This window comes from Dermacentor silvarum, chromosome 5 (genome assembly GCF_013339745.2).
Source record: "Dermacentor silvarum isolate Dsil-2018 chromosome 5, BIME_Dsil_1.4, whole genome shotgun sequence".
In the NCBI taxonomy this organism is placed as follows: Eukaryota; Metazoa; Arthropoda; class Arachnida; order Ixodida; family Ixodidae; genus Dermacentor; species Dermacentor silvarum.
The window spans coordinates 67,378,683-67,440,977 of NC_051158.1; the positions used below are offsets into that span (position 1 = coordinate 67,378,683).

At 47.2% G+C, this 62,295-nt stretch overlaps 2 protein-coding genes across 3 annotated transcripts; one reads left to right on the top strand and one right to left on the bottom strand.

Moving 5' to 3' along the window:
• Positions 1–11,227: 11,227 nt before the first annotated feature.
• On the bottom strand, positions 11,228–17,458 carry LOC119453458 (ragulator complex protein LAMTOR2). Of its 2 annotated transcripts, none has more exons than XM_037715491.2 (3): positions 17,239–17,458; positions 15,734–15,896; positions 11,228–14,641 (listed from the first exon to the last, which is right to left on the bottom strand). In XM_037715491.2, exons 1-3 carry the CDS (start codon positions 17,304–17,306, stop codon positions 14,492–14,494), a joined length of 381 nt encoding a protein of 126 aa, XP_037571419.1. In that variant the 5' UTR covers positions 17,307–17,458; the 3' UTR covers positions 11,228–14,491. The 2 variants fall into 2 exon arrangements, with proteins under 2 accessions (XP_037571419.1, XP_037571420.1); XM_037715492.2 differs by having other exon boundaries at positions 11,228–14,638; positions 17,239–17,453.
• A 173-nt stretch (positions 17,459–17,631) lies between these two features.
• LOC119454158 (protein ecdysoneless homolog) lies at positions 17,632–46,207 on the top strand. Its single transcript, XM_049667953.1, has 13 exons — positions 17,632–17,851; positions 17,945–18,062; positions 21,031–21,118; positions 22,553–22,677; positions 23,921–24,003; positions 24,589–24,793; positions 31,708–31,870; positions 36,693–36,827; positions 37,700–37,907; positions 39,843–39,939; positions 42,175–42,389; positions 42,941–43,015; positions 45,909–46,207. Exons 1-13 carry the CDS (start codon positions 17,659–17,661, stop codon positions 46,190–46,192), a joined length of 1,989 nt encoding a protein of 662 aa, XP_049523910.1. The 5' UTR covers positions 17,632–17,658; the 3' UTR covers positions 46,193–46,207.
• Positions 46,208–62,295: the final 16,088 nt, after the last annotated feature.

The following is a 62,295-nucleotide window of genomic DNA, read 5'->3' on the forward strand; positions in this document are numbered from 1 at the left end:
TCAGTGCATCGGTGCTACTTTTGTATTCACCTACTAGGGTGCGTATTGTTCTCGTTGTTGCCGTTTTTGTAGAGTCCGGTCTATCATACTACGTAGGATCCCCATGTTTTAGCGGTGGATAGCGTCCCTCTTATGATCGCAAAATTGAAGCCATTTTCTGCTTGCAGCTGTCTGGCATACTCATTTGCTTGTTCCGTTACGGTTGCTATTCTTGCCCTAAGTTTTCTGTTCAGTCTCTGGTTTTTCCAGCGCTGGTTAAGCTGCGCCGTCCCTCCCACAGTGTAGCAGGTGTGGGTCACTGCAGGGGTTTTCGCGTTAATTGATATCTTGTTGTGGCTTTGTGCGCGACTTTGAGTTTCGTTTGCCCAGTCCTCGCAGTGTTGGGGGGTGTTGTGGACATTGGATATTTTCTGTACGCCGTCCAGTTAGTGACTTTGGCCTGCTTTGGTGCGCGTTTAGCCGGGGTGTGGTCATTGAATAGCTAATAACATAGTGGTCACTACCCAGATTTCGTCTAAATTCCTCCATTGTCCATCCGCTATGTTTAGCGTGAAGGTTAGGTCGGGGTAGGTGTCTCCGCACACGCTATTTCCTAGTCTAGTGGGTGTTAGTGGGAGGGTTGCTAGCTCTAGATCATATTTGTCTGTAATTTCTACCAGGCTTCTGCCTTTGGGCGTATCTCGTCGGTATCCCCAATTTGTGTGGGGAGCGTTGAAGTCGCCTAGGAGTATATTTGTCTTTTACTTCTAGTGGCCGAGTGCGTATTCAAGAATATCCGCAACTCTGGTCGACGTTCCTTGGGAGGGCTGTATATGTTGCAAATAAAGGTCTTCGCTCTCCCTTTCTTCTTGTGTGTATTTCAATGATTTGATGCTCTGTTGTGCATTGAGGGCATAGTGTGCGCTGACCGCGATCCTGTGTGCACTAATGTAGCACACACGCGGGTATTGCTGATTCGTAACTGTGTAGTAATCCCTCAGCTTGACTGTCCCCTTCCCTATTTCTTGGAGGCATATAATATCAGGTTTGCTGATGGCCGAATCGATGTATATCTGTAGCGCTGCCGCTCTTCTTTGGAAAGAGCGGCAGTTCCAGTGCCATATCTCAGCGGTGTCTGCGGTTCTGGGCGTTTTACTGGCCATGTTGATCACACTTTCGACGTCCGTCGAGTCCGAGATTGTACAATTCTTGGCTTTTCTCGCCGACGGTGCGTTGGGGTTGCTATTCGCTCTTTTACGTAGTGGCCTTTGCCGGGCTAGCGTTTCTTTCTACGTATCCTTTAAGTCCCTGTAAATCAGCGTATAATTGTTTGTTGGAATTTTGTGCTTTGCATCTGTTGTACCAGGAGTTGTAGTTTTTTGTCCATAGAGGCGTCGCTTTCGTGTGTTCTTGTTGTTGTGACGCATGTGTGGCTTTACTTGTACCGCCTTAGTTGTGAGTTGGCTTTTAAGCGTGGTGATTTCAACCTAAGTTCTTCTAAACTTAGCTTGAGTTGTTTGTTTTCGCATACGATTTTTTGGTATTCTGGGTTGGATGTTATGGGAGCCGTGGTAGAACCATCCCCGCCCAGCTCACCTTATTGTTGGTGGGTTCCTTCCTCCTTGTTGGAGTGGAAGATCTTTGCCTGGACCCTGTATCCGTGGTTGGCGTTTGGAAGTGGGGTAGTCTGAAGAGTCAGAGTCCTTATCTCGTCTTCTTCGTCGCTCTCTTGATCCAGATCGCTCTTGCCGTGGCGATGCCGCTTGTAGGTCTTCCTGTCGCCTTAATGGTGGCCATTCGTCGTCTTCCGTGTCGTCCGTGTCGTACCAACGTGGCCTCGGTGGAGATTCCTTGCTCGGAGCTTTGGATATTCTGGATGATGTTTTCCTTGGCGTTTGTTGTTCTGCTGCGGCTTTTTGAACCGTTTCTTGCAATCCTTCGAGCCGGCAAGATGCTCCTCTCCACAAGTGGTGCAGGTGGGTTTCATTCGTGCTCCGCTCTGGCTCTTTAGTGCCGCATCTGTTGCATACTGAGGTATGAGGTTTGAGGGCACACGTCCGTCCTGTGGCCTGTTTGTATGCACGCCTTGCAGAATTGTACGGTATTCTTGAATGGTAACAGGCATTCTCCTCCCTGTAGTACACAGCGTGGTATCATGGGGCCATAGAAAGTTATAACTGCTGTCCTTGATTCCCCGAGCTGCGCTCGTAGTATCTCCACTCCTTGCGTTCGGATGCGCAGGTTGGCTTGGAGTGTTTCCGGACTCGTGTGCGGTGACAATCCGTGCACGACGCCTTTCTTTGTGTCTTCTCCGGCCGTCACGTAAGCCTTTACTGCGTGTTGTTTGCCGTGATAACGAGCGTCGTTATCTTCCTGACTATATCTGCTACCTCTTGTTGGGGGTAGATATGATAAAGATGTTTGATCCTGGCTTTAGTCGTAAAAGGAAGTGTTCCCTCTCACCTTCCTTTGCGTGGCGATGATGACCGCTTCGGAGATCTGCGGTGCCGTCAACTCTTTGATGGTAGCCCTTGATGTGGTCGGACTATTATTTTGAAGTCTTCTTTGGTAACGAGGTAGTCTGTGGCTCGTGACTTTTTCTTCAACGGCGGTTTCTTGGGTGTCCGAGTGCTGGCTCGACGAGTCATAGCCACCCCCTGCTCCCACGGTTTTCCTTCAGCTCTTGCCAGAGCCTTCTTATGGCGAATGTTAACACCGTTTGCCAGTCTCCTTCTTTGTCCTCGTCTTGCTCGATGCGTGTAGTAGGCGTATCGGTGTCGTGTGGATGATGTCATCCCCTTACGTCGGTTGTCTTGGCACTCCATTTGTTCCGGTCACAAGCCGAGAGCGCGGCTTGTGCTTTTAGTCGTTCGAGCGAGCTTGTAGCTTCAGCATAGCTTGGTTCAGGCGCGTCCGTCGTCGCGTTTGCCGCCGTCGGCGTCGCAGCTCCGGCTGCAGCCGGCGTCGCCATATGTCACGGCAGCGCCCCGCTTCTCCACGCGCAGCAGCCGACGCCGGTAATGGGTCTAAGTGTTAGCAATCCGCACACGTGTGGCGGGAACGTCCTGGCCCGTATTCACGAAAAGGCGAAGAGCTCACCGGTAACAGTGGTGTCCGCAGAGTCCTTAGATGTTCCCGAATCACGTATCCCACACGAAATTCAGCACATCGTAGGAAAAACTGGTCAAAAGATGGAAAATCGCGGAGCTCCATGCAGAGCCAACCGCTCTGCTCGGCTCCACCTAGCGTCTCCTGTATGATGGAAGGGGCAGCGCCTAAACCGTCGACTCAGAAGTAACACTTCTAAACTCAATACAGCCATCGAGGAGCATTGTCAAACCCTCAGCCGGCAACAATGGACTGAGCTGTATAACACGGTGGATGGACAACTTCATCGCCCATCCTCGTGGAAACTCCTCAAACACCTACTTGACAATACTACCACCCGCACTGCCCAACAGGATCGGCTGCAGAAACTCCTTTATACGGACTCACAGAGACCCTTAAGCGAGGCCCACGAGTGCTTGACTACCTCTCCACCAGATATATCTCCAGGGGACAAGTGTGATGAGGTTCTTTCTATAAATTACTCGCTGCTGAGGCACAGCCTCAGCGCATGAAATGACGAAGCCGTTCGTTACCACAACAAGCCATTCATTAAAGAAAATACAGCGAAAAGAGAAAACAATCCCCGGCAAACTAATCACAAAAAATAGGATTAAGTCTAGAAAGAAATCATAAAAGTCGTAAGGGGGCCTACAGTATCATGGTTCGCACTGGAGCAGTGGGATGGGCTAGAAGCGGCGACAGAGGCGGAGCTCGAAGTGGAGTAGCGGTGACGAAACTAGAAGCAGTCGAAGAAAATCCTGGTCGCCCCCAGGCGAACACCAGGGATCCAATAATGCAGGAGGAAGTTCTGCAAGTTTCGCTGTGACGTTGGGAACCTGGATGGGTCATCCTAGTACGGTAGAGGTCTTGTCACCGGATACCGGTGACAAGACCTCCACCGTGGCGCAAGGCGTGCTCCCTGAAGGGCTGCCTTTAGAATCACCATATATAGAGAGCAAACGTGACTTCTGTCGCGCGAAAGGCCGTGGGGGGACGGGAGGGAGGGAGGGGAGGCGACGTTTAGCTGTGGCACCAAATGCGTATTTATGTAAAAACGTTGCGAGGCGAGGAGGTGCACGTAAAGACTTCCGACGCTGCTCGACGAGTTTCCCGTTCTGATCTCGTCGAAAACCTCCGAGCCGCCGCCAGAGGCACCGGCAACAGTCACCAACGCCGCGCGCGTTTGATGCGAACGCGTGCAAAACGCCGACGGCGTTGACAACAGTTCTGCGTGTTGCCGGTGCTGCTGGATGTCCAAGTTTATACAGCTGATAAAACTACTATCCTTACTCCGTATAGCTCTCTACTAATTTGCTATCGCAATTGATGCTTCACCTTTCGGGTGAAACCGCGACAAATTTTTAAAACTAAATATCAGAACAATTTCCGGTGGATGAAACAATCTGGACATGGACATCCACGGGACCATTTGTGGGATTTAAATGTGGACATTGACTACAGAAACGTCCATAAGATATCCAAAGGACATTCATGATAAATCCGGAATTTACTTGTTAGATTTTGTTGGTGCTCCGCTTGCTCATACTTCGGCTTTTATTGCGATAGCAATCATATGGATACTTCAAGTGGATTTCTGCCGTCGTCGTCGCCGTGAGGTTCCGTAAAAGTTCAAGGGCGATAAAATCGTCGCCGCGCGCCGTATGTGCAAGTGAAAGCGCGCGGGGGACGCACGCCTTTACGGAGAGCGAACGCACTGCGGAGAGCAAACGCGGCTTCCGTCGCGCGAAAGGCCGTGGGGGTATGGGAGGAAGGGAGGGGGGGCGTCGCTGTGCTGCGGCACCAAATGCGTATCTTGCAACCGGGCGCAAGGGTAACTGGCGACGCAATCTCCCACGCGAAAGGAGCAAAGCGGGAAGGCAGCGCGGGAGGGAGGGGAGGGGGGGCGGCTTCTACTCTGCCAATTGACAATGCGTTCCTGTACTTTGCGCCGGTGCCGGCTGTCGGTGTTGTCGCGCGCACCGTATAGTAAAGCGATCTCCACGCAGCTCTGACCTTTGTATGCGCTGTGCTTGTGCCGCTCAGTTCCCGTTGAAGCGATAGACCGCACGAACCTTCGCTCGCTGCGGTGGCTGCGCTTGCTGCCAGTGTTTTGACAGTGGTTGTCTGCGGTCATCGAGTGTGATGTATTCATGTTTGCTTGTGCGCGCTAAAATCACGTTTGCTAATTCAGTTAGTAGGCGAATGTGTCAAGTTTATGCATCCGATAAAACTACTATCTCTACTCCTTATAGCTCTCTACTAATTTGCTATCGCAATTGATGGCCGCCTTCCGGGCGAAACTGCATCATTTTTTAATGCTTCGGAAGCGGTACTCTACCTGAGAACCAATCTACCGTAATATGCACCATGCTGCAATAGCTTTACTGAGCGCTTGCGTCCACAAGCAAGTGCCCCCAAAGCAAAGCAACTGGGACCGTCTCAGTAGCGCACCCAGGATCTCTGCCAGGGGGGGGGGTTGACAGTTTGCCAATACCATCTAAACAGCACTAATTTCAATTTCGTCACGGGAAATTGTAAAAAAATGCGCTTTTTACGAGTGTGCAGACGATTGCGCGCCTTACATCTTAACTGCAGTCCTCAAATGCGCAAGGAAAAAAAGGGGTTAAACAAAGGGGGGGGGGGTTAGGTCAGCCTCAAGGGGGGGAGGGTTACAAGCCCCCCCCCCCCCCCCCTTGAGGCTGATTGGTCGCGCGCGTCACGTGATCCGGCGCAGCTTTCCCCCTCATCTGCTCTTCCTTCCTTTCTTTCCTTCTTTCTTGTCCCAGGCTCATACCCGCATATCCCTGGCTCATGCCCGCATATGCAATGCGGCTATGCGCCACATGTGAGTTATTGCGTGATTATAACGCCACCGAAACTTGTGAGCAAGCTTTGCTTGAAAACTCCCAATACAGCTTTCTGTTGCTGAATACGTGCTACATAAAAGTGTTTTTCCGGGCGGGAAAGAAACCCGCGAATATACACGCGAAGTGCCTCGAGCGGCCAGTCATGCGGCAATTTTGCGTGCATTCCTGGGCTTCTTTCACGCTCGGAAAAACACTTTTATGTAGCACGTATTGAGCAACAGAAAGCTGTATCGGGAGTTTTCGTGTTGCTCTACAGTTTTCTCAGACACTTTTAATCCAATTATAATAATTGAGAAGTTGACTAATTAAGACTAATTATGTAGTTAGGCGGAATGCAAAAAATTGCCTGAGTATCTCCAAGCGACGGCAAACAACATTACCAATGGGTTCTGTCCAACTACGTGGCATTTGCATGTTTTTAAATCTTGGTGCATGATAGTTGGGACACCCTGGTAAGGACACTCGCGAGACGCGATCGACCAGATAAAGTAGCAACGGCGCACGTCGATCGGCCAGGTGACGGCAGCGGATGCATATCGACGGGACGACGCAACTTCAAGACAGAAAAGGTTGCACCGGCGCTTCGCGGGAAATCCACAATGATTGAGTGATGAGCGAAAGAATTCTCCCTATAATTACCCCGCGACTCCAGAATGTTCTCTTGCAGCATGCACAAGGTTATAACTTATAGTTATAGGACATATATCAGTGATCAACTTGTAGATCAGGGCAAATATATATATAAAGACACTCCGTAAGAACTCTTTTTTCCCAGTCAATAAAAGCAACATTGGATGCCACCGCTCCCAAAATGCCACAGAAGACCGACAGAAAATTAATTAAACAAGTGTGACACGTTTGTAATTAACACGTGAAGGTGAAAGCCAGATTGCACACGTGGCACATTCTTTGTCCTGATTCAGATACGTTTGTGCAGCATTGTGGCAACTGTCCATCGGAGCGCACGACCGAAATCGCCGCACCTACTGGTAGTGGGCCAGTGCCGTCAGCGCCTCCAATGAGGGAGGGGCCGTATGGGAACGCTGGCGTGATGAGCGGCGTTGGAGCCAGCTGTGGAAGACGACGAATGCGCGAGCAGTGGCACGAGCGCGTCTATATGTGACCACGTGACGTGTGCACTCAGGCACACACTAGGCCCACCTTTAGTAAGCCAGAACCGTGGAGCAGCCGGGGCTTCAGGGAAGCGTGCTTGTCTCGCGCCCCGGATGCCTAGGCTCGATTTCCCACCCAGAACGAAATGTACCAAATTTTATTTTCAAAGCCGCTAATTTACTTTGTTTACAGGTTGGCTATAACATCACAGCAACGTCACATTTCCCTGAGAAATGTGTCGTCAATCCGAGTATTTGTTGACGGGATTTTACTCTGTGCTGCGTCGGCCATTTTTCGTCACGGCGCTTTCGCTAAGGTCACTGCTAAAGGCACCGCCGACATAGACACATAAGGGTTTCGCCTTAAATATCGCTCGGCTGACACCTGTGCTCCTCCCGCAAAACCACTTAATTCACCTCAATTAAAGGGAGCAAAGCAGAATGACAGATGGCATGGCATGGTTGCCAATGTTGGAAACTGTAGGATACCTTGGTAAACTCCGTTGGAAACGTATGTGTGAATGCAATTGGTATGACAGATTGCACACACAATCGTACCATATATATGTCTCCTATTGTTTTGTGTCCTCCACTAAGTAATTCTTCACGACACTGAAGGAACGGCACAGTGTAAGAATTATTTCTACCGATACTTTTGCGAATGCATTAGCATAACTGTGTCCGCAGTCTTGCCTTGAAGCCCGTTTTAGACGATATGCCGTTGACTATCTGTCATCAAGAAAACATGTATCTGCTCGGCAATTCGCTTGACGGACATGTTGTAGTCGACTTCCGTTCATTAGACCTTTATGACATTGTCAAAATTTATCAAAGGAAAGCGAAAAAAAAAAAAAACGCCAGGGCACCACCAATTCATTTGGCACTATTTGCCAGATTAACACGTCCCCGAATTGAACACGCAACAAATCTATATGAAATAAAACTAGAAAACCAACATAGAAATTACATTATAAAGCTTCTAAACAAAGTAGCACTCTTGAAGGAAGAGTAAAAGAAGAGTCACCCCCCTACTTCGACTCTCTCTTTTTCATACGCTGGCTACCTTTTTTCCCAATGGTAGTCACAAATCGAGGTCGGCACTCACGTATGAAATAGAGGACTCCCCTGCTGCTTGAAGGAGTCAGCGATAACTCCCTTCATAGGGTGTTCAGTTCAGATGTTCGGCACCTTTGTTACAATTAACCTCTGGCCAGCAACTTCCGACCAACTGCGCCGATCCCCGAAAACAGGCCCGGCGATGAAAGCTTTTGAAGGAAAGCTTTCATGCAAATTTTGCGTTCACAGAATAAAAATTTATTGACACTTAATGCGCATTATCATCCCTCTCGGGCAGCGCTTCATCGCTATGAACTGCGCGGTCGACTGCGCGTTCAAAAAATGTCGCAGTTTCGCCCGAAAGGCGAAGCATCGATTGCGATAGCAAATTAGTAGAGCGCTATTCGGAGTAGGGATAGTAGTTTTATCGGCTGCATAAACTTGGACACATTGGCTTACTAACTGAATGAACAATCGTGGTGTCAGCGCGCACAAGCAAACATGAATAGATCACACTGAATGACCGCAGCCAACGACTGTCAAAACGCTGGCAGCAAGCGCAAGTTCGCGCGGTCTATCGCTTCAACGGAAACTGAGCGGCAAATGCACAGCCCATACAAAGGTCAGAGCCGTGTGGAGATAAGAGACGGTGCGGGCGACCGCCGGGCAGAGAAGTTGTTGGCAGAGGAGAAGCAGCCCCCCCCCCCCCCCCCCCCCCCTCTTCCCGTTTCTTGCTTTCGCGTGGGAGATTGAGTGGTACGCCTTTGGCGCCGGAGCACAGCGCCGCCTCGCCTCCCTCCCTCCCATACCCCAACGGCCTTTCGCGGGACGGTCGCGTTTGCTTTGCGCCGTGCGTTCGCCCTCCGGCCGTGATAGCGCGCGTCCCGCACGCTTTCGCTCGCGCATACGGCGCGCGGCGACGATTTTATCGCCCTTGGAATCTATACGGAACCTCACGGCGACGACGACGGCAGAAATCCGGTTGAAGTGTCCATATAATTGCTATTGCAATAAAAAACTCTGCGCTCGCTCTCCTGTCAGGAATGCTGTGCCACGTTGACAAGCGCATGTCATTCGTGACCGGAAGGTACGGAGCGCGCCGCGTTAAAGAGACACTAAAGGGGGAAATGATTTGTTCTGTATCAGTAGATTACCCTTCCGCAATACCGAAAACAGTACTCTTACCGCGAGAAGCCGCTTGGTAAGCCAGAAAGAAACGAAAAACAGAGAAGGCGGGTGCCGACGCCACCTTTGAAGTTCCCGCACCAGCTTGCCGTGACGTCATGGATTTGGACAGCGTCATTCTATATCCCAGTTAATTCTTTAGCGGTAAAGATTGACTACATTGTGTTCTAAAGGAGCCCAAGACTGAATGTGGCAAGTTTCGCGAACTTTTGCTGTGCCAACGTGGCCCAAATACGACGAATTACTTTAGAAGTCGTGACGTCATACTGAATGCTGACATCGAGGTTTCCGCGCGAAATTAAAAAAAAAATTAAGTTTCACCTTAATTTTTATTCTAATAATTGACCTATTGCAGTGTAATGAAAGACAGCAGAGTTTTCAAAGAATACTTTATCAGCCTAAGTTGATTTATTGTTTTATTTTACTATCCTTTTAAAGAATAGGCTGGCAAGCTAGCGACGATTATTCACTCTAAAAAAAGTTTCCACCCTTTGGGGCGTATATTGTTCACAAACAATAATGGTCATCTGTTCGTGCTTGCGTTTCCTTTCTTGAAAACTCAGCGCTCGCTACTTTATATATGCTGTGGACGCGCATGCCATGGATGTCCATGATGCCATGGACGCGCATGCCACTCTACCTGGAAGTACAGGACATGCAGCGTTAAAGAAAGGAAATACCGCAGTTTCGTCCGAAAGGCGAAGCATTGATTGATAGCGATCGATAGCAAAGTAGTAGAGTTACGTACACAAAGCAAGGTTCTTGGTTTTATCGGCTGTAGAAATTGCAGTAACGTTCACCGACTGATTAAGTTAACAAGCATGTGGTGTCCCGTACGTATACATACGTGCAAGCGTATGAACAGACCTCGCCTGATGACCGCGAACACTCGCCGTCAAAACGTTGACGTGATGAAGAGCGGCCAAGGAGTTCCCCTTCGTGTTGCATCTCGCTTCAATGCCAAATAAGCACGCATGAAAATGAGTGTGTGTTGGCGCGAGCACGAGTACGGGCGTAAGTGCCAACGAAATGAGTTTCACGAAATTTTTAAATATCGCCGATGGCAAATAAGTTAAGTCTTGTCGTCGAGCTGGATTATTCGAAGAGGCGGACATCATTGGCATGAGAAATAAAAACACATATGTAACTAATTAACAGAAATTCAATAATTAAACTCTTCGATCATTACATTACGGCCATATTGCAGTTTACGAATTGTAGCCAGTGAGTTTGCAAGACGCTTGAAATTAATTTCCAGGAAGATACTGGTTTTGAGGTATTTCCCCAAGTGTGGAACGAAATACATGGGTGTACCAGTTACTATTGCGCTTCAATGCATAAAAGAATGTGTTGTTAAAACCGTAAGTGGAAAAGCAGTGCATTTTTATGGAGTTTGATTTGTCACATGGCCAGTTTTGATTCTTGCTGAAGTCGATCTGTGTTGAACTTTTCAAGCGCGATCAAAGCCCGAAGTGTATGCAAGCATATCAGCGTCGAGCAAAATGTGCTTGAAAGTGGCATGTTGCAGCAGCCTTTATCTCCAAACTCACCAGCTACAATTCATAAATTGCAATATGTGCCGTAAGGTGCTAATTAGGATGTTATTTATTGAATGTTTGTTAATTAGTTGAAAATGTTTAAATTTCTCTTGCAAGTAATGTCTGCCTCTTTGAATAGTACAGCTCAAATACTAGAATTATGTTATCTGCAATAGGCAAATTTTAAAGATTCTGCAAAAGTTAATTATGATGTCTCCGTATATACCCTGCAAAAATATTGGCGAGTACGAATGAGTATCTGCTTATTCTGCGAAACTATGCAATAGAAGCTCTACACGTGCACTCTTCATACCACAACTTAGATAAGATTGTCGCGCACAGTGAGGTTCTGCATCGAACCTAAGCCAACAATAAATAGAAGTCAGGACAATGTAAACTTTATTCCCAACATGCAAAGAGCAACATCTTGCTACAACAAAACATTCCTGTACACACTCACTGGCAGCCACACGCAACCTCGCAAGCGTGCCTGTCCGTGGCAGTAATTTGAGGTTGCTCCCATCTTTGGAGCACCGATGGACAGCATTCCAGCAGCAGTCTTGTGTTCAGGCAAAAACACTTGCAAGGTTGCGCTCTCGATCCACAGGGTACTAGGCATTCGTACTTGTGTGGAATGCCAAAGCATGAGTATCGCATCAAGGCACCTCAGACATTCTATGCCGTGATTACGGATGGGAAATCTGGTGTTGTAGTTACTCCAGGTTCGTAGCAGCATATTGTGCGAAAAATTCAGGAATTCGCAAGGACTTCATAGGACCTGGCACAGCATTTTGGAGGACTTAAGCAACATCATGCTTGAAGGGTTGAACACAAAACACCATTATAAACAATGTGCAAACCTTTCCTCATTGCGTGCAAAGCAGGTTCGTCAAAAAGGCTTAGCAACTGAACCACCTCTTCGACCGAACAAAGCTGCTAAGTGGATTGCAGATGACACCAGTCGTGTGGCCAGATGCTGAAACAAAATTTACTTAGCATAAAGCTCTAGCCTGTATCATGAAATTTATTAAGTGTACAAAAAGGCTACTATCTCTATCTGCCTCGAACAGTGACCTCTTCTGAGCTCATCCGGCAGCAGTAACGGTGTGCGACTGATCAGAAACCTACTACATTTTCAGGAACGCACGACTTTCATGTTTCTGACACACACACCGAAAAATAGGGCACTGTTCTGCGCTACTGCATTTTCCACGCAGTTCTAAGTTTTTCTTACTTAATCATTCCCTGCACACCTTCATTTCATTTCTAATTGCTTTCACAAATTATTTTCGAATATGCATTCATTCTAAGAGTGAGACAAATGTGCCAGCCCACTGGAAGACTGAATAGCCACATGCGCCCACAAGCTTGCAAGCTTTTCGGCTTCATTGTCTCTGGTTTAGATATAAACATTCCCAACAGGGGTGTCATTTAGGAAAAAGAAAAGTTGTAACATGCACATAGAAGCCTTGAAGCATGGACGTTGCAGACACGGCAACACACAAAGGTCTCTGAAAGTACAGGCACACTATTCTTCACATCTTGCCACCGAGAACGACGTGCCTGTCACATGGCCAGTTTTGATTCTTGCTGAAGTCGATCTGAACTTTTCAAGCGCGATCAAAGCCCGAAGTGTGTGCGAGCATATCAGCGTCGAGCAAAATGTGCTTGAAAGTGGCATGTTGCAGCAATCGGTCAGCATTGTGTTTTGATTTGCAAGGACTTGGGTATGCTTGAGTGTTTCCATGCAAGAAGAGTACAGTCCAACCTGAATATAATTAGGTCAATTTAAACTGTTTCTTGCTAATATCCACCTGTGATTATTACATCTTTATAACAAATATTGGATATAACAAAGGTGTTTTTGTGTCAGATGTAGTCTTGTTGTAACAAGGGCTTGACTACAATCATGCCCTGCTCTTTGTTTTGGTTTTTGGACAACCCCGCCCTGCTGCTAGCCTATCTTCTATATCCAGGAATACCAAGGCAAAACACTAGATTAGTTTAGACTGCTAAAACACTCAGAAAATTGTACATTTAAACTTTAATGTAACAGAATCCTCAACATAATGTATCATTTTGTGCATAGAAGGCCATGTATTTTTAGCTCAAATGACAAAGTGTATTTATACCTGGAATTTAAATGTAACAAATTTTCAACTATGTTGCAGAGGAAGACAGGCATTTAAATCGCCAATGGTCATATGGTTGAATTATGGAAATTTCCTTCTGCAGGATGCACCACACTCGTTGCTCCTACACAAGGATCTATGGCACTTCATTATATCAAGGTGTAACTTTTGTTCGACTGTAAGGGGTTCATTATTAGTGGAAGTAAGGACACTTCTGTTCTTGAACTGTGCCCCAAAATCAAGTCCCATGGCCTCGCTATGACACGACAAATTTCACAGTATGTATTTTCGCCTTCTCAGGTTGCTTTTATGCAATAAATGTTCCCTCAAACTAGGAGGTCGAGTCTGCCCTATTTCCAAACACAATGCTACCTTCATTGTTCAGTAAAGTTCAGTACGCCCAAGCAAATGCTATCGAAAGCTGCAATGTGATGAAGGGGGGCGGTGGCTGGTGTAAGAATTAGCAGATGGCGTCTTCACATGTTTTCTACTTCATGTCGTTTCTGGCTTACCAAGCTTCAGCTCAAGATATGGCCGATCTATTTGATATTCCAGAAGCAACCTACCGATAATCTAGCTTCACATTTGTCTACTGAGACAGCCCCTGTAACTTTTCTCTCTCAGAACACTTCCGCTCAGGACGAATAATTTGCAGCTGACAACGCGAATCAACATGACGTGATCAAGATAAGATCACGCAGAGCTTCTAGTCAACTGAGGGTCAACTCAAACCTTTAGGGACCACATATTTTCATTTCATTTATGGGAACATTGAATCGCCCCAAGCTGAGTGAGATATGGCTCAGAAGAGAATTATTACTCCCTTCAGGAACAGATATACTCACAAGCACACACACGCAATATAAAGATAGAAACAATTTTATGCAAAAGTAAAGGAGTTGAGTGACTGGCGTCTGCTGTGTTCCATGACAGAATTTATGCAAAGCATCAAGGCATACCATTCCCCGTGTTTCAGCACTGAAATCAAGCAGCAGAGCTTGGCTAGATGGCTGACTTGGATTCACATGATGAACAGACTTGTTTATTCAGTTCGCACAAGAGTTGCTAGCAGTGCAACTTGTTGCAGTTCAGCCACTTCACACTCGTCTGCGATCTGAATCAACAGTTTCATCTGCCATGTGAATCCACACTTTAGAGGCATTGCAACTCACGATTTAATGGTGGCAGAAACAGACGAGATGCAGCAGAAGATGCACACGGGATGGGCGTTTGCTCCGTCTGCAACTTCTCTGCATTACATCTGCTTTTAGCACCGCTAAACAATGAATTGCGATGAACAACTGGAACTACACTCTTCTTCTCCCACAGCTATCTCTTTGCCTTCTGAACAAATTCTCTCGTCTTCCATCTTCACACTCCGAAACAACGGCACACTCCCGTCCCGCCGCCACGGCAACCAACCTAAAGTCGACAGTCACACAACGTGAAAAGTTCTCTACACAAGGGGCCTGTTTCAGTGCTGACAGGCAACGACTCCGAATGGCTCTTCTTGGCTACGAGACAGCAACCTGGAGCAGGGGCCCTTCGAGGTACTCGACGAGGGCGCGCGCCTTGGCCCTGAGCAGCCCTTGTCCCACGCTGGTCTTGGCATGTAGGCACAGAAGCAGGTTGGCAACCTGGGTGATGGCCACCTGGCCGTCCTGCTTAGAGTGGATTAAAAAAAAAAAAAGGCTTCCGGTTACTTTTTGATCTCCGATTACTCTGAACAGTGGTTTTGAAAGTTGTGATATGTATGCAGACTATACGAGCACAGTCACCTGGCCGCCTGTACATAGGACTAGGAAGCTAGCCAAGTTTTTTAAGGCATAGGGATGAAACCACACATTATTTAATAACAAGAGCATTTTACATCCACGAGCTAGGGCCAATGCGCATAATAAGTAAGCCTTACAGAGTGCTTCATGAAGATGACATACAGGCATTGTGGCCGCTCCTATAACCACCTTGTTTTCACATGTCATGGTAACTCGAGGTTATCTAGGCATGTGTACAGTTCTGTTTTTATATATTACTGCGTTCTGTCTGTTATTTGCCTTGCCCTGTTTGTGTAGCACTGTCTTCCACAACTGAAGTTAGAACATGGCCTTTAGTGTTCACAATGAATGCAATGCTGCAAGTGACGTGCTCTTGATGCGAAAGCGTCAAATAGCCCATTGAGCGAATAAGCCAGCGGCGTCTGTAGCAGGGAAATGGCACCTAATTTCCCATTGGCTGCGATGCCACGTCACGAGCGTGCCTTGTGCACTCGTGACACTGGCTCGTGCTTGCTGGCTCAGGCAGCAGGTACCGCTAAGACGTCTGAAGCATCTACATCATCGGTGGCTGCAACCTCGGCACTAGCGAAATGTCAGTGGCATGCGGCATTGGCACCGCAGGCTGCTGCTGCTTGCTGGCTCAGGCAGCACATATGGAGTCTGAAGCATCTGCATCGTCGGTGGCTGCAACCTTGGCAGTAGCAAAACGTGACCGTCCATGCCAGTACACCGCGGACGAAGTAAGGGTGCGGAAGAATGCAGAAAAACGAGCGCAGCAGCAGGCAGCGAAAATCCTCGTCAACTCTTGCAATACATGGCGGGCGGAACGAGCGTTAACGCAAGCACTACTCGCAGTACGAAACTCGAAGGACCGCTCACCGGCGTTCAATTGGACATTAATGCTTTCGAATTTACAACTCGTAAGAAGTGCTTAGGTGTCCTCGGATTTTTCTGGGTTACGAGAGGAGGGAAAATCATTACCTCGCACTCGACGATGACGAGCCGGAGCTGCCCCTCACTGATGGCAGCATGTGCATTCTTTTCGTTGGCGAGCCAAATACTGCTGGCGATGGCTGCCGTCATCTTGGCATCCTTGTCTGCATAACCTGAGTAGGCCAGGAGGGTGCCCTCGCGGTTCAGCAGCCTGCAGAGAAGACGTATTCAATTAAATTTGAAATCAAATGTTGAACGCTTTGAGGGCTCAAGAAAACAATTCTTTCCAGGATGCCAGTGTGGATTATTTGCAATCATTACGCGACATGAATTTCACAGCGGCCAACAAAATGCATCCTCCAAGCTAAAATAAGAAATGTTAGTATTTCTTTCATGGTGTTTGATATGCCAAAGCAACATTGGGTATATGAAGGTCACCGCTGTGGAGGATGGATCTGGATTATTTCCGACAACCTATCTGTCGTTTATTTACACCCAAAGATAGGGAAACAAGTGTATTTTGCATTCCCCCTAATCAGAACGTATCCGTGGCAGTAAGGAATCGAATATACGACCTCCTGCCTAACGGCAGAAAGCCATAACCACTGAGGTTCCGTGACGGGCTATGCAAATTCGGGTACAGCAAATGCCCGAGACTTCTAGTGTGTGAAGCCTGCTCTCCCTCTAAAGGAGTGGCATGTACTACTACTACCTCGTAGCACTCCACGGTGCAAACGCTCTACATTTGTCAGCGACTCTTGCTTGCATGTTTTCCTACGTTCTCAATAGGTAAATTTCAGACTTTACGCCCCAAGGCCTCTTATAATTTCCCCTAAATCAACTAACCTGAAACAGTCTGTATGGCTTTGACACAGAACCTCGTGGGGGCAGACAATGTAGTCTGTATAGAAAGTTTTGCAAGGATTGTGTTTGAGGTCCCTGCTACACAACGTCTTTAGAAAGTTGCAAAACGTAGTTTATATTTACAAGTGACTGTTCTTCAAATGCAATATGTATTAGCTCCGGCAAAACGACTAGGGTCCCTTTTTTTTCCTTAAAAATGAATTAGGCAGGCTAAGCTCTCACCATCAGTGCAGCAATCATAAACTTCACAATGTCCCTATCAACGACTGCGAATGCGTATCACGTGAACGGTCAAGACTGCGCCAACCCACGGCTTCAGTTGTCGCCAAGTGGCAAGCGTATCATCGAGCACCAGACTAGTTGATGGTTGTGCGCGACAATACCTATTATTAGCGACCGGTAGCTAAACACAGCTGGACGTTCACACGCTACGTGTTCAAAAATACAACATCTGCGTATCCGGTTGAACAAAATGACATGAGCTTACTTCGGGGCAGCGAAAACGGGTACGGTGACCAAGACACCTCGTGCGCGCCCCAAAAGTTACATTTGAACTAGGCCGAAGACACGATGTGCTGTCAAGAGAGCCACACCAGAAGATTGCCGCGTATCAATTACAACAGACGCCCGTAAGAACTTAAGTCCACCACTGAAAAGGCAAGTCACAACACAACCACCCACAAACTCACAAGGTGCACAGCACGCCGTTTGTGTTGGCCTGCGACAAGACTTGAGTGAGCGCCCGTGGCTTGAGCATTTTTCTTCGCACTGCTTCACGACACTTCGAACGTCGCTGATGCTACGAACCGCCGAGAGCCGTAAAAATGTCAAAGGCCGTCAGAGCAAGGAGGCAACGGCGTCAACACAAAATCATATGACGAGAAGCGAACTACGAAGAGCGACTGATTCAGCCTTTTATCATTCGCAACTATCAATGGCAGTTGCAAGAAAAGATAACAAACAAGGTTCCTAAAATTGTTTGGTGACAGAAAAAAAAACTTTGCTTCTACATATAACGCACAGAAAGTGTATAGAAAGGGACAATTATTTTATTTTTTTTTTGTTCTTTAACAAACGGTTTTGCATTAGTAACGGTTTCGCATTCAAACATGGCGGCGGCCAGGCGAGTTGTGGATGACACGGTCCGCTATTATTTGTTTCCGAAGCTCGAAAACCCCGCAAAGGCGAGACTTGAGCTCGAAAAGAGGGCCGAGCTGTACACAGCCAAGCTCCTTCCGCTCATAACCAGCTACATTTGGCAGGACGAGCAGTTCAACTTGTGCGTAGTTGACGCACAAAGAGGTGAGGAGAGCGTTCGCGCGGGGTGCGTCAAGTTTCGATCGAAGGTATCGAAGGGGCGTTTCTCTGTTTTCTTTTCTTGCCATGCTTGTGCAGACGGTGTTCCACCCCATTTGGAAGGCAGCACGTACTTCGGAGACAACGTCGAGGACGAGTGGTTTATCGTGTATCTGCTCTACGAGCTCACCAAGGATGACAAGGACTTGGTCGTCAAGTAAGCCCGAGGACCCCATTTAACGCGCAGTCGAGAGCTTCTTTGATGTCGCGTCGCCAAACTGTGCACCAGCACGAATGTGGTCATTTGTAGTCTACGTAGCGAGCCGACATTTTGTGATGCACTTGTCATCGATTAGGCGTGGCTTGACTCACCTGGCAGAATGACGTCGTTGCCATAGCAACAGATGAGGAGCAACCGAACAAACTCGTTTTTCGGCGCAGCTCTTCGTCATCTGACTAGACGAGAGCTGACGGCAACTCTAATGTAAATAATCTCGGAGTAAATAACGTTGCCGCCCGTTGATGTTATTTGATAGCAAATATGTAATCGATCCAGTGCTTGCTTCAGTACGTTTAATTGATCCCGCGCCGTTCCGCTCCCGCGAGTCTGCGCATGCGCTTTTGCCACCTAGAGGGAGCGGATTGTGAAACGTGCAATGCTAAAATTGGTGCAATGCTAAAATTATTGGGTTCAGGAATTCAACTTTTTTGAAAGTTGCTCACTAATAGATCTAGACTGACATTCTTGGCATCGATGCTGCAAGTCGTTATATGATCGGATTTGCACTTCAGCGTTCGAACTCCGGCACTGCTTTACTATATTTAAGTGAACTCAGGTTGCACTTTTGTTAGTCTCAAGAACACAATGTTTGAAAAGTAATGGGGAATGATGATGCCACTTGCACCTACTTGCAAACACAGACCATTTTGAACAATGAACACGTTTCAAGTGCAGTTTTCAACAGAAATTTACTAGGCACTCAACACACAACTTAATGGTAAAAATTCGAACTGGGCCAATAGTTTGTGAAAACGAACAAGAAAGTTGCACCAGTTCGCACGGACAAGAGACGCCCACCAAGGCGGGAGGTAAACAAGGGTGAAGTTGCATGTGGCAACACTTCAGATTAATGCAGTGTCATTGTTGTTGACGTAGTGGTGATAAGCAGCATATGGTGATCTAGGAGTGGGAGGAGTGGCCAGTTGACCTCTGGGCCGAGATGTTACAGCAGGCTTGCATCTGACATAGCCACCTTCCCTAGTTCGTTACTGCATCCAGAAGCTGACGTGCATTGCTGTATCATTCAGCCAAAATGGGATGGCACTAAAAGCTCCTTGTGTGAGGTTTTGGTCAGTGTCTGCGCTGCCGATACAAGCTATTCAGGAGTAGCATGAAGACAGGCATAGTTTTTCTTCCCGGACTTTTCTAACAATGGCTGCTGCTGCTGTCTTGCTGAATAGCTCATGCACAGGACAGCACTCGTATAACGATTCAGCTTATATGTAGCTCCATCTGTACTACCCCTACACATGTGCTAGTGGCCGGCTTTATTCTCTACAGAATTACGCAATGAAACAACAAACAGCGCTTAAATGTCTCCTGTACTACAAATATACACCTTAATGTGAGTAATTCGTTTATTAAGGCAGAGCTTTTCATTCCCTTTTTGTTAGGTATCGATGTGTCTGCTCGGTCAACTTTTTGCTATGTGGGACCCTAAAGAGGGGGCAATAGTAAACTGGGCTGATTCCAGAGGTAGTGTAATCCAGGGTCACGTGGGTTGTGTGGTTGGGGTTTTCGTGTCTTGCAAATTTGCCGGTAAGGCGCATAACCGCTGTGCTGTGAAATGCATTGCAGGAGTTGAGCAATTTTGTAGTTTTTAATTAACTGCCTCACAAAAGCTTTGCATTACAGTGATTCCAAAATGTGCGTTGGATCTGTGTAATTTTAATACATAATTGTAAACTGTGTGGACCTATCTCACATTTGTTCTTTGTATGAGGGAAATTATTTCTAGATGCGGTCACTTTGGTCCGTTACAAGCTTGAGGCGACAGTAGATAACCACATGTACACTGGGAAACTATTTATTATGATTGCAACTAACGCTTCGAGTAGGCCAGCTAGCTATAGTTTACATCACTGAGGGCTCCCTTCGGCAGACAATAGGCTAGGTAAAAAGGGGCTTACGACTTACCAGCTGGGGATACGGGAAGCCGAGGCGATTGTGACGGCAAAAACATGGTTGACTAACTACCTGCAGGAAAAGGGCAGCGGCGGCTGAAACTTCTGCACTCGCTGCTTGCCGGTGACCAAAGAGACTTGGGCAATGTCGGAGGGATCTCGCTTGACACGCCCGGGGGCGCTCATAACGCTTGCAAATCCCATGCGCAACCTGTGTGAAGAAGGTTTTCTTTTCTCCCCAAACCTGCTTGGCGTGCGTGCCCGACGTTTGCTGCGTGATAGACCATCTTGGGACCTGGATTCCCACAGGGTTCACATTACTAGGGATGATAACAAGAAACACTCGCACAGTTCTTGAGTCTAGGATATTCTTCAGAAACTTTTTCTTGCACCTCTTTGGCAGGGAAAGGTGTATTATCATAGTGGGAAAAATGAAAGCCATGCCTCCCCTCTTTTGAACTTCATGCTGAAGCAACGGGTGCCATTTGGGACAAGTTTCGCAATATTTTAGTGTGTTTGAAACTCTTTTCATTGGGTTCATAAGTTGCGGGTTACTTTTTTGGTGTTCATCTCAAATGCAACATAATGCATATAAGAACAAAAGCTAACATAAAAAAAAATGTAGTTTATCTAACTTCTGAGTAGATGGCACAACCACTCTATGGATGTTTCCCGTTCATGAATTATCGTGGGTACGGCTAGAGGGTTACGCGACATTGGCCGACGTGGCATGCCGTCGTTCTTACATTTATTTCGGAAGTCAAAGTGGAGTGGTGGCTGCGGCAGCCAGCTTGGTCGAGAGCAACAGTAGGTTCCTCTAGCTCATTTGCGACAGGAGCCACAAGCAGACTTGTGGCACTGATGATGATGCCGCACGATGAAGACGCGTGGTGGTGAAAGTGACGTTACAGGTATGCTTAGGCATGGCGCTTAAAGGGCTAAGGAACATTGCAGTGAAAATGCATTGAGTGTAAGCCTTGCCTTTTTCACTGTCTGCCCAGGGTCGAGGACACAGACGGAGAGTTCCTGCTCATAGAGGCCGCCGAGCACCTTCCCAAGTGGTTGAACCCGGAGACTAGTGAAAATCGAGTGAGTGTGCAGAGTTTGCGACCCATGCCTGTTGTTTAGCACACCTTAAGAGATGGGGAACACATTGTGAAACGAACATGAGCAGCTGATGTTGAGTCATGATCAAATCGAATGATTATGTGTAGTGGACAGCTGTTGATGCAGCATTGCAGTGTTCATTCGTCCCTTTGTGTACTCAGTACAGATTTTAAGTAGTGGTTGAGCTTGAATGCTCTTTAAACTGCTTCTTAAAAGGGTTATTTCGTGTCGCTCTCCTTGATAGTGTCATCATGTTGCTGTCGTAGTTGCCAGTCACATCGGTCTTGATCACTATCATTGTCTTCGTGATTTACCTGTATAGGGTCTGTTTCTCATATTCACATGGGGAACAAGGATGGATAGGGGCTCAAGTTGGAACCGCATCCACATGATACACTATGATTCAGTTAAAGGGGGCATGCGAGAAATTGAACCACACCGAAAGGAAAGGACGCCCCGTGACTTTGACGCAACATGTTTAGCAAGGAGGAGACTTATCTGTCGGTGGCATAGCAGTGTTGTACAAGTGATTGGGGCATGCCGGTGTGGCTCGGGCAACCAGTGGGGAGGATAGCAACTGGTGTATGAAAAGACGCGACGTCACAATCTTCTGTGTTGCATACCCAACAGAAGACCGGCTGCTTTTGCCACCGAAACGTGGAACACGGGCTTACAGTTGCACTGCTCACTAGCCAGCTCGTGCTCTTCTTTACTGCAAATGAGATATCCACATCATAACAGAAAGTACCAGAATATTCACACTAGTGGTGTCAAACCGTACACAAGTAGAAAGCAAACTGAAGCAGTGCTGTATTACTGTGACAGCTGTTAAACGCTAGGAACTGGGTATTGCTGTGTTATTTTATATGTTGTTTCTTTAAAGCGAAACTCTCATTGCCTACCTCGCTGTAATTTGGTGTGTCATTGCCAACTGCCACGCTGAGTAGAAGCTGTCACTGCTGGCGATACAATCACTTTTGCGACATTTAGTGCGGCTTGGCACTGGACGTGTTGATATATATGGCTGGCAACAATTCTGGCGACTGTGCAAAGCTCTCTATCTTCGTACAGTGCCAGGAATGCTTTCAGCCGTGTGCTTCATTGCATCCGGTGCGGAGTTACACTAAATGTTACGAAGGTGATAGTATCACCGAAAAGTATTGCTCGTTACTATCACCCCCTGGTTCGCATTTGGCTTTGCTCTGCAAGGTGCGTGAGTGTGGCTGATGACCATTATGGGATGTATTTGTTGGCAAGATTCGTTGCACATTTTTATCGTGATGCATCGTGTCGTCTTGCTGGCTTACAATTGCTTTGTTTGCTTACAGTTTTGCTTACAATTCCTACGGTGCGCGATGTCTGCACAATCTTATGTGCTCACCTTACATTATCCCCCTCCCCCCTTTTTTTTTGCAGGTGTACATTTATCGTAATAGCCTGCACGTGGTCCCCCTGGAGAATGGCAAGGCCTCAGAAAGTGCCCCGGCACCTAGAATTGACGATGCCATCACACATATCAGGTCTTCAATCACAAAGACAAAGTTAGTGTGCTATTTTCTTTTAGTATACAGTTAAACCTGTTTATAACGAACCTCCATGTGACGAATTCCTGGATATAACAAAGTTTTTCTATTCCCCGCCGTTACTCCATAGAAACACATGCATTTGAGACCTCTACGCAATGAAGTGGCAGCGGGAGACCCCCTCGAAATAACGAATTTTCCCCGCCGACAACCTAGAGGTTCCGCCCCAAATTTTGTCATTTTTGCGCGAGCAGCAACCGGAAGCACCTTCTCCGCCGCAACAGAATGCGAAGCGGCGGTGGCGTGCTTGGCACGCTCGAATTCACGGCGACTGCGAGGCGAGAGCGTGCGTGAGGCAGGCCTGCATCCTTCGACCCAGCGATCTTGCCGCTGTGGGCGTGACCTTTCCCCCTCCCTTCATTCAAACCTGATCCTGCCGCTTGCTGCAGCTGGCCTAGCCCGCCAAGCCGGCACTCTCCTTTTCCAGTTGATATTGCCGAAAGAAAAAAAAAAACGTTTTTTTTTTTTCAACGCGCTGGCAGCGCCACTCTTTGGTTACTGCACAAGTTTCTGCGCTTCACTTCACTAACCTGACACTAGGTGACACTATACGACACCACGACGCCATCGTGTCGCTCGCTCTTTGTTTCCGACACCTCGCGCTTGTGCGAAATGACACGCGTCCACGAGACTTCTTTGTTCATCGCATTAGTGTATTGGGAGTAAATCTTGAGCGATAGTTGTATTTCTGTATGAAAGCATGAGGTGCGTGGTACTGCAAAGGATTTTTTTCCCCTCTCTTTTGGTCACGGAAAACAGGTGCGCGTTAGAATCGAGTAAATACGGTAAGCATTTGTTTTTCGAATTTTCGTGCCGAATCTGCTATAATGAAATCCTCTTTATAACGAAGTTTTTCTGGAATTTGGCAATTTCATTATATCCAGGTTTAACTGTATATTGGGGGGGTCTCAAACATGTTCTTAGGACAAAGGTACGACCAACACAGTAGTGCAAACAATCAAAAAGGCATTTGTTGCACTTTTCATACACCAGTGCCAGCTAGCCCAATCATTACCAATAGAACATGCCGATGGGCGCTCACGAACTGAGAAAGTCATAGACCGAATATGTTCACCCCCATGCTGGACACAAACGCCTAATAGTTTGCGTGTACAGTTATGTGGACAGTGGTGCATTCGAACGATCATGTGCGTCCATCCCGGTGCCCCGCTCCGAAGCCTCTTGCAAAACGGTCCCGCAGAGCGTGCCAGCAGGTGTGCGACAAGTTCGCGCGCTCCACCGACCCCAAGCCAAAGAGGAAGTGGCTACTCCCTTTCGTGCCAAGTAACCCTGCCGACAGGTGGCGTTAGCAGCGCAACACTTGCGCATCTCTCGTACTCTTCTGCAACTACACCGACCGCTGGTAGCGCTTGGCTACGTGGCGAAGCCAGATTTCAGTATATGCGAGAGCTATGCGGGGAAAACAACAGCAGGGGACGCGTGAGAGTCGAGTGTCCCGAAAATATATGGTGGCTTCGTGAAGACTGCCTAAAATTTCTGATAAGCAAAAAATCCATTCCAGAAGCCATGAAATACTTTCCTTCTGTCGATTGCCCTTGCTTCTTGTTTGCTAAACTATACAGTCTGACCTTGATTGTGGACGAACACGGATATAACAATTTATCTAATGCAACAAGGTAAGTCAGAAATGTTTATTCTGTTTCCCTGCTTAAACAAACATTCATTCATAAGACTGTTGGGCTATTATCAGGAGCACTGTCACACATGTTCTTTGCCTCATAGCTATCCCTTCACTTCATCACCTGTAAAAGATGAGCCATGACATTCTGCAAAAAGATCTGATTTCGCTTGTCTTCACAGATTCAGTTTTTGAACGACGTGGGCTCTTTTTGTTGCTTTCGCTTGCAGGGCCGCACCGGGAGTGCAGAAGTCGCTGGCGGCCCGCTTCCACGATGCACCAGCCCGGCACCGCACGAGCCATCACCGGGCGCACTGCTACCTCCCGGCGGCAGCCGTGGACCTTGCTCCAGCGGGACCCCGCCCTGCTGGGACCTGCGGTGGGGGCGTTTGTGTCACGTGACCCCCTCGACCTGAGGGCACTCAGGGCCATGAGGTGCGTGGCAATGCTCCCTTCTTGGAAAGTGCTTGCTTGGGATGAAAGAGTAAATGCTCCCCTTGCATACAAACGGTGCACTTACTTACAAGGGGTGCAAAGCAACACCAATTGCTCGCAAAGGGTGTAATTGAAGGGGTGTAAACCAATATACATTGCACTTAAAGAATGTATACATAAGGGATGCAAAAAAACAGCCTTTTGCTTTTTAAAACTAGGTGACACCCCTTGGGGCATATAACCTTGTCTCACAACAATAATCGTGATGTTTAGTGCTTGCGTTTCCTCTCTTGAAAACTTTGTGCTCAATACTTTCCTGTCAAGAATGCTATGTCACGCTGATAACATGCATGCCATTCGTGATCTGTAAGGAGCGGATGCGCGGTGTTACACATTGAGTTACTATACTGAATCAAGAGGGAAAGCTAGGCGAAAAATGTGGCAACCGCAATGCAAAGCGCACTGCGGGTGACCACTGCCTTACGAAAAATGATCCTGGCCTGCCCTGCAACACTCGCTGTCGTGGAGATTCGCGCCATTGTTTTGCTGTGTTTTCCCACGTGTTGCCTTTTTTTTTGTGTGTGGTGGCCAGTGCGAAGCGGCAGAATCTGCCGTTTGCCATGAAGTGGGAAATTATCAAGTCAAGTATGGAGAAAAGTAAATCTAATGTGATCGTTAACACATAAAGGAGGAAATGATTCAAAACTGATTCTGTCGTGCCGGTTTCCACAAAGATTTGGAGCAAGTTGTCTCCATTTCCAGAAGTCATTGACAGGTTTACGGTCATCAATTTGTATCTGCGGACGAAGGGGCAGAACAAGCACTTCATTGCAGATGCCGTCAGTTGGGGCACGACTGATGGCAACAGTGGGTACAAATCGGGTCCTGTGCCCACCTGCTCCATCGTGATGTGTGCTTGTCCTGTACCGGCGCTTCTGCGCAAACGTGGAAGGATGCAGCCTAGCTGCTCCGAGTCCTTGGATAACTTGGAAAAATCGGTGTTCTTCCTAGCAATGAAGATATTTAAGGCTTTAAGCGTTTTTGACGTTACATGTATGGCGACGATCTTATGTTTGATATTTCACGCACATTCGGCACTGCTGGTTGTTGAGAGGTGCTGCCGTCTCAGTGGAGTCACTTAAGGTCACTTGAAAGTGTGTTTCCGCTCACTTGTGTGCACGACTCGATTTGTTTATCACCGAGCAGTTTGATTAAGCAGGGGGCGTGTAATCTCGCTGATAATGCGTGTGTACCTGTAGACGGCATGGATGGTAGCTCCAGCCACGCATTCGCTTGTTGTTAACAGATCTCAGGTCTGTACTGAACAGGCACGCGACCGTTTTCCTCGGGTCCACTAGCCTCCAGCATTCACCAAGCAATGAAAACACAGTGGCATTCGCACAGTATTGGTCTGGTTGCCGTGACAGAAACGTCCCACAACAGATACAACGGTGCACTCGCACAACAAATGATAAAAAATGGCGCAGCTTATCTAGCCTGCTCAACGTTTGCGGCTGGCGAGTTGCCCGGAGGGCCACATCGGTTGCATGCTCCACTGTCGAGGTCGATGCAATTAACCATTTGCAAAAATAAATGCAAGAACATGGCCTCCATGACGTGATTCTGACTCCTTTTCTGGTGCGTGTAGTCTGTAAAAGCATAACCTTTGAGATCCTGGGGTGCTGTCGTTGTGGTGTGGATCAATGACAATGGTGATAAGCATGTCTCACCACCTGTTGCTTAGCTGGGAAAGGGACCACCAGGGCGAGCCAGGAGATGGCCATGGCGGTGCGCAGTTTGAATTATTTGTGCGATTCGCAAGCGAATTAAGCAAGCTTTTTAAAACACGAGATTTCTATGGAGTTTGGCCAGACTGTGCCAGTTAAATTGAATTGCCAAAATTTCGAATGAATGAGGTGTGAAATAACAAGCTTTTACTGTAATTGCAAGGATTGTACAGCAATGCCAATTTTGTACAAGATTTACATACTTATTGTGTTGTACTGCTTTTTGTTGATGTAGGTAGGTAGGTAGGAAACTTTATTGACGTCCTGAAGTAGTCACCCCTTGTTTTCATGGAGGGAGGACCGCGGGCCGCTCCCACGTCGGGACGGGAAGGCCAAGCCTCACCGCCGCATCGTGGGCCTTCTGGACTGCCTTGAGTTGATTGAACCAGTCATGACTCTTTATCAGTAAATAGAATGTGTCTTGCGGGATTTCTTGATCCGTGTGGTCCTGTAAAGAGGGGCACTCCCAGAGCATATGGTTAAAATCGCTGTATCCGCTGCAGTCGGGACACGAAGGGGAGACCTCCGTGAAACGACTATAGATTGAGAGGCTGGGATACGAGTGCGTTTGTAATAACCTAAGCGTAACCGATTGAGGCCGTGATAGATTTCGGTGGGGCAACGGAAATGCCCTGCGAGCAAGTTGATAATGCTTTGTGACTTCGTTAAAGGTGGAGAGTATGTCCCTAAAGCGGGGGGGTTCCGTCTCCGCCACGATCGGACCAGACCCATCGCGGGCCCCGCCAGGTGCACCGGCCCCAGATAGCCCAGCGCGGCAAGCAAGACCTCGCGCCTGAGCATGGGCCAATTCGTTGGCGTTGACAAGCCCCCCTACTTTCGACCCTACATGGGCCGGGAACCAGGTGATGGTGTGATGAAAGAGTACTTTTCCTTCGAGTATCTTGGCGACTTCCTTACAGACGGCCCCAGATGCGAATGCTCTTGCTGCCGATCTCGAGTCTGTGTAGACTTCCGTTTTGCTTGGATCTAACAGCGCTAATGCTAGGGCTAGCTGTTCTGCCTTACCGGGCGACGAGGTAATGATTGATGCGGCCGAAAGTACCCGGCCCTTGGTGTCAACGGAGACGGCCGCAAAACGAGAGGTGCTGCTAGCGGAACGCTCGTATTGAGCGGCATCGACGAAGCATGCGTCCGACGCGTGTGCGTGTGCGTGTGCCAGGAGTGCAGAGGCCCTAGCCAACCTTCTGCCTGTATTGTGTTGTGGGTGTACGTTCCTTGGCAGTGGAGAAACCTTAATGTAAGATCTCGTGTGATTTGTCAGCTGCGTGTTGCGTTCCATCGCAAAAATGGGATTGATGTTGACGCCTTCAAGGATTTTTCGCCCCGCGATGGTGGACGAAAGTCTAGCAAGCTGCGCCGTCTGCTGCGCTTCAATGACTTCCTCCAGGGTGTTGTGAACACCTAGACTCATGAGCCTTTCGGTGTTAGTACGCATCGGGAGGCCAAGGACCCTCTTTATACTCTTGCGAATGAGCGTGTTTAGTTTGGTTCTCTCGTGAACTTGCCATTTGTGCATAGGTGCAACGTAGTTTACATGACTCATTAGGAACGCGTGGTAAATCCTCAGAAGGTTGTCTTCTTTGAGCCCTCCTCTATTGTTGGACACCCTGGAAATTAGTCTAATTACTCCCTCCGCGTGCGAGGTTAGTCTGTTGATTGTGCGACCGTTGTGCCCGTTGGCCTCGATAATCATGCCTAAAACCCGGATAGAGTCAACTGTTGGGATCGTTTGCCCAGTTGCCGTGTGTAGTCTGATATTTATCTCGTCTAAGGGCTTCCAATTTTTCGGTTTTGGACTCCTTTTAGTTGGGCGGTACAGGAGAAGTTCAGATTTTGACCTCGAGAGTTTGAGTCCCATTTTCTGTATGTGACTAACAACGCAGTCGACTGACTCCTGTAGAGATCGTTCGACTTGTCCGTCCGAACCTCCAGTGCACCAGACGGTGATGTCGTCAGCGTAAATGGCGCTTCGGATACCACCTAGATGTTCTAGCTCGGTCGCAAGCTCGCACATGGCAATATTGAAAAGAAGCGGTGAAACAACCGACCCCTGTGGCGTGCCAACAGAACCAAGCTCGTAAAGCTCTGATTTGAGATCGCCGAGTTTGATGGTGGCCTTCCTATCTTTAAGGAAGGAGCTAACAAAGCTGTGAAACTTCTCTCCGAGGTTGAGGCGTGAGATGGAGTCCAGAATGTGATGGTGGGTTACGTTGTCAAAGGCTTTTTCGAGGTCAAGCCCCAGAATGGCCCTGATGTCTCTAGTATCCCGTTCTAATACGGTGTGCCTAATGAGCAGCATGACGTCCTGCGTAGACAGGTGTGGTCTAAAGCCGAACATGTTATTGGGGAACAACCCCTCGTCCTCGATGTGTTTAGAGATTCTGTCATTGATCACATGCTCAACTACCTTCCCTAGACAGGATGTGAGGGATATGGGCCGTAAGTTTTCTATCCCTGGGCTGCGGCCTGGTTTCGGGATGAGAATTACTGAGGCTATCTTCCATTTATCAGGGAAGACCCCAGACTCCCAAATGCGGTTCACCTCCTCAGTGATAATCTTTATCGAATTATCATCGAGATTGCGAAGCATTTTGTTCGTTATTCCGTCGGGTCCTGGAGTTGACCTTCCGTTCAGGTTGAACAACGCATTTCGTACTTCTGCTTCTTGAAAGGGTTTGTCCAGCTCGGCTGCCTGTATTCCCTCATAGTTTGGATAATCTCTGGCAGGAGTAGCGGGCTCTCCAACCAAGGGCAAATACCTCCTCGCCAACGAGTCCGCAATCTCCGTTTTGGAACCTTTATTTCTTTCTGCGTGGAGAATCTTGTCCACCGCACGACTCTGATTTGACTTGGACTTGTCCCCATGAAGTAAATGCCTGAGGAGGTTCCATTTCCCTCCAATTCTCATCCGTTCGTCCACCATGTTGCAAACCTCGTCCCAATGCTGTTTCTCTAGCATTTGGCAGTATTCGGCAATCTCTCGGTTCAATTCCGCGATGCGTTTGCGCAGCCTCCGATTAAGTTTTTGGGTTTTCCACCTAGAAAGTAGAGACTCTTTGGCCTCTATGAGATGAGCTAACTTGCTATCTATTTTGTCTATCACAAGGTTCGTTTGGATGGACTTGGTGGCCGTTTCGACGTCGCAGATGGCCTGGGATAGCCATCCGTCAAAGTTGGACAGGCCTTCGTCGCCAACTCTCTCCGATCTGATTTTACGAAAGAGATCCCAATCCGTGAAAGTGAACGTTTTGGGGGGTTTGCCTTGTAATTGGATAGTCGTGCTGAGTATGCAGTGATCACTGCCCAAATCAATGCCGAGATTAACCCACGAAACTTCCCCCTCGGAGCCCACAAAAGTGAGATCCGGAGTGGAATCACGCGAGCATGAATTGCCTGTTCTGGTAGGAAAAGCGGGATCCGTGACCAACGTAAGATTGAGATCTGAAACCGTTTGCCAGAGGTCGGCCCCCTTGGGCTCGGTACGAGGGTAACCCCACGCGTGATGTGGTGCATTAAAGTCCCCGGCCACCACGATGGGTGCCCTCTCTTTCCGTGCCACGGAGACCGCTTTAGAAATAATTGTATGGAATCGGTGATGCCTACCCCTCGGCGAACTATAGATGTGGAGTAGAAAGAATCTGTTTCTAAGGCCACCACTTGGAATAATTTCGACAAAGGAGTGTTCTGTTGTGCTGCGCCCCATGTGTAGATCATGTTCTATGAATGTGTATTTTTTGGCTACCAGTGTACAGATGCCCCTGCCTTCCACACTCTTGACAACGTGAGATGTGTACCCTGGAAGGGTGACTCTATCCGTGAGTGTCTCTTGCAATAGAAAAGACCTGTGGCTTATCGACCTGTGATCTGAGAAACTGCTGAAGGACCGCCCTTTTCTGAAGAAAACCCCAGCAGTTCCACTGCCAGATCTAGAAATTTTCAACGTTACGTTTCGCAGCCATCGCCGGAAATGGCAGCTACCTTAAGCTGCGATTTATTACCAGGCGTCGCCATGGAGGTCGCCTTGCTCTTAACTGACCTCCTAAAGTGTGGTTTTGCATTGTCCGTCTGGATCTTTACCACATCCTTCTTCAATTTGGCCATCCTAGTGTTAAGGGACGCTACCGCTTTAGTTAATTGCTTGAGCACGTCTTTGACTTCGGCTAGACTGTCCTTGAACTGAGTGCAGAAATCAGCTTCCTCGCTCCTTGCCTGCTTGTCAAGTGCCCTCTTTTTAGTGGCTCTAGTGTCTGAGTGGGCATCCATAGGAACCTCCGCGTTAGTAACCTCGTCAGCAACGACTGCGGGGGGTGGAAGTGGAGAAGGCGCGGGCGGAGGGAGGGAACATGTCTCCCTCTCTTTCCTCAGTTCCGCAATTTCTGCCCTGAGTTGTTCCACCATGCTGCGCAGACTAGCATTTTCTTTTTGAACTTGCGCGACTAGCGCGTCCCTGATTTGCTCTGGGTTTGTGCCCCCCTTTACCTGTGGCTGCTGCTGTTGTGTCTTGACTTTTGTAGTGACTTTGGAAGCCCACGTCCCTCGGCTTTCGTTTCGCTCGGCGATGTGGACGACGGGTTGTGATTGGTTGATTTTGTTGATGTGCGAAAAAAGAAAAGTGCCTATAACATAGCCGTGCCTCGTTACGCATTCCCACCCTTTCGCCTTTCCTTCCTAAGTGTGTCCGTGCACATTTGAATAAAGGATTTGTTAATAATCATTCTATTCCCCTTCATTCCTTGAATTGGTTGAGGGAGTAACCTGTGCAGTGGCTCCGTCGCCATGGCATTCTGCTCCGCACAAAGCTGTGGGTTTGATTCCTGCCTGTGGTGGTTGCATAACAATTGCATTGAAAATAAAAAATGCCCTCGGATGCTTGAAATTATTCCGAAGGCCCCCACTACAGCTTCCCTCATAGTTAGTGTGTCTAGGATGTCACACCCCAGTTTGATTTGATCTGACAGCACTGTGTGTGCAAAATCTAACACCGCCCAGATTTGGAGGCTCTGACAGCGCATTGTTCTCGAAATGGTAGTGTCTGTTGACTGATGCCGCAATTGCTTGCGTGGAGCAGAAGCTTCAACCTTTTCCGTTCTCTCGTCCGCAATGCAGGCACTTCCCACCCGAGACGCGTGTCATGGCGGAGGTGCGCTTCACCCGCTGCCTCTACGCGCAGCTGAGGCAGCAGCGCTTCATGCCCGATCGACGCGTTGGCTGGAACATGCCGCCCCCTCACGCTCCCGAGTACGTTGCCCACGACCTTGGCTTGAAACTGGTGAGTGGTTGCCGCAATGGCCAACTATAGACCAGTTGCAGAACAAGATGTTGCAAAGGCACAGTGGCACTGCTGTTGCATTCTTTCGAGGAAAAAAAATTTCGCCAGCCTCTACTAGGGTGGATTTTCTTGGAAGGGAAGATTAATAAATGGGGGTGGCCAGGCTTTAAAAAATTCAATTGTCTTTAGAAGCGACAAAGAGCGAAGAAGGAGAGAAGTGTCTGCGCGGTTGTCTGCTCTTTTTTCCTGCACTACAACCTTGTTGAGAAACATGCAGCTTCCCTATGATTTTGTTTTGACACTTTTGGGCAGTAAGCAATCTTGTATGTGGATGAAAACGTAAAACAAATGTGGTGTGCATTTGTTATTTGTTTTGTCTTAAGTATAGCAGCTTCTGTAACACCTCTTCTTGCAGTATAGGAGTGTAGGCTGATAAAGAGATTGGTAACTGAATCAATGGTCTAGTGACAGAGCATCGATGGCCTAGTTGGAGAGCAGCTGGCTCTTATGTGGGGTGTACTGGGTTCAAATCCCATTGCCACCGGAAACGCACCAGTTTTTCTAATGGGTAGAGATGTCCCTCGATCTGGTGCTCGGCTACTTTTGGGGCTTCGCATCTCAAAAGGGGGCCTATAGGAATTATGTGCATAGTCTCCGGGTGACAATTGTTAATCACAGGTGGCCTTGGTGCAGAAAGTGAAACATTGCGAGCCTGTTGAAGGCAGACTAGAACTGGCACCGAATACCTTCCGGTAAAATAGGTACAAGCACGATCCTGGCCAGGTGCTCGGCCATTATGGTACCTCAACGCTTAGAAACGGGTGTTTGTCCTCAACCTGAGGGCGCCCCACCTAATAGGTGTATAGGGATGCCACATGGGAAATGCCCGTCATGATAGCAGCCCAAACTTCAAGTGGGGTTTTATTGCCCTCGTAATCTATTGTGAGCGTTTATACTTTATATTTTTATACTCCTTACTAAACTCTGGCAGTCTTATAATCAGCGTTACAGTGTAACCTCGTTGATACGATTCTGCGTAATACGTTTTTCGGGATGATATGTTTTTTTTCCATTTCCCGGCCAAGCCCTGCTCCATAGGGGCAATGTATACGATCACGTTTTCTCCTGAAATTGGATTATACGACTGCAAACTGAAATTTCCGAAACTCGTAGCTTTATATTCAAGTATACCAGATTAAATTACATTCCAACGACCCACGAACAACGTGTTAAGAGCCGGCGACACTAGCGGCAAAATGGGCGCCACAAAACTGCCGCGAAGCAGGTTTTTCGTGCTGTGGGAGGGATCGGTCCTGTACCAATTTAAATTGCCGCGCGCCCCGGCGGGACATTGGTGTCATGCGGACCTGCCCGACCACTATTTTCGCATTGGTAGTATCGTCTGCTCGCGTCAGCTTTCGCTCGTGCTTGTTTTGGTTGGCTTTTCAGGCGAGATCTTCATGCGGTCACGTGGCTGAATGAAGCACCTGCCCTCGTCCGCCAGTCGTATCGCTCATTGTCTCACACTGCTCTACCGTGTTCCTTTGTTTTGGAATTCTTGACCTCGTGGTGCCGTGACCTCCGCAGCTATGTCAAGGAAACGTTAAGGCTTTGAAAGAAAAACTGCACAGTTGAGCGTGGAAACGGTGGCTTCGTTTTTTATCTTTTAAAAACTTGTTTATGGACTTTCAAAAAAAAAAGTGCAGCAAAAACTGACGAGCTATTTTAAAATTGCTCAAAAAAATGTGTTGGCTGCGGTTCGTGTGATGTTGCATGATGCTGCTCCTCATAATACGCGTGTTATGCAGAGAAGTATCACTCGACGCCACAGGTAGCTTTGCTAGCGAGTTTGTAACCAAGTAAGCCTGTTTTCTTACGTTTTGGGGCTTGCTTTGGATGATACGTTTTATTTTCTGGTTCCTGCGAAGATCGTATCAACGAGGTTCCACTGTACATGGTTTGTGCATTGTGTGAAGGCACTGTAAAATTTTGTAGAAGGATTGCATTTTGAAAGGAGTGGTATTTCACTGTAGCTTTTGTAATTAAAAACGAGATTAAGAATCAAGTTTGAAGTTCATTTTGAAGTGAAGTTCTTTTTGAACTTCACTGACAGATCACAGGTTCTTAAAACTAACCCAAAATGTGGAACGGGGGAACTCGTTTGTCGCTATTAATTTTATCAATATCTATTACAAATGTTGCATTGCATTTTGGATTTAACGAAGCCACCATGTGCCAGATCCTTACTTCAGTAGACTTTGACGTAATAGTTCAGCGGAAGTCCGCTAGGTGGACTTCCGCAGAACTTTTACTTCCGCTGAGCTTTAATTCAGTAGACTTTGCAAGATATTGACATGTATACTTAATTTATTTCTTCCGGTGACCATTTTTCGCCAGCTAACAAATGTTAAAAGTTATTGCTGAGCACGAGACATGCCTTTCTGTATCAGAACTTTCTCAAATGCTGTCGCTGGTTTCATCTATTGACTATGTTGTCTCCAAACCTTGTGTATTCGGAGTTGCATGCACTGCACGAATAGTGTTGTACATTCTAGAATGCATGTGAGCACCACCGATAACGCTAGAATCTACGGTTATTTATGTATAAATAACCACTGCATCTGACCTGTGGATCAGATTTTGACCATCAACGACTGGGCTCACTGCTTTTGTCGCTCTTGAGTGTTACAGTAGATATCCGTTAATTCAACTCCAGTTAATTCAACTTTTTTGTTAATTCGATCCCGATCGAAGGCCCTGGCCAGCACCCATGCATTTACACGCGCCCAAAGTATCGTTATTTCAATCGTAAACTTGGCCTTCCCCGAATAATTCGAACTTTACCAGTCATTACGTATTTGCCTGACCCCTAGGTGGCCCCAATGGCAACTCTTTTAGTGGCAGTGTTCGTTTCGGCATTGGGGACAGTGAATACGTTGAACACATGTCAAATTTCCCGTCAAAAACACCTAGTTTTGGCCTGCCGTAGGAAGATTTGTACTACGACAGCCATAGCTCACAATGTTTAATTATGGCACTTGATTCTAACATCCGCCTTTTTTTTTTATTCAAGAAAATTGGGCCGAATATTGCCTGCGTGATGCCAGTCAGACACAATACCAAAACTGCCTTCGTGGCGTGTAAATGCTTTACCGCATGACATGTATGTATTGCGGCAAAGCTGACTTTTAAGAAACCGGCCACTGTTGGGCAACACACATTATACCCTTGCCCATGTTTGTTTTTGCTACACGATCGGGTGCACATTAGATTTATACTTTGTTTAGGAATGTCATTTCTGCGTTAGTTTTCTATTTTGACCACATAGAAAGTGGGCGCGTGTTTGATTCATGGGCGCCTCTGAATCGAAAAAATACTGCCAAATAAATCAGCGGTGTGGTTTTAACATTGTTTTTATGCATCTTGTTTAATTTGACCTGATGGATAATTCGATCCATTTTGTCAGTCCCGTTAGGGTCGATTTAATGGGGGAAGTGGGTATTCTGACATTCAATAAGACCCTCTTTACCAAATTTAATAAAACTGCACAGTCTTGTTCAGTTTTTTATACTGATTCCAAATATGCAGTTGTTTTGATAATATACCAGGTAGTTGTAAAGTTGACTAAAATTAATTAAAGTTGTTTCTGGGAACAATGGACCAAAAACTACTCATCAAAATCTTACTTTAGGCACACAGCTGGATACTAGGAACGATAAGCTTCACAATGGTAGGAGTAGTTTTTTGGTATAACAATTATAAAGCACATCAAAGCTTTTCTGGTCACAGGTTTGCCTGATAATGAGTTAGATTACGTCACTCGCAGTTATGCCACTGTGATTCTTCCCCGTCACTACAATGTGACAATATCCACGCGGCAGCGGCACGCGGGACTCGTCACTGTGAAATTATTGCGCCCACGGTGACCATGCTTTGTCATCATCGTCATCATTGTCATTGTGATATTGCTTCATGCTGGTGTCGTCATGCCACCACTGCTGTCATAGTTTTGTGTCATTGTATTGTAAGTTAGGGGAGTTAACGCAGAACTACAGGGGTTTTGCTCAAAGTTCGGTGCATCGGATTCAGTTGAACAAATAACTGTTGTTGCAGTAGAAACGAGCTCAGAGCAGCTGGAGGCATTGCTAAGGTTTAGCAGATATCGTTTGGTCTTTAGTTGAGAGGGTTGGTGCGTTTGAAAAGTGAAATCTTGGCTAGGAATCTTTGTGGTAGTTGTTGCAGGTGGGCACACTAAGTCTTTCTTATGTGCCTTTTCGTTCGCTTTGTGCTCAGTGAAACATCCGCCGTGATTGCTCAGTGGCTATGGTGTTGGGCTGCTGAGCACGAGGTCGCGGGATCGAATCCCGGCCATGGCGGCCGCATTTCGGTGGGCGCGAAATGCGAAAACACCCGTGTACTTAGATTTAGGTGCACGTTAAAGAACCCCAGGTGGTCGAAATTTCCAGAGTCCCCCACTACGGCATGCCTCATAATCAGGTCATGGTTTTGGCACGTAAAACTCCATAATTTAATTTTATTCACTAAAACAAATGTATTGCTTGGTAACGAAGATAGTGAGTGCCTTATTCTCAAGAATTCAAACGTGATGTTGCTAATGCCCTTGAAAGTGCTTTGTCATGTCCTTGCAAATCCTTAAAAAGCCCTTGCATATTTTTTTTAAGACAATTGCTACGAACCCTGCTGTCTGTTCATTACATCTTTACCTGCCTATTGACCAACGGTCTCGTGACTTGATAAGTGTCTGTTTCATTGCGGAGGATTTACAGATGTCATTGGTGGATGCTTGCCTTTACATTGTTAGGCTTGTGGCCTGGAGATTCTGGCCGCTGGGTCGGACAAGATGGCCTCCAATGGTGAACCTGGCCTTGCCGAGCTTGGCGATGACGTTCGGTGGAAGCGCTTCCTCAAGAGCCTCAGCACAAAGGGCTACTTTCAGGTAATTCATTGTTATCATTGTCATTATGATTGCTGTAATCGTGATCATCATCATCATCGGCATTGTTGCCACCATTATTATCACCATCTTCATTACCCCCTTAGCAAGAGATACAGTGGCCGATTAGAAATTCAAATACCGATAATGTGGACATGCTTATTCGGACTGCTTCATGGTACTGCCACTGGACCTATAGACTTTATATATAAGGATGACAACAATTTCAGACACCTTACGGCATGTTATTTGATAATTAGGACTCCACCTGCATGACTGAATGCTAATTTCACCCCCAATAATTCCTCCACAGAGTCGAGCAGAAATTACGATATTCAGGCTTTCATGGTTGCCGGGCATTGCCGGCATGGTCGTCAGCCATGTTGCTGGCGCCTCCTCGAAACCGAACCAAGCGAAGCCTAGTTCATTTAGCCTATCCAGCACTGACTGCGCCCAACCGGCAGGACAAGCCAAGCCCGCCAAGCCGTTGTAAAGGCTGCTTTGTCGTGTGAGTTCCACCAGTGTTGGTTCTGTGCACCCAGCATTTGTTCATTGACGTGTTAAATTGCGACACAGTCTGATCGTCTCCTTCAAACTGTGTCAATTGGTGCCAACTCCATCCTCTATGCCTCCGCCAACTAGTGTGGCGATGAAGTGATGGGACTTTTAGGCGGTCCCCGTCGTGTCCGAATTATAGATGGGCGACTGAATCTGGACTGGCAGCTTGTTTGGGTAGCAAAATCAATTGCACCTGTTTCTCTAAGCTGTTACACTTGCTGTCATTGTAGCTAGCCTCTTGCTCAAGAAGTCTGAACTGTTACCGAACAACTTTGACAGGATCGCTCCCCTTCCTGCTGCGTCTCTTTCCTTTGCAGGGCGAACTGGAAGGGTCCAAGTTGTACCACATCCTGCTTCAGCGCGCCCGCGAGTACTTTGCGCAGACGGTCTTCGCGGGGGCCGACAGTGAGAGCGAGCGCCGCGGAACGTGCTCGGCCCGCGCGCGGGTGTCACGCCTTCTGCGGCAGCTCGATGTCAATGTTGAGAAACTCCGGGAAGAGAGCGAGAAGCTGGGAGAGCCAGACGGTGAGTGTTTGCACCTGGCATGGCCGCGAGCGTGTTTGAATGTGTGACACCGAACTAGTACTACCAACACCCAACCCACTGCAGTGGCACAGTAGGGTACTACTATGGCGTTCTTCCGGGGGGCATGAGGTCACATGTTCATTTCCGAGTCAAGGTGGCCCATACAGGCTTATGTAGCAAGAGTGCATGGTAAAGATTGCCAGGGAGTGAAAATTAATCCTGACCCCCCCCTTCCTGCACTATGGTGTCTTTCACACTGTGGTGTCTTTTACAAAATCTCACCATTGTATTGACGTACATCTAAGGGGAGCATCGGCTGTCACCAAAATCAACTGGCCCGTTGCACCTGGCAACCCTTTGCAGAAGCTGTGGCTGCTATCCCGTTTTCAGTGCAACAGGGATGGTTTTTGGAATTATTAGCCACGCACTTTAATAAATTTTTGCCCTTTGGGGCTTATCTTGTCCCACGACAATAATCATCTGCCTTACTTGTGTTTTCGTTCTTTAAAACTCTGCAATCGCTACTTTCCAGTCGAGAATGCTATGTCACTCTGATGGCATGTCGTTCATGGTGTGGAAGTACTGGGTGCACAGCATTAAATGAAAAGAAAGGCGCGCAAGACAGGGATGACGATTATTGTTGTGGGACAAGATAAGCTCCAAAGGGTTTTAAAGAGTGCAGCTTGCACAAGAATTAGCAGAGACCTTGCATATTGGGAAAAAAGGGTATGCTTGCATCAGGCCATCCTTTTATCATGTTGCATGATAAGCAATTTTCATTTCTCAATTGTTAGCACGTGTGTGTGTTTCATTTTTTGAGTTATTGGGTTTGTTCATGAATAAGTACCAATATACTGTTCTGACATACTGTTCTCACTTTTATCCCTTTGCTTTGCTCAGCATGTGCAGCTCTACGGGGTGGTCATTTTTATGTTTTATGGAATTTTTAAAAATCGCCTTTTGCAGATAGCATCATTCTATTCCTTAAGCGGGACTATCCAAAGAGGCGGACGTTACCTGCATGAGAAATCAAAGCACATATTCAACTAATTAACAGAAAATTACTAATTCTATTCTTATTTAATTACTTTGCGGCACACATTGCAGTTTACGAATTGTCGCCAGTGAGCTTGTATGGCATATTCACTTGGAATGAATTTCCAGGCTGACACCACTTTTGAGAAATGTGCCATCAGGCATGCCGTAAAAATGCACTGTTCAACTTACTTCTTTAACAAAATGCTCTTTTACACATTGAAGTGCAAAGGTAACTGGAATGTCCATGCTTTTTGTCCCATACTGTGGGAATTACTATCTCGAAACTGGTGTCCTACTGGAAGCTAATTCCAAGTGTATCACCTTCATCCGTTAGCCTCGCTCGTCCCTATCAATATTGTGTTTGTTCCCACAGTCTAAGTATGTACAGACTTGCCCAACAACGTACGTTGCTGAGATACGTTTCCCGTACAGTGGGGCCCTGTTATGTCATAACATGTCAATGCTCCAGCCTTCACTTTTTGTCTGTCTTATTGGCATCATTTCCCGTCTTGCACGATTCCTTGGACTGTGTCTGAGAAAGTGAGCGCCTGTTCAGTGTAACTTTCTCATCCCTGTTCTTTTTGTGCTCCTTTCCGCCGCCCACAGATGTGACTTCGTTGTGATTGAGGTTGAAATGCCAAGCGCGGAGCAAAAAAAGATTTGGGAGTGGAAATGCTGCGTTCCAGTGGCAGTCACGTAACATAGTGAAATGCCCCTGGTGGGATGCAAGAACATAACACGCTACTATCGCTTGGGAAGATGTGTCTTGTGTACGTCAGCTTGGCTGTTTTAGAGCACCTCTGATGAAGGCCCGCCCGATGCAGTACTTGTCATGCCATTCGTGGTGTGTATACGATCGAGTGGAGATTCCTCAAATGCCTTGTTTTTTGGGGGCAGATGAAAAGTGGATGGAGGTCACGCCGCAGGATTTGGACCGCCTGCTCGAGGACTACTCGTCACGGGGTCCTGGCGAACAGAAACACAAGGACACTGCGTGAGTCCTCATTTATGAACGCTCGGTCTTAGGGCGTCGGGGCCAAGAACAAAGCATCATACAAAAATTGTACGAATTTCTAATACATATCGAATAGTCTTTGCCATACGATTTGTATTCGACTCAAAAGTTTCACTATTTTAAATTGTTGAGTACTCGTTTCTGTTTGCTTGGTATGTCACACAGGTAATTTGGTATCATACAAGTAATGTAAAAAAGCAAATCCAGTTTACTCCTATGGTTCACATATGACAAGGGCTGTCTGTAGAAGTTGCAAACAAAGCCATAGGTGGGTTGTAGTGAAACTTTGTTCTAGTGTTCTGCCTATTGCTGAAAAATTTTCGGCAAAATATTTCTTCTAATTGAATATGCTTATTCTCTGTGTATTTTGCACATTTGGATGGAAAATAAGCTTTTTCTTTTGGGGTACTTACAGTAGAACCTCTTTGATACGATCCCGTTACATAAAATTTCCCGGCATCAAAGTTCATGATTGAGAACACAAAAAATGCCCCAATACAGTTATGCTTCTTTTTTACCAGTTCATGTGCTCCCGGAAAACATGATCCTTTGGCACCAATGTTCAGTACATCGCCAAACTGCAATTGTATGATACATTTTTCGGCTGCTAGAATCCATGCAAACTTGAAAAGGCGCAAGGCGTGCACAATCGAGAACAGTAGCCACCTGCCGCCGCAGCTTCTCAGCAATACTCGCCCATCTGTGTCTCACATGAAAACTGCGGTGGGCACTCAGTTTCCCGTTTCGGTGCCAGCAAATCTCCTCCTGTGTTGTTGCACGCCACATTCACAGCTTTTGTCACCAACCCTATTGCGATAAGCATCTTCATCTATCTGTTTCACAGCGCGTGGGGCATAGTGCTGTTAGAAGCATACTCCACGCTTTTGGCAGGCGATAACCCAAATGCGCCGCCATTCCCTGCTGCAAGCAGTGCGAAGTGAGCAGCATGTCTTGCTCTGGTGGCATTGTAGGCATTGTAGTCTGGCATCACCCACTAACTCGATTTCGTTTGTTTCCCATGGTTGAAAGGTCAACTTTTGAATTGACATGCCAATTTTAGCAAAATTCAGCATGATGCTTTGCCTTCTTGTCATTAGAACATCTGGTAAATTTGATTACCGTAGCACAAATATATATAAAAAAAAGTTATGCATGTCCCATTTAAAAAATGAGTGTCATCTTAGGAAAAACATAATATTAAAAATGATAAAGTTAATAACATTTTTTCTGAATAAATATCTTCCAGATGCCGGATATGGCAGAATAGGGGCAGCTCCTTGCAATTTTATGCCCTCTGTTGAAACCGCACCAATTGAAAACTATGTTGTTTTTTTTGTTATACCCCTGTCAAGCGGGCAAGTTAAGTGCACTTACGGAGAGTGTCACTCGGTTTAAGTGCACTTTGCCCAATCTAAACGTCACAAGTGGAGTGTCACTCGCTGCAGAGTGTACTCCGGTCGAAGTGCGTTCACGGAACGCAGTTTGCTGGCCGAGTGCGTAGCCTCGTCGCCAGTGGTTTCAATGGTATAAAATGTAATGCATAAAAAAAGGACAAAGAAGTTCATTTTAGTGGTTGAACAGCTCTTGCGCACAAATAATAGCCTAAAACGCGTTCATATTCTGTTCGAGCAGGATCAAATGCCGCCTCGTCGCACGCCGCTATGTCGATCTGGATTGGCTAGGCATTTTTCTTGGCCGGCATTGACTTGCCACACTCTTAAATAAAAAATATTTTCGTTTTTTGTTGAAAAAACATAGATTAAGTTTGTTTTAATTAATTATGCAACGTAAGACAATCACTATTTAGAAGTACTTTTCTTTTTAATCTACTTTTTCACAAAACGCGCTCGTAGTCGCCATTTCTTTACTGCGAGTGCACTCTGTTTTCCCGTTTAGAAACACGTAGCCTAAAGTGTCACTCAAGGTCCCGAAGTGCACTCCCCGTAAGTGCACTTAACTTGCCCGCTTGACAGGGGTATTACTGTGATGTTGTTACTGATACTGTGTTGTTACTGTGAAGAAAATGAGCATCTTTACCCAGCAGTTGCAAGTGAAAGCTGCCGGGTAAAAAAGCTCATTTTCGTCTCTTCTATCGTGCAGATAATATCCAAATTTGGCAAGGAGCTTCTTTATATGCTTAAGAATGCAAAACATACAAAGTTGGCCCTTTTAATGTCATTATTTATGTTGACATTTTAACACTTTTCACACCAGATCCACGCACAAGGATGAAGAAACCCTTGGCAAGACCATTGCCGAGAGCCTGGACCGGTTTGTGCGTCACGTCTCGGACTATGAAGGAGCAGAAGTGCCATCAAATGCAGTGGCCAAGGATAAGTCACAGCCGAGTGAAGCCAATAGTCAAGCCAAAGGCGATGGAATTGACTTTGATCCTGACCGTTTCGTCGAGGCACTCGGGGCAATTCTCGGTGAGTTTGGTTGCCCGCCATTCGATGCCCGGCTAGAGCGGCCCACATTCCAGAGGGGGCCACAATGCAATGACGTTTGTGTGCTGTGCTTTTGGTGCATGTTAAAGTTCAGGCGCTCAAAATTAATTCGGAGGCCCTCCAACTAAGGCATCTGTTGTAGCCTGTGGCTTGCATTCTGATGTTAACCCCATAATTTTTAATTGAACAAGAAACGTTTCTTAGAGCAACAGACATGTAGAGCTAAGCAGCGCAGAAGCATTAAACAGTACAGTTGAGCCTCATTATCACAGAAGTTACATCCAGTGTTATTGCGATAGTAATTACATGGAAGCTCTAGGCAAATTTTCGCAGTCAGCGTCGGCGTTGCCGCTAGTTTCCATATAAAGTCCAGGTGCGTTAAGATCCTGTCGTGCTCTGTACACCGTATGCTGTGAGTGCGAGGGGAAAGGTTTGAGGGTAAGTTGAGAAGGATGGTAGCTTGATGTGCGCCTAATGTTAGAGGTCAAGTGATAATTGTGGCTAATTCACTTGCTTCTTTTCTTTTTTCTTAGATTTCAAGCTGCCGACATCAGATGACGAGTCTAGCTCGTCCATGAGCAGCTACGGGGATGAAGTTGACTCTCACGGTAAGTTGAATCCAGAGAAAGCAGAAATGATAGATGAAATGATAGAGGAAAATTTTTGCCAGAATTGGAGGCATGGCACGTGTTTCTTGCTCGGCCAATTTTATTGGTCCCGACATGATTTTTATTAATGGAAGTCGACTGTATATGGCAACAGAGAAATCGTTTTTCTCGGCAACCACTGCACCAATTTTGATGTGGTTTGTTGCCTTTAAAAGGGAAGGTTAAAATAATTTAGCATTGGTTGGAGGTCGATTTTCAATTTATTGAATCAATTTTAATAGAAGGATTCTTGAAAATTGTAAAATTTAAACTCAGCTCAGCAATTTACAACTCGGCAATAAAAAACGAAATCACAGTTCTGTAAACTGCACCTACTAATGCATCTAAAACTGACAAAGTTAATGTATCTTACACCACTATGAAATACAGTCAGCGTCCGATTTTTCGGACTCTGTAGGGACCGTGTAAACGAAATCGGGTAGTCCGAAAAAACAAATGCTTGCCTTTTGCTGCCCTCAAGGGCTCATATCGCCACAGCCATGTCTGAATAGCTCTGAAGGTCGGCCAGTGCACTTAATTATTAGGCGCCTCAGTGCTCGTGCTATGACAGGAGATCGCAGATGCGTGCATGTCTAATTGAGGAACACATACCATGTCCCGTGACAATGCTCCCTTTCCGCTCTTGGTATTCTTGACCGTGTAACGCCGCTGTATTGCCGCGAAGCTGACTTTTGGGGACAGGCACTATGCAGCAGTTTTTAGACCCTTGACATGCTTTCTGCACTTTGGAGCCATTGGCAAGGATGACGAAGGCGAAGTTGGCACCATTGCTGAAAGAGGTGAATCCTTTCGCTGAAATACACAGCACGGAACAGCAGGAAGCATGTTAGTGACTGACGTCAAAGCAGCTAGGCCTAGGGCTGCAGGGCGCACGATGGCACAAAATGACCACACAAAAGACACCATGGGGCCCAACACAAATGGCTACGGTGACTACTGTTACCGCGGTAGCTACGGCTGGCTATGGCTGCCAGTGGATTGGCTTACGAGGTTGCTGGTTCGAGGGTGTGAGATAATCAAAGTGGCGACGATGGCGGCTTTGATTAATGCTGTTTCAGAGCTGCGGTCACGAAAAAAAGTCGGGTATCGGACGGCAAAAGGTTTCAGCATCCGAAATTTCAGACGTCCTTGTACATTGGCACTATAAGGTGTGTGGTGGTGCCGCGAAGGTGTCCAAATTATCAGCTCTGTCTGAGAAATCAGTTGTTCACTGTATATTGCTCATTTGTGACACCACTGCAATACTCTTGTAAACACTGTGACGAATTCATGTAAACTGTAAATCCATTCTCCCACATTTGTCCATTTGAGATCTACTAGATGCAACTTACAGAACTGTGATACGGTGTCTCGTTTTGGTGCAGAGTTATTTCGAAGTTGCACAGTTTATGCTTCTAAATTTTTTGAAGTTTTCAAGTTTATGGGAACATTTGTAAAAAGAAATTTGTGGTCTTAAATCAAGAGTCCGCTTTTTAGAGTTGCTAGAATTTGACTTTCCCCTCTCAAATGCATGCTACAAATTTCATTGAAATCGGTCTAGCATTTGTCTCAGAAAGGCATTTCTTCATTTTACATGTGTTTGAATAAGGAAATCGGAGTTGGTCTGGAGCTGACGTTTCCTAAAAAAATGGAGCTGGGCAAGCCATGTAATATGCAGTGCAGATAGGTGATGGTCTACTAAGAGTTGTAGAATGGGTACCAAGACAAGGAAATTGTAGTTAGGGATGGTAGCAGACTAGGTGTTGTGGTGAAATGAGGAAATTTGCTGGTGTCAGCTGGTGTCAGTTGGTGCAAGACAGAGGTAATTGGAGGTCGATGGGAGAGTCCTTTGTCGTGCAGTGGCGATAAATAGATGATGATGATGATGACCGAGTTTATGCGCCAGCATAGGCTCACATTCCTTTTCTGCTCCACACTTCCGAGCCTCTGTCCTCTCTGTGCTCAGTCCTTGTCAGGATGTAATTGTATATAAGTTGTTGCAGATGTGCGAATGTTTGATTTCCAGTGTGTCATCACATCAGCTGCGGTGGAGCATTTGTTTGCCGTCTACGATATGTAGCTGCTGAAAATTGCGCAGGGGCTGTATTCTGTAAGGTTCGTTCTTGCGGGATTCTATTTGTTTCTTATCAGCTGTCCTGCCAAGTGGCCGACCCCAGCCATAGCGGAGGTGCAGCTTTGTGCAAACCAGTGACGAAGGGCAAAAAGAATGGTTACAGAATGTGTAACCTCAGATCTTCCAGCATTCCTTTTTTTTAAAGCGAAGCTTTGTTTGCCTACTTTCTTGTGGTTTGGCATGGGTCGGTCGATCAGTTGGGTTCCTGTCAATGAGGGTCAGCAGGGTAAGCTGTCACGCAATAAAAGCATTGCATGCCTGATGTTACAGTCAAACCTCGATATAACGAACCTCGATTTAACGAAATTCGCGATGTAACGAACTATTTTTATTTCCCCATCTGAGTTTTATTGAATTAATGAAACCTCGATTTAACAAAATTCTCGATATAACGAAGTTTTTCGCTGAAAGTACAACTTTGTTATATCGAGGTTTGATTGTATTTGAATCAGGGTCTCCAGGCACAATATAGCATGCCGATGCTCTAACCATTAGGCCACATGTGCAGGCTCCTAACGCCACACTTAGTTCTCAACTTTACCACTCTTCACTTGTAGCAGCTAACACTGGGACGACTGAAACACTCATTAGGTCTAGTAATGCAATAAATAGCAACAACTTTAGTGGTGGCGTGGGACCAAACAATGCTTCAATTACACCGATTTGCGTAGTGCATAGGATCTGCGCAATTATTTACTTTCTTAAACGCGTCTCCGCCAGATCGCCTGGCTGATGTCATCAATGGTGGCAGCGACAGTTATGGCAGTGATGATGACGATTTGAACGGACCCGGGGTGGACCTGTCGCGCCTGGCCTTGGACATGAAGAGCTACATGGAGCTGATGGACCAGGAGTTGGCAGGGACCAATGTCGGACTGAGCTTCGAACGGCAGCCAGCAGCCAAGTCGACGGCGGCCAAGAAGGAAGCCAATCCAGATGCCGCATCGTCACCGTCCAAGGTGAGGGCACTAGTGCTCATTGCTGTTGTACAAAATGATTTCTAAGAGTGTAGACTACCTAATCACATTGGTATAGCCTCTGATCATGCGTACGTTCGTGTCGTGGCTTATTGGAGGCATTTCAGTGGTAGCCTTTTGTTGTTCTTATTGCTGTGCCCAGTAGTCAGTTTTTAATGATCAACTGCAGCGAAATGTTGCCCTGCGTAATAAGTAGTTTCAGATAGCGCAGATAGAGCAGCTTCTATGCAGAGTTTTACGTTTTAACTACAAGAGGATGCATTGCGAAAAGTTAGCACAAGTAGACGTTATTGATATCGAAACTGAAAGAAATGCGACCATCGCCACTTGCCAGAAACGACACAGGATCCAAAACATGAAAAGCCAGTGCAATGGTGCCTAGGCATGACCTCCGAGATTGGGCGGCACCCATGGTACGCTGAAAATCAGAGGCCATGTTGTGGGGATCTGCTTCGTATCTTCTAACTACCAGGTGCCTGTGTCGTCTGCTAAATTGCTATTTAAAGGCAGTCTAGAAGAAAAAAAGTTTCAGTGACGTTTCCCTTCGTGAGCACGGGTTACGCACAAGCATATGGACGCCACGTACTTGCACAGCGAGCACCACGGCATCGAAGCACAAACGGAAAGGGTGCGAACGCGGCGATTCTCTTCTCCACCTCCAGCCGCCTTCCTCCTCCGGCTGCGGCGCTCACTTCCCTCGCGTCGACAAACATAATCTTGCCGATTTGACAGACGGGGCATCTATGCTTGCGCGTAATAAATTGGCATTTACCAGCCCTGCAACTTTGCCACGATTGCTTCAGTAGTGCGTGCTTACTCAAAACCAACTCAACTCATGTGAAACTGCATTACGGTGGACCGCTTTAACCCTGTAAAGTCGCGCGCATTTAACCAATTAGTCGTTCGTTCCAGTCCAGAGCCATTTTGCGCATTTAGTAGCCGTGCAGAAAAAGCACTCGGGTGAACAATGGCATATTAAGGGATTTATTTCAGAAAACTTTGTTAAAACTTTGTTTATTTCTGAGCCTCTGAACGGTACTTGTGCACCGTGTGGTAGCGCTCAAAGCATTCTCTTCGGTGGAGGCCAGGATTTGCACTGCAAATCTCTAGGGTCATTATTGTCGCTTTCTTCTAGAGTGCTCTCGTCCGAAGACATGTACTGTGACCACCTGAAGGCAAGATGTATTCATAAAGGACACTAAAATCATCTCGTATTTCGATGAACTCGCGTGGATTTTGTCCATAAAATGCTCAGCCGGCAAATGTCGCCATCCTGTCAGCGCTTCATGCTGCAAATTGCATGCAAATATCTTCAAGCATGGAGGAAGGAAGAAAAAGAAGTGCTGCCCCACTGTGGAGACATTGCAAAGTGCACTTATGAGATGAAAAAGTTGGCACTACCGACTCAAATAATCGGCGAATATGAGCTTGTGCGTGTGTGAGGTGCCTCCCGATGTCTGACTGGAACGGATGCTTTCACGTGTTGAGAAGGGGCCTGACCACATAGGAGGCGTGTGCAACAGAGAACGTCGAGATTTTTTTTTTTTTCAACGTCTTACTTCACTTACCTACAAAGAGATGTTGATAAGACTTGCAACTTGTGATGAATTCTCGCAAGTTATGTTGTTTTTGTGCCCAACATAGTTCTTCACTTTTGTCACTAAATGTGTCGGCTTTTCAATTCTGAGGGGAGGTGTATGTAAGAGCATTACTACTACGTGTTACTGCTGTAAGTTTTTTCTCACAGACTGTCTTTAGGATGTAATAGGCCAGACATTTTTATTAGTCAAACCTCGATATAACGAACATCGATTTAACGAAATTCGCAATGTAATGAACTATTTTTATTTCCCCATCTTAGTTCTATTGAATTAATGAAACTTTGATATAAGGAAGTTTTTCCATGCAAGTACAACTTCGTTATATCGAGGTTTGACTGTATCAATGTGATTAGCCTTCTTAAGATACTTCATATACTTCCTAGTATCCGTGCCGGTATCTACCTTTTTTCTTTTTAGCCAACTTTGGTCACTTAGTATGTGCTAGTGGGTATGCGCCTGTTGGGTTGGGCCTCTTCAACCAAAAAAAAAAAAATTGTAATGGGTATGGGTACAAGTGAGAGAGAGAAACTTTAATGAATAAAATGAAATTTGAGGTCCCTTGGTTGGGGCCCCTAGTCCAGGGCTCCACTGGCACGAGTGGTTCGGTGGGCTTGGTCCAGGAGAGCCAGTTGGCTGTCCTGGTCCTCGTCCGCAAGCCGCGCCTCCCACTGTCCTGTTAAAATCTTGTGTTTTTAGTAGTGTGGAGTTTATATGTTTCGGTCTGTTTGGGCATATCCACGTGATGTGCGGTAACGTTGGCGTGTCCCCTGCACCACGGGCATTCATCAGTGTATCGTGCTTGGTGAATACGGCTAAGTGTATGTAGGTTTGGGTATGTGTGTGTTTGAAGTCGGCGCCAATTCCTCGCCTGTTGACTGTTTAACTTAGGGTGAGGGCGTCCATATTGCCTCCGCTCCTGTCTTTGGTGTTCGAGGATGTCACGCGGTGTAGAGGGAGGCTCGTCACTGGGTCGGTCGGCAGCTCGGATGCTTAGTACGCGAGCTAGCCGGTCCGCCCTTGTGTTGCCCTCCATGCCCTCGTGTGCGGGGCACCAAGTGAGGTTGTGGAATCCGGTAATTTTAGTCCCTAGAATTTTAGTACTAAGCGCAGCGCCGTCCCGGAGAGATACAGGCGACAGGCAGTTTGTGAGTCCGTGAGTATGGCAGTCCGTGAGTATGTCCCTATTCTCCACGTCCCTAATTGCAAGTGCAATCGCTGCGGCTTCTGCTGTGCTGGCAGATTTTGCCCTGACCGATGCAGCTATCACACGATTTTGGTTCGTGGCTACCACCGTATACTTGTCCCTGTCCGTTTGACTCGCGTCTGTATAATACACGTCCGGTTATCCTCTAAATCTCTGGTGCAAGGTTCTCGCTCGGGCCTTCCGGCGCCCTGCATGATATCTCGGACTCATATTCTTCGGAATTGGGGACACCATTATGTGCTGCCTGACTTCCTGGGTCATCTGCACTGTCTCTTCTGCACTGAACCGGGGACGAAGGGCAAAGCCCAGTTGGTTAATATGGCCCGACCCTGCGTTGATGCGCACAGCCGTTCGTTTTGCGCGATGAGGGTGGCCGTCGCATATTCCTCGAAGGTATTGTGGATTCCTAATTTGTCGAAACGTTCTGTACTGGTATTTTCTGGGAGCCCTAGAGCAGCTTTAAATGCCCGCCGAATGATCACTTCAAGCTGTTTGAGCTCCTGCTTGGCAATGCTTTGGAAGGGGAGTGCATACGTTATCCTACTGATGACAAAGGCATGTACCAGTCGGATTGTTTCTTCTTTCCGAGAAGCCCTCGCGGGTTCACGTAACCCTACGGATCATCTTAGCTACGTTTTGTGTAGTACCTTTGAGGAGGCGGAGCGTGTGCGCTACTCCGGCCGTTTGTTGGATCCATAATCCCAGGACGCGGAGTTTATCCACCTCTCTTACACGCCCCCCGTCCAAGAAAAGTTCGAAACTCGCACGATTTTCTCGTCTCACGTACTTTGCTCTTATACGAATAAATTCGGACTTCTCTGGGGCACACGTCATGCCGGCCCCTTGCGTCAAGGTCTCGACCTGTTGGATGGCCCACTGGAGAAGCTCCTGCTTATCCCCGTAGGATCCCCGATTTGCCCACAGCGTAATATCGTCAGCGTAAATGGCGCTCCCTAGGGCTTGCTTCGCATCCAGTTCTTGTGCGAGTTTACGCGATCCCAGATTAAATAGGAGAGGGGAGAGTATGGACCCTTGTGGGGTTCCTCGATCGGGAACTGCAAAGGGTTTCGACCTAGTTGAGCCCAGACCGATGGTGGTCGTACTGTTTCTCAGAAAGCTGCATACATACTGGTAAATGCGCGTCCCGCAACCTACTGCTTCTAGTCCTTCCAGTAGTGCATCGTGGGAAATCGTATCAAATGCCTTTTTTTACGTCGAGAGCAAGCACAATGCTGTCTTCGAAACCCCTTACCGGGTGCAGAACGTCCTGCTGAAGCATCAGAAAAACGTCCTGTGCCGACACATCTGGACGAAATCCGAACATGTTTGTTGGAAAAAGATTGTTACTTTCTATGCAGCACGATAAATGGGTCTGTATCACCTTTTCAAAGAGCTTTCCGGCACACGATGTTAGTGATATAGGTCGTAGGTTTCGAATATCTCGGGGCTTCCCCGGTTTTGGAATAAGGATCATTTTTGCTTCCCTCCCTTCAGCCGGTAGTTCTCCCTGATCCACCCATACATTCTCGTTAAAGTATTCAGTTAACTGCTCTATGGTTTCGTCGCTCAAGTTTCGAATCATGGCGTTAGTGATCTGATCGGGCCCTGGCGCCGTGTTTCTTTTGAAGGACTGCGCCGCGGCATAAACCTCCGCCGTAGTTATCGGTGCGTCCAGATTCGGTTGTTCCGGCCCCGTATAGCTACCGCACCGGCTCGCCTCTTTAGAATTCGTACCTATATAATATGCTTAAGTGATCAATGAGTTCCTCATCGTTGCCCTTGAATTCATTCTCCAGTAGCTTGAGCGTCGTGTGCGCTGCCGTCTTGGTTCCCCCGGGATTCATCATGCTGCGGAGAATGTGCCATGTCTTTTTAGTACTGAGGGTCCCCCTGAAGTAATCGCAGAGCTGGCGCCAGTTATCATCGCATAATTCCTGCGCGCGCGTGTTCGCCTCCTGAGCTGACTGAGCAATGCGGATTTTAAGCTTCCTGTTTAACCTCTGTCTTTTCCATCTTTTGGTCAGGCTACGGCGGGCCTCCCATAAATGTAGCAGGTGCCTGTCCACTACCGGGGCGTCTCGCGTTGTGTCTACAACCTTCGTCACCCCCGCCAGCGTGTTGAGAAGCTGCTGCGCCCAGATTCCGACGTTAGTTATCGGACCTGTGCTGCCCTGACGATCGCAATATTTCGTCCAATCTGTCAGTGTGGCCTGCGCAACCTTGCGTCTTATGCGGGACGAGTTTACCGAAAGGCTGAGGATAGAGTGGTCACTTCCAAGGTTGTCCCCTAGGTTCGTCCACGTTGTCTCATCCGCTTGGTTCGTAAAGATTAAGTCCGGCAAGGTATCTTTCGAGACGCTGTTACCGATTCTGGTGGGTTCATCAAGACGAGTTAACAGGGTTAAATCGTACCTCTCCGTGAAATCCAGCAAAAGTTTTCCTTTCAGAGAGTCTGCCGCGTATCCTCATTCTGAGTGTTGCGCATTGAAGTCCCCTAAAACCAAGACTGTGTCCCGCCTAGACGCTAAATGCATCGCTGCGGAAACCACATCCTCAACGTCTGCCAGTCTGTCCCTGGGAGGGCTATATATGTTTACAATCACTGTTTTCGGCTTGCCGCGCTTATGTGGCTATATAGTGATTATTTGATGTTGTATAATCTCCCCATAGATGTATTCTACACTTAGCGCGACACCCTTTTTGGCGAAAGTGGCGACCTGTGGGTAATTGGGATGGGTGTACAAGTATAAGATTTCTCTTGTGCTTTCCTATTTCTTGCAAACAATTGATATCCGGAGGAATAGGCACCGGCTCCATATAATGTATGAAATTAGCGTGTTTAGTACGAAACGTGCAGCAGTTCCACTGCCACACCTCAAGACTTTCTGCGACACGTGTTCCTAGTTTAGCCATGGATAGTGCTATCGCTGTCAGTCGCCTCCTTACCCTTTGGTCCCCGCGTGGGCGCTCCCGGGCTTACGCTCGTGCGCTTGCGGAGTCCCGCGCGAACTGAGGCAATAGAGTCATCGACATGTCCTTTGAGCGTGTGAATCTTAGCGAATAATCTCTGCACATTTTGCGCTACCTGGTCTAGCGTCGTTGGCGGCGAGCGATTTTCAGCCTGTGTGTGCGCTGTCGCTGTGATCACCTGTCTGTTAGTGTCGGCATGTGTGCGTGCATTTGTATTGTTGTGAGCAACCGCTCTACGAAATGCCTCAAACTCGGCTCTTAGTTCCGCCAAGGTACTCTTGAGGGCACGGTTCTCCTCCACTATTTGAGATATTCGGGGTTCTGTGTAATGGGTGTCGGCGCTTTTTTGGGAGAGTGGTTTGGCAGTGTGAGACGCGACTTGTGCCCAGCTCACCTGATTATGTTGTGACTTGCTCTGTGCCAGCGGGCCCTTTGCGACCTTGGCGCTGTCTTCCATCTGGATGGGATGTTGCTGCTGTTGGTTTCCAGGTCGCGACTGGGACCTTGGTCATGGTTGCACTACAGGTTGCCCGGACCAGGTCCGCTCCCTCGACCTCGAACGGGAACAGCTGCGTCGATGTTCAGACCACAGTCCTGGGTAGACCTCTAGTTCAGAGTCATCGTGCTCGCTGGCAAACCACCGTGGTGTGCGCTTGGCTAGCGGAGTCTTCTTTGAAAGTCGCACAGGTTTAAGTCGTCTTCGGCAGCTGCGGTCACCGTGGGTGATCCTCCCCACAGGCAGCGCATTTCGGGCTGCACTCGTGTCCTTCCGGTGGGTCCTGTAACCCGCACACGCGGCACACAGACAAGTCTGGTTGTGGGCACACATCCGTTCGGTGGCCTACGCTGCAGCAGGTTTTGCACACCTGAGTTGCGTTACGGTATGGATGGCAGGCCTTCTCTCCACCGTATACGTATCTCGGTATTACGTTTCCGAAGAAAGTAATCACTGCACTTTGGGAGCGGCCGAGCATTCGGGCTTCCACTGCCTCCACTCCTCGTGTGCAGATCCGGAGGTTTGCCTTTAAAACTGCGGGTGACGTGTGGGGTTCGATTCGGTACACTACGCCTCGTACTGCACCTTCTCCCGTCGTTACGTACGCATTAACGGGATGGGGTCGTCCATTAATGTTCAGCATTTTTATGTTCTGCATCATCCATGCGTCCTGTTTCACCGGTGTGGACACAACGGCGATGTTCGATCCTGGTTTGATACGTAGGATGAAATTGTCGCTTCGCATTTTGTTTTGGCATGCCTCCACGACGGCCCGGGCCAGCCCTTGGCTGCTGATATTTTTAAGAGGTAAGCCCTGATGCGGGCGGATAACCACTTTCAGATCTTGACGCGGTAGCGGTGGCAGACGCCTCCTGCGTTGTTGGTGTCGTTGTTTGCTCAGTTTGTCGGTTAAGTGCGACGAGGTGTCTTCTCCTGGCGCGTTCTTGCGCTCCCTCGCCTGCCGTTTCTTCTCACGTAGTGACAAGACTTTCTACCATCCGATTTCCACCCTAGCGTCATGCAGCGCTGCTGAACGAGCGTTCCATTGTGGAAGTTGGAACCTCTCTCGGGAAGGGTCGACATACGGTTGGCATAAGGGTCGGATACACCCATACCTTCATCGCCGCAGAGCCCTCGTGGGATGTCGTGGTCGATGTAGAGGCTCCCGCTGCACCGGAGTCAGCCGTCGAACCCATCGTTGGGGTCGAAGCCGTCGGGGTCTAAGCCGCCGGCGTCAAGCGCGTGTTCACCGGAGTCGCCACCGCCGCCCAACTAATCGTTAGGGTTTGCGGGGCCGCTACGAGTTGCAAGTGGTTTTTTGGCCGTAATTTCCGAAAAAAGGTCCAATCTCCAAAATATTGGTGTCCTTGGAGAGCGGAGCACTTCGCCGATCCAGTGATGTTGGTTTCCAGGTTACCGGAAGCTAGGATACGGCCCACCGAAAAACGTCAAAACTTGCGGAGCCAGAGCTGATGATGATGATGATGTACCTCTGTCGTGGCTCGCACCCACTAAGGGGGATAGGCCAAGAATCGGGCGGCAGTGGTAATTCTAAAGAAAATTCTTATTTGAAAACAAGCAAACAAGAAACGCCAAGTAAAAGACAAAAAAGGCAGATGTTGCAATTACTAATTTCCATGCGAGCGACCAGTCAGACTGACTGAAAGGGTGAAAGTGAAGAGCTCTTACAACCACTGGGAGGTAATATTAACAAAACAATTTGGAGAAATCAATATAGGTGATTTGAATGCATCTGATGTGTCGAATACAAATACAAAGCTGCTCTCTGAGGTGCTCGAGCGTCGTCGTCTTCTTCCCTTCCACGTCACATAGAACATCCAAAAAACAAAGATACCCACATAATTTGCTGTTTAATTAAATTACAATTATATTTATTTCTACATCTGCCAGGTAACTCCATTTCCCAGTTATTATAAAAATTATTAATCACTCTCATTTACTTTTAGTTTAGATTTTTCTCTCTCCCCGTACCCTTTAACCGCCGGCTTCTTGGGCAATCCCCCGTAGTGGGTAAGCGCCACAAATGAGGAACAAGGAAGCCAGCAAGCATCCGGCGCCATGAGCGGACGCGATACCCCGATGGACGATACACCATTCACACCTTTGCAGCCGATTGTAGCTGGTCATGGTACCGGCAGCAGTACAGCAATCGATGAAGCAGTGACGCCTGCAGCAAGCAGCAACCACCGCCTCCAGGCAACGCCCGAGACATCGGGTGCATCAGCCGTACCACGTGACCAGCGCGACGTGCTCAGCCAACAGCATTGTGGGGTAGTCACGCAGCGGAGCCAGACAAACAGTGAGCCAGAGCACCCTGCATCGCAGAGCCTGGTTTCTGAAATGGCAGCTAGTGACGAAGCCAAGGACTCGCTGGATAGAGCCATGATGGGGTGGTTAACCGAACTTGACGAAAAAAATGAATAACCTACATAACCAGACCCTAATGGAGCACCAGTGGAAGCTCGTGATGCAAGAGCATGACTTCTCCAACGTGAATTGTCGAGCCAGTCCCGCATTCGGGAGTGATCGAAGCTATGATTTTTGGACGACTAAAGACAACTGGCGGATGCAGAACCAACCGGAGGGCGAAGCAAATCAGCTAGCACAGGACCACGACACTCCAGCGGACTCAATATTCGAAAGCACAGCGAAGGTTGCCTCGAGCACTGCAACCAACGAAGGAGCAACACAACATCAACAAAGCACGTCGACTGACTTGAGGGGCCGGAAACGTTGCAGATGTGGCGGTTCAGCGCCATGCAAGTTAAGCCACCACGCTCTTCAGATGAATGACGGTGCAAGCTCCTCCAAAGCAGCTGCGCTTCCGATGACCGAGATCACACCACCGGAAGTTGCTCCCCTCACGCCTCCGCCAATGGCTATTCCACGGGAGAGCTTATACGGCGCCGAGCAAAAGGACAATAATGCCTGCTTCCTCACCAACTCAATGTTGTGCTACGACGAAGAGCCCTGCGAAGAAGATCCCCACAGCCACGCCGATGACAGCGACTGTTCCATGAGCAGCGACGACTGAGCGGGCTGAGATCTATGCGAAGGTAGTTTAATTAAAAGGCAGCTCACTCGCGTGTCATCGGCTCCTCAATTATACAATGCAGTGCACATTTCAGAAGTGCTGCGTGCGCTTTTTAGTCACGCTTACAAAAATGCCTGTTACCAGCCTTAATAATTTTTACTTCCTAGTGACTTTAGTGACCTCGTATTTACATGTACAATCTAGTAACACTTGTCTTTAGAATGCTAATAGACAGCCTAGATACTTTTTTCTAAAGAACGTTATCTAAAAAATGTGTTTAGAAATTAAAGTTTATTGGAAAGACCATTTTTAATACAGCGTCCCAGTCAAAAAATCCGTCAAAGCGTTCTTGTCGGAACGACAGCATTCTTGTCGGCAACGACAAGATTCTTGTTTGCAACGACAGAATTCCTGTTTGCTGCCTTCCGACACCGACAGCAATGCTGTTTGCAACGACAGCATGTCTGTTTGCAGCCTTCCGACACCGACAGCAATGCTGTTTGCAACGACAGCATGCCTGTTTGCTGCCTTCCGACACCGACAGCAATGCTGTTTGCAACGACAGCATTCCTGTTTGCTGCCTTCCGACATCGACAGCAATGCTGTTTGCAACGACAGCAAGCCTGTTTGCTGCCTTACAACACCGACAGCAATGCTGTGGGCACGATTGACTAGCAGATCGACACTAACGACGGAGCCCCAATATGGCGCCCGCGATTAGATGGGCACTGCGAAATGCGTCGCGGCGTCGACGCATGTTAGCTAATGCACGCATGTATGAAGGCACGAGGCGACACCAAACCACAGGTATTCGATAAAGTGTATCTTCATGAAAGATCGATGCAAGTAGATTGGTATGGTGAGCCATCAATGAAGTAGGAAAGACGTCGCGATGAGTTGCCAAGGAAGCCCTCTCTTCTGCATGGCTCCGGCATTATTTGTAAACGCTGAAAACAGTCGTCCACGCGTGTCAGCTGCGTGAAGGCAAGAGCGAGTCTACTACGGGTGCATGCGCACATGACCAAAGTTGCCTTCTCAGTTGGCCTACATGCCGGCGTATTTCTGAAGCTGCGCGCTGCAACTACATGCGAGCACCGGTACAGACTATATAGACAGTTTTAGAAGAACGCTGTTTACGCTCCGCGCCGCTCAGATTTCATGCTCCGAGATACTGCAGGGAACTGCGTAGATTTCGCATATGATAAGCGCGTCTTGCCGAGACGCGAGCGACGCGCTATCAACTCGGCTGCAAAACGACGACGAGGCCAAGTAGTCACCGCTATCACGCTCCGCTCAGTCGGCTTTGTAGCGGAGCGAGGGATGCGGTCTTCGTTCCGCTGCCGGTATGAGCGTCGTGCGCAAGCGCAATTATATCGTCCCCGCTAAGCGGTTGTGTGGCATTTGCTAGCATATGCCGGTCTGAGCGGGGCGGACAGCAAGCGCTCAGCTAAAACAGCTGATCGTATGCGCGCTCGATGTTATCGGAAGCGTATCAATGTTTCGTTCGGTGCAAGTCGATCACCGCAGGGAGATTGTATTATGCTTAATTTTGACTTCGTGCGTAGCTCTCGTGCCCAGTCTGCGTGTACGGTGGCAGCGCATTCAAGCTATTTTACACATATCTTTTTTGTGTATGTATATTCCCCCTCTTGTAAGAATGAATACAAATTTAATTTCATTTTTTATCATATAATAAATCAATCACTTTATTGTTGTATCATAGGTTAATTACACCAGGGTCTCAATGTACAAGACTGCAACACGTAGAAGCAGCTGTAGAAAGCCTCACACAACACTGCCCAAATGTTTGCTGCTGGAACAGCATAGATTTATGCCATGCATGTTCCTCGTTCATTACAGACATGCAAAAGTTTGACCACATTGCACAAAAGCAAATGCATAGGAAAAAAGTGCTTGTAAAATGACAACGTCACTTCCTAGCACTGTGCACAATAGCCACCAAGTGCAATCACAGTGCTAAGACTTGCATGACTTAGTATTACAACCATACATACTTGCAATAAAAGTTCCCTTTGTGCTAGTGTGCAAGATACGGTTGACGGCACCATGAAAAAACAAACAAAAAAATGTGTAGTATACAGGAAGCGAACATTAAAATAACTGACTAACAGAAGTGAATTTGGATCGCTGCTACAGTCCCCTTTCTAACACTACAAACGCTTCTAATAGGAGTCAACCCTCTTGGTTTTCTGCCATGTATGTTCTAAGCAAGTCGATGCTCACAAATGCATGTTACAAAAATGAAGCAGTACTATTTTCTTAATATTTATTTTTTAATATTCTCCCTCACTGTCATTTACACAGCATCCAGTCATGACCTATTAACCTTTCATACCACAACAGCAACAAAACTGACAAAAGGCATCTTGAATTTTCTGTCAAGCAGCTGCTTTTGTCCACCAATGCAACAAAGCTGTGCTGTCTTTGCCAAGGCTGAGAGCACAAGTGGCACGTGGTTAGCAACCAATGAGTAGAGCAACCAGTAGACACAATGCAAGAGCTAAGGCCACTTAACCCTTTCACACCGTTCCTTTCACACTGCGGTCAAACGCCAGCTGCACATTCAGCCCAAAGCAAGAACAAAATCTATACAAACTGCCACAGGGACACAGTGTAGAGAGCACTCACCGTCGGACAAGCAGTTTTCTTTTGAAACTTCGGAGAGAACCCTATCTGGACAGAGGGAACAGTTTTGAGAAAGCTAGGGCACAGATTGCGGCTCATTAAAGGTCCTAACAGGTTAGTACGACAACAATACGATCACATCAAGCCCAGTACTTTGAGACACAACATAGAAGATTGAGCGATATAGGATAACAGCTGTACGCTAACCATGAGCAGCGTGCCACTCCCATGTACATTTGGGATACGAGCAGATAACCCCACGTCATTGGAAGCCGCTCAGGCACACTGGAGCCTCTCAGGAAGCTGGAACACCAGTGACCGAGCTAGACATCGGTACTGTCCCTTACCCTGCAATTGTGGATACAGAGCGGAACACGACTGCAGTGTCATGACCACAGTGGGAAAATGACGCCCTCGAAATCACTACGGCGACTCCATCCGAGAAGGGAGGGAAGTGTGTACAAGCAATGCACCACCGCTCCTCAGTTGGAGGAAGCTTCACCAGTGCAGCAGAAACGGGAAGCGACCCCAGCCCGAGTCAAGTTCCAAGAATCCCGTGAGGATCTGTGAAGTGAAGTGTCGAATCCTTGAAAACCACCAACTGATGCTTCAACTGTGGAACAGATGTATCTCTCTTAAGGGACACTGAATACTATCATTCACAAACACCTCATGTTCCGAAATGTCAGTGAATACTGGATTTCAAGACAACTGGCAGTCTTCGATTGGCACAGTAGACTGCAAACTAGCCTAAAGCTTGAAGAATGTTGTGACAGGAAAGGTTTTGTGACAGGTTTATTTGCCAGGTCATCACCTATGACAAGATGTGGGTGAATCATTTATAAAAGTTACACTTGCCTAAACAATGAACACATATGGAAGCTTCCCAACACAAGAAGTTTCGAGCAACTCGATCGGCAGGTGAACTCATGGTCATGGGTTTTTGAGTGGATAGATGTAGCATCATCTTGATTTCCTCCCTAGTAGTGAGACTAGCTGAGCAAGTACACGAGTAGTGAGCAAGTACAGCTGTGAGGTTCTCCAACGTGTAGACAGTGCACTTAGGAAGAAATGGCCCTGCTTAAATACCATGGGGGTTCTCTTCATCCAGGAAAATATGTGTGCACATACAGTGCACCACACAATGGGCACTTTACAAATAATCTTGGATGAGAGGTGCTGCCGCATCTGCTATAAAAGCCCAACTTCACTCCAAGACTCATTTCTTTGGGCCACTAGGATAATGAAATACAGTAGGCTGTCCATGCATGGCTGCAACATAAAAGAAATCTTTCTACGCTGCTGGCATCCTTGTACTGCCAAAATGAAAAGGGATTACCTCGAAAAATGAGATCACTACTTCCATGCATGTAAACATGTTTCATAATCCTAAAAAATAAAAAGTCCAAGCTTGACTTGAGCACCTCTCATGCGCTCACCAACAGAATTAGATCAACTGATGCATTAGTCTTCATGACTTGATGAATTAATTTGAGCTTCAGTCCACTGCAACACTTTTGGTGATAGCCATGCACTTCGCTTAGACATAAAGCAGTTGCCCCAGAAAGATGGATCATAATTTTTCAGTTACAAGCCTATATTTTGAAGAAAGTACATACGGTTAAATTATAGCAGCCTGCTACAGTTCGACGGATGACACAATTCAGGATTCATAAATACAACTACTCTACCTTAATATTGACTCTATAACTCACTTTCCAGAGTCAATTGTACCTGCAATCTTGAAATATGAAATAAACATTCAAATTCCGATTAGTTCTTTTCCACCTTATTAAGTAACTCACACAAATATGATACGTTGCCAACAGAAAACACACTGCAATGTTATATCGCCAACACAATACAAGACGTGGTTCTCAGATAGGAGGCGGATGACGGCGGCACATCAAATGCACCGGGTGCAGTGAGCAGCTCCTGGCAGTGAAAATACATAGTACCCGAAACAACATAAATGGCTGAGATATAACAGTACATGCCATCGGACATTTTTACATAGGAAGAGCACGTTTTTTCTTGGAACAGAGTACTCAGAACTGTGAAGACAATCGGGCCAACCTGGCACCTCAAATACTTGCACATTTGTGGGAGGGTACCAAATCATGATACGAAAAGCCTTTTCACATTTTGTGGAATATCATGAATTGGTCGTGCTTGTCCAAGGGCACATGTTTGAAAGCACCTCTTAAACGTGTTCTCCAGCTCTTTCTTTGCAGACAACAGACAAGGCGAAAGTTCCACTTGTGCTGAAGCAGTCCGGTGGGCCTGGTGCATGATGCACCGTTCAGCAATTTGAACAGGCACATGCTTGGCAGCTGTTTCAAGCTGGAGTGCCTTACCAATGCCATCTTCAAATGGAAATGTTGAGGTACCCCAAAGAGGGATAAAACATCTGTGCGCACTTTGAAAGATGCAACAACTAATGCATGTTAAATGTCATTGCACTTTCTCCGTACAGCTTTGCAGTCTGCTGAACAAATGCTAAGAGCAAGTTTTCAGCGGCACAGATTTGAGCTTCTGTGACATATCTTTCAACAAAAAAAGACTGCTTGTGTAAGTAGCACAAAATGCGCCACGTATGCTCGAGGAAGTATGCATCATGACAGACAATACTACAATAAAAGCCGAGAGCGCCATTCAGCAGCCTTCCAATATGACCGATCTGACAAGGGCCGTCCCGACCTTGACAAAATTATGGGTGGCCTTACTGAACGTAATCTTGCATCCACAATTAAACTTCAAGTGCCTGCCTATGTACCACGAAGAACCAGTACATGATAGCCACAATTCAATCACTTTCTTTGTCATGCCTTCCCAAACACAATGCATATAGTCAGGTGGCAGCCCTCAAACAAGATCAAGGCCTTGTAACTTGATAAGAGTTGATGGTCCCTGATGCCACAAACAGGTTCCTTAAGCTGAGCTGTTTGAACCATTCCTTTGAGCCCACCACTGTGTGTCCTGTCAGGTGCATTCTGGCTGTTGAAAGGGTACTTCATTGTGTCTGCAGCCAAAGCATCAATTGTACTAAACATCAGGATGATATCTGCATTTAGAATGTTCAGATGGACACTGCAGTGAAAATATGCAAGGTTTAAAACACTTCCAGTAGTCAAACATTTCACAAATGGCCCTCATGCAAAATTGATGGCATCTCTCGACAGCACAGCACAAGTGGGGAAAAGGCGCCATGTTGCAAGACTGCACCCACCGCAAAGAGAAAGAACCTGCCTAGGACTGTCCAAGACCTGCAGTTTGCATGAGCAATGCAAAATATTCCTAACATTCCTAGGGTTCATCTTTTACCGCGACAAAAAGGGCAGCGAAAGAGAAATTTCAGATACCAGCTAGAAACGAAGGACACATATTTTTTTCTTGCGCATATATGCCACAAAACAACCAACATGAGCAGCATTTTATCACAGCCTATTTTGCCAGATTTTCTAGAAGTATAGCTACTGTTGAAGTAAAATATGATTGATTTAACTACATTATGCATTTTTATGCAAGGAAGTGAACGCTTGCTATTTTTTTCCATTTGTGATTCTGACAAGTTTCTTTGAAACTTACAGTTGCACGACATCCTGAACTACACTTAACTGAGGTGTGAATTACAATGTCAACATCAGTGCACTGTAATGTTTCGAGTGGCTCGTGAGCATTGATTAAAATAATTTCAATTTTCAACAAACACAATCACTCCAGTGCAAGTGGTGTTTCGCATGGCTCACGAATACCGCACGTCTTGGACAGTCCTAGTCAGGTTATTTCAGCTTTGTGACGGGTACAGTCCTATAATATTGTTGCGGGCGAGACAACAGAGACAGCCAGAAGTCAACGTCTTTATCGGAACCAGACCAAAAGAACAACGCTTTTTTGGTTGTTCATATGTGTCGGCACATGCCGACACATATGAGCCAATATGGTGCACGCAAGGTCTATAGCGGCATTGCCATGCAGTTTCTGTTACACGAGCAACTAAGAGGTCAGCTTCTGTGCCTTGGGCCAAATGCTACTTAGAAACGACACATCTGAATGGTAAAAGAAATGCAAACTGTCAAATTCCAAGAAGAATGAAAAACAAGTTAGTGCAATGCAGCTGTGTGTACTGTATCCTGAATTCCACACGTCTTTATCAAC

Coding starts and splice junctions, on each gene's coding strand:
- LOC119453458 (XM_037715491.2), bottom strand. CDS start 17,306: ATGCTCAAGCCACGGGCGCTCACTCAAGTCTTGTCGCAGGCCAACACA. Junction 15,897..17,238: donor AACGGCGTGCTGTGCACCTT/GTGAGTTTGTGG, acceptor TCTTCTCTGCAG/GCTGCTGAACCGCGAGGGCA. Junction 14,642..15,733: donor TCGTCATCGTCGAGTGCGAG/GTAATGATTTTC, acceptor ATCCACTCTAAG/CAGGACGGCCAGGTGGCCAT.
- LOC119454158 (XM_049667953.1), top strand. CDS start 17,659: ATGGCGGCGGCCAGGCGAGTTGTGGATGACACGGTCCGCTATTATTTG. Junction 18,063..21,030: donor GACAAGGACTTGGTCGTCAA/GTAAGCCCGAGG, acceptor CTGTCTGCCCAG/GGTCGAGGACACAGACGGAG. Junction 31,871..36,692: donor ACGACCTTGGCTTGAAACTG/GTGAGTGGTTGC, acceptor TTACATTGTTAG/GCTTGTGGCCTGGAGATTCT.